Consider the following 72,089-nt stretch of genomic DNA (forward strand, 5'->3'; position numbering starts at 1 on the left):
ATATATATATAAAATGGATGTAGATCTATCAAATGTTTTGCATGCTCCTGAAAATACCGGTGCTTATTTGCATTCAGTATCTGTATTTAAGTACCAAAAATGGGTCGATGTTCCTGTATTAGTACTAATTCAAAATTGGGTTTGTTACCACATGTAATTGACTAGTTTTTACTTGGTTAGATTAAGTATTATAACAAAGGAAATTAACTGATCACATTATTGATCACTAGTAAAATTATGACATATTAAACCAAGGAAATGCATACTATTTTTACCAAAACACTTTCTGATCGAACAGTGGTTTGCATCAAATGGATTGAAACATTTTAAAAGTATTTTCGATTCCTTACGGAAGGTAAGAAATCGATGCATATTTAGTTTATTTACTTGATTGTTATATAAAAATATGTTATATTGGGAGGATCTTACCTGGTTGTTCATCACTTTTATTATTCTTTTTATCGTATCTTCCTTCTTACGAGTACTCTCTACGGTTATATAAAGAATTTGTTTTCTTAAACTGTTGGTTTTCAGCTAGAATAATGTTTTTCCGCGTTAAGTAGAGAACAATGTTCCCGCATAGTTTTGCATTATCCTACAATCAGAAACGATAATTAAATGAATACTTTCATAGCACATGGATATTCTATTCTAATAATAAATTGAGGCTGTCTGCCGATTCTTCACCGATATGCTGTGACCTTTAAGAATACGTCAAACAATTACAATTGACCCCCTTCGACACCAGATCGACCTTACCAAGCTGTAACGCGGGTGGCATCATGACAACCGTTGAATAGGATTTGAGAATAGTATGCATCAACATCTGTTGTTCCAAATGTATATACTAAATTTAAATGTGATCTACCATATTATATATCAAAAAGTTTGCTCACGAGATATTGAACATAACATAAAGAGTACTCAAATATAAGTTGCTTCGAAAAATTTCCAAAACTCTTATTTGAAAATGAAAATGGGTATGATTTCTGTATTCAGCGCACTAAAATCAGCTTAGAAAATATTTTTTCTCGCAATTTTTTTTGTAAGCTAGTGCTTGGTTTCAATAAATTCTGAAAAATATTGCGTACATGTTTATTGTCGTCCTAAATTTTCAAAACGAGTAGTGTGAAAAAAAGTAGTCGTGCAAAATTTTAGCTCTATCTGACATGATTAGGGGAACATGGGGAGACTTGACCAGGTTTTCAGCTAAAACTGCATAAATCTCTAAAAAAGCCTTCAATCCCTCAAAAGTCATTCAGATATAATGCGCAAAGTTATTGCTCGTCTTCATGATTTTTTGCAGAATTTTTAATTTAATTTTTGAAAAGTTACAAAAGTTTTTCTGTGATCGTTTTTTCTGGTCAAGTCTCCCCATTGCGGGGAGACTTGACCAAGGCGTGGGAGACTTGACCAAGAGAATTTTGAACAATCATAACAAAAAATAATGCCATAAAACATACTGTAATTATTTTTTCCCTATTGTCGAGATCCTTAGGTAGCAGTAAAAAATATAAAAGAGTTGCATTTGATAAATTTTGATTTTTAATGCATTTCTTTTTAAGGATTAACTGTACTGCTTGCATTGCATGTTCACACGTCACGAAATCAGTCCTACTATTGCTAACTTTGTTTACAAATATTAAAATATAAAGACTTATGTTTGGGGTGGGATTTTTTTATGGCGTGATTAACATTAACAGTAGATATCAAAGCATAATAAATATTAGGAATTTTGTATCTTTCTTCAGCTGATCTCCACTTGGTCAAGTCTCCCCATAAAATCTTGGTCAAGTCTCCCCAACATTAGTTATTGCGTTCAATGTCATGCAAATTCTAGTAATAACTATTCCAATATTCCAGTTTATGTAAAATCATTTCACTGCTTCACAAGGATTAAGATGGTAGATTAGTACATTAATAGTAACTAGTAGTCGAGTAGATATGTCCATACAAAGTTTGATTAAAAATTACATCATTTGATGCAAATTTATTAATCACGTAATATTTTCTGCAAGGAAAGGATTTTTCTCTCCAAACTTTTAAAATTACATTAAGGGATCGAAACAAGTATAAAAATATTTTTGAAAAAAAATTGATTATCGAATAGAAGACGCCATAGCCGAAAGTAGAATTTTGCGCTTGGTCAAGTCTCCCCATGTTCCCCTGATGGATGCTTTTGACAAATTACCAATGAAGGACTCTTTGGAATTTCCGAAATCAAATACGTATTTCTGAATCAAAGTGATGTCATCTCAAAAAAAATCGTTTTGCCTATCGCCTTTCTTGGGAATATTTGAGTTGAGTTGAGTTTTGAGTTAAGATGAGATTTGAGTTTTGAAATGCAGTTTTCAATAATTTTTTGACATTTTGGTTGAATGGACATTGTGGCATTGATCCTGACACGCTCCTTCTCAAAACTCTTTCAAAACCACAAAAAATACCGTTCATGTATACTTCCACGAAACCAAAAAAACGAGTCGTTATATCAATGTTCCCCGCTGCTTTTTTTTCAATGGGCCCATCTTGCCGAACTATCTCCGATGCGTGATAATAAGTTTCCAAAATCCCCGAAGCAATGCAACGGCAGGCGACAGCTGGGTTTGCGGTGCGTGTTTCTCAATTTCGCTGTCGTTCCGAATAAATTAATTCGCCCGAGCAGGTTTAATTAATTATAAAGTGCTACCGTACTTTTTGGCAGCCTGATTGGCCACTGCACTGGTGTTTTCTTTTGTTTTTTCTTTCAACTGCAAGGAGCATGCGGCTAACCTCACCTGCTTTGCATCTGAATTTCTCGAGTACCCACGAGATCGGGACAGTCGAATTTTAAATTATATGCACGGGTCATGAAACTTCGGTGTGACCTCAATTGGTAGGGAGTGAAAATCCTAGTTTGGCCGGCTGCGTGCATGAAGTAGTTTGATGTAATGATTGTAGGTTGGTGAGGTGATGTGTCTGAACTAATTTCTGTTCATCGATAATTTTGTATAAAAATCATCTTTCTAAATTCAGGGGAGGGCGTAGCGTAGTTGGTAAATCAATTGCCTTGTACGCAGCGCACCTGGGTTCGAGTCCCGACCCCGCACATAGGGTTAGAAATTTTTCATAAGAGATTTTCTAACCCGAAGAGGCGAATGACCTTAAGGTTAAAACCTCTATAACCGAAATAAAAAAAAATCTTTCTAAAATTCTCTTATAAGTATTGACAAAATTCCAATTATCGGAGTGATGGCACTTTTATAGCACGATAAAACAAACAAATATGCTTGTAAATTGTCTAATCCGACATGACATGTAGTGGGTACTTATTACCAAACTGCCAATTCAACAACTAAAATACTTTCTGAAATTTCTATCAGCAATCCTTTCCTCAAACTACCAGCAACATCTTTCGCCCAATTTGTGCATTCCGTCCACTAGATAATTAACGCCGTAGGCACTGCAGCGGAATTCATTTCACGTTAGCTCCGCTCCGACTACAGTCCAGCCCAGGCTATTGTGTATAGTAGTAGTCTGCTGCAGCGGTATGTACCTACCAACATATGTAGATAATAGCCGGCAGGTAAGCACAAAAGCAGCCACATTCCTTTCGCCAGCGTCGTTGCACCTGGAAGAGGATTATGATTGATGGAGCATAAGCATCGCGATAGGAATTTATCTTTCCTGAAAATGATCCCACAATGTTGACCGATTCCGTTTCATCCGGATAAATCAGCCTGCGGAATGTCAATGATCTGCGTTGCCATGCATTATATTACTCCCGTTCAGCGTTCGTTTATAGTGTTTCCATTGGAATTCCTCGGAAAGAGCCTGCCTGCCAGACGCGAACCTCGAAAACGCTAATGATGCTAATTCGATATGAAAATGTTGATTTCTTCGCACTGAGGCTCCTTGGAGCCACTCGGACTTATCAGCCATCAAGCGAAGCGGCCAGGTCCCCGATGGCAGTCTCGTCGGAATTTTTGCATGCTGTTTTATTTGTGCCTTCGTTCATGGGACGGAGAAAGAGTTTATTGACTTGAAATGTTTCCTACATCTTTCGCTGTCCGTTTTGAGCCGAAATTCGTGACTTCGACTTTGTATCATATTTTACGGAAGATTGTATTAATTTGGTTTAAAATGGTTGGAGACGGGGCCCATTTAGACCGGATAACAATAATCGCAGAGTCCTATCACTTATAGGCTTAGGTATGGGAATGCGCATAATTTCGAGTGAATAGCATTTTCAACACACTCCCGTTTCACGAAACTCGGAAACATTTCCAATTTACTACATCGTTGGATGTAATAAAGTAACGAAATTGGCATATAACATATAATATATATTGCATTCAACCCATACAGAGTGTTGTATACGCGAAAATACCCCCTTAACCGAAGTGAATGTATAGGCTGTGAGTACAATATAAAAGGAATTTGAAGAATTTATTTGGCCAGGGTAGACTCGATACACGGCATTTTTGTATACATATATCCAGTTAATATCTCTCCAATAAAGCCTCCAACCGAACGTCTGTAAGGAAGAAAGTTGAAGGAAGGCAAAATAACTCGATATAAGGAGAAAAAAATAACACACCGCTGGCTGAGTAAGAAAACGAAGCAATAAAAGACACAGAGAGAGGAACCTCTGTCGCAATCCACTGGACAGTGCGGTGGAAACCTACTATACGATTAAATCAGTTTTGGAGCTAGTGTCAATCCGGCACTAGCTTAGTCATGCCACTAAGTTAGTGTCGGATTCTGATGAGACGAAATCAATTTCCATAACTAATTTTGTTATAGGTTTTGTGCCCTTAACGCGCAAATGTGGTTTTAAACAATTTTCTCCTTTAAGAAGAAAAATGTGTTTACCTACCATTTCTCGCCGTTAGAGAAAAATATAATGTAGAAGATTAAGTGTTCAGAAATGTTAAAGAACGTATTGTTGCGAACACCTTTACTGAAGAACAAAAATCTTCATTAATACTACTCAGTTATAAACATAACATAGCTTCTTAAATATCTTAGCTTCAGCGCATTCCAGAACGTTGTTTGTCTTTTCAAGAATCTTTCTTAAGAAAAGATCATTGGTCTATCTCTTACAAATTAGAAGTTGTTGGGTAACTTTTTATCAAATTAGCGAAAGTTTCAAAAGCAATGACTTTTGAACGGGCAGCTAGCTCTAGGTGCAGTTAGAAGTGCTATAAAACCCCTATAAAACTAAATAGATTTTACTTGTTATTTCCAATAAAGTTATAGATGATTAGAAAAAAAAACTATTGTTTTTGAAAACATGTTCAACATCTTCGAAAATACGCGAGATAGGAAACATTATTCGTTAATACTGTATTTTTACGATTGGAATTATTTCATAGCACTTCATAGAATATAGAAAACTCGTAGGAATGACAATGGAAAAGATATATTGAAAAATCTTTTGGAGGTCACCCAAATATAACGAGCTACAACTTCTAGCATTTAAAGAGAATACTTCATGTCAGGAGAAAAGAAATTAAAGATACGTTCTCCATTGTTCAAAAAAATAGTGAATATTTGAAAACGCTCCGTAATTGGTTGTACGGCGAAGGTTCCGTTTAATTTCGTAACAAAACCGTTGTACGGCCTTTATGTCAAGGTTGCAGAGATGCATTACTCTTCATTTTTCCAATCAACTGCTTGCAATTCCTGGTTCGGCAGTTCAAAATCCCGAAGAAATCTTCGATTGGACGACACTGAGGCAGATTAGCCAGATTGTGGGTTTTGGGTACAATTGGGATCGAATGGGTATTCAGGAACGAACGTGTTTTAGGCGTAATGTTATCTGACCATAACACGTATTGTCTATTGGAATGATGTTTTTGTAGAAACGGGATTAATATCTTTCAACACTCGTGCAGGTATACCTCTTGATTGATAGCCAAACCAGAGGGCTTGAACTATGGCTTGGAAATACATCTCTCTTTTTTTTTTCAATTTTTGATTATCAAGCTGTAGTTAGCTTTAACAGTAATAATGATCGCTATAAAGAAAGCCCTGTCAAAATCGATAGCGCAAAGCCCGAGAGTTGTTGTAAAATAACCTTTTTTATATTTCTCACAAAAGAAATGTATAGGATTCGCTCAAACTTTGAAAACTTTTTCCGAGGCCCGGAAATTGAGAGAATGTCTGTATGTGTGTGTGTTTGTGTGTATGTATGTATGTATAAAATGTCATGTAATTATCTAAGCAATGGCTGAACCGATCTTAACGAAACTAGTTTCAAACGAAAGGCCTAACGTTACCATTTGACTATTTTTTTTTGTTTTTCGATATGTTGTTTACTTTCTGAGATATGGGTGATTTTGTCAAAACACAGCCGATTTTTAGTAAAATATCTTTCGAACAAAGCAATGATGTCCCACAAACTGCACATAGAAAGTTTGTAAAAATACCTTTTTAACGAGCTATAGATTGACAAAATCCGTTCACGAGCGGCGGAGATATTAAACATTTTGTATTTTTATTCCCCGCTTACCAATTTTCACTAATTAAAAAGGAGACCTTTTCATCCACAGTATTGTTTTACTGGTATTTTAGGGGCAAAACTAAACCGATTTTGAATATCGGGGTATGAAAACACATCTACGCAATTCAAGGAATTTGAAATTGTGAATTATATCTATAATAAATGACCTATTTATCAAAAATTAATATGTAAGTTCATTTCAAAGACAAAATAATGTGTTCATAGTGAAATTTTTTCTAGAGTTCATGTATTTACCCCTTAGATTAGGCGTTGCGTTCAATCGCGAGGTAAATGTTGATGGTATATTAATACATAAATCATGAAGTAATTCACCTAGTAGTGAGATAAATGATTTCTTATATAATTTTACACGTGGCATCACCGAAAGCAACTGTATTTTTGAATCCCAAAACTCTAGCGAAAATTTAGCTTTTTTGCAAGATTTAGGTTATTTATACTGGTTGTGGCGCATTACTACTTACATTATTTATAATAAGGATGTAAGGAATCAATATATCGTATAATATAACTATAAAAATAAGGTCACGGCATTAACCATCATTTCCATTCCTCGCACGCCCTCTCCCTAATATCTATCTCATTCTCACTCTCTCTCTCTCTCTCTCTCTCTCTCCCTTCGTGTTCGTGGCAACTGTCACGATTCACATCTATCTTGCTATTTCTTTATCCATTTCTAAGTTGTGTGATAAAATCTTCTGATAATTTGAAATATTTATTAATGTCCAATCATGTGTGCGATGTAATTGTGAAGGTATGAGAAAACAAAACTATTTTTTTTGCATTTTGGTGTAAGAGAGAGCCACTCGCGGAAACAAGCTTAATAATACATCCTACATGGCAAATACAATATTTGTAGTCCTGCGAAAAATTGCAAAATATTTGCATTATGGGAAAACTATAACTATTTTCAAATGTTCACATCCTCAAGATGAAAGATGTATCCCTGCGAAACGTTGCACTATAGGTAGGAAGGTGAACCATCTATAACTACATAAACTCAAATTTAATTCAGTTCTATTTAAAGCTTATATATACACTATGAGCAAAGAAATTCATGGCTATATCAGAAAAAACATTTGGCCCAACTAGGTAATATAAATGTTTGACGATAACAATTTTCAAAAGAGATATTCCACGTGCGATATTTAAACTCTTCGTATCTCTATTGAATTTTGAATGAATCATATGCTCAAATATGTCATGTGAAAACTAAGAACACCTTTTATGTGACGATATTATTGGAAATGCATATTCGTTGTATTGGTATAAACTTTAATGAAAAATAACGGATCAATCACCAAAAATATCCACGATTAGATCCGGGAAAAGAAGTCTCCCAAAGTCCCCACTTTCGATGGGGGATGCAAGTGCAATGTGTCTTCTAACTAATCGTCGTCCATATCTGCTCTATACTGAGTACACTTCAATTGATGTTTCAATAGCAGTCACAATTAGTAGAGAGGCATTGGATAATTCAGCACACGTTTGATTCGAGTTTTCCATATTGTACAAGTAAATTAGCGAGGATTTCAATCAGAGTCTATGCATTGCATAAATAGTTGATCTGACTACATTTTTGCCATACTGATAGTTTGAACTATTTCTCTTTCACAGTATTGGTTTGTATAAGACTTATTTATCCATATTTCCTGAACGAGAATTCCGAACGAAACAATACACGCAGAAAAATGTATTGTAGATATAACAATATTCTGGTTCAAATTCAATAATAATTATTATTATCTCAGAACTAATAATATTCAACAATTGATTCAATTCATAATATTGTTATTTCTACAATAAATTCTGGTCTTGACGTTTCTATATTTAAATCACGGTATCGGTTGAATTAACAATAAAATTGTTGAAACGATCGACACTGTGTTATTACTCGAATGATGTGAATACGATTAGTTCAATAATATTCTGTTATTGAAGCAACAAATAATACAGTAAACAATTACCATTGAAATGTTTGTTTCTTTTCGATAAAAATAAAACATTTTTTTAGGGTTTAATTTTTATTTATAATAACGCGTTTCAAAAGCTTACTTATTCATTTGCCAGACAACAACTTCCAACATTTCAGGGTTGTTCTGAAAGTTAGAAAGATAATGTTACTGTCAATATATTTAAATTATTTTAATATTGACACTTACCCAGAGAATATCTTTTACGTCAGTATATAATTGTGGCACTTGCCCCGCAACTGTCCTGTATGCTGTGACTGCGCTGTGAAGTCTGCGAAAATAGAAATTTCACATTTAGTAAAGAAATTGTGAGGGGTTTTACTTTGCTTTTCTTACTTACATAAATAAAAGAAAAATATGTGCGGAGCATAGAACACACACATAAAATACACAATACACGCGGATTTGGTACTATGCAAGACTTACATTAAATACAATTTGATTGAAGTAAAAATTATATTGTTAGTTCAACAATAAAAAAATGTGCATTTAAAATTCCATGAGTTTTGAATTAATAATAGAGTTACTATTAAAATCAAAAATCATTTTTGTTGGTTTAAGCATTTGAAATATCGCTGCGTGTATGCAAGTTATAAGGATGACTGGAAAGAGCATTATAATCAACTGAATTCTCGCCTTTTATACTATCGACATACCCTAGACACAGTATTTATTTCAAAGCAAATGAAATAATATCTACTTATCTCATTCATGAATCGCATTCTCCCTCTGCGTTTTCTGTTCAAGGGGATTGAAAGCACATGTGACCTTGTCTCACTTTACTATATTCAATTGCGTGTTAAAATACTGGACCAGCATATTCTATTCTGTGTAAAATTTTTTTTCAGGAATATGTGAACGTTCTAGGTTCCTGATAACTAATTACGGTCCACAAATAAAGTAGAAACACCAAATAATCTTTAAACGATGCCGTCAAGTAAAGAAGCATGAAAACGAAATGACTAAAACAAAAAAAGGATGGAAGTCCCAGAAAGTCTATTGTATATTAATTAGCAATTTATCAGAAGATTGGATTTCAAAAGCTTTTCATCACTTTCTTATGCAATGGTTCTCAAATTCGTACAATCCGTTTTATTCATTTTCTTCATTCAAAAATATTTTTTTTACTTTGCATATATGATAATTGCATTTTAATTAATTATTTCATTCAGCATCTTTTTATTAAATTTGTTCACTTTTATCTATTTTTTTCGTTTCATTCTTTGGATTCACTTTGATCAGTTTATTCTTTTCGTGCATTTTACTTATATCATTAATTTAACTTATTTTATTCACTGTTTTCATTCTATGCATTCTATTCATTTTTCCAGTCAGATATTTTGTTCAGTTGTTTTTTTTTCAATTTTTTAATACTCTATTTTTTCAGTTTTGTTCATTTCATTCAAATAATTTATTGGACGCAATTTATTTTTTTCTATTAATTTCATTTTATTCTGCTCATTTTCTTCTTTTAATATATTTGATTAATTCAGTCCATTTTGTTTATTTGATTATATATTCATTTCGTTTATTATTTATTTATTTCATTTTGTTCATTCCATTCATTTTATTCATTTGATCCATTTCATTCATTTGATTCATTGTATTTACTGCATTCATTAAATTGATTCATTTCTTTCATTTGATTCATTTGCTTCATTTGATTCATTTGATTCATTTGATTCATTTGATTCATTTGATTCATTTGATTTATTTACATTTGATGAGCTAATCTAATTTGATTCATGTATTTTATAATTTACATTAACGATCCTTCTCATTTTACGAATGTGAACACCTTTTTATGTTATTTTTTTATTTCGTTCGTTTTAATGATTTTCTATAATTTATTCAGTTTCTACGAGATTTTATTGGTGTAGGACTAGAAACTGTTTTCATCCCACCTCTAGTTGGGCGCCTACTTCGCAAGAGTTCGGCAAACTAATGAATGATCCAACAGTGATATGTGTAAGAAATGTCTCATCTCACTACTAGGTGGATTAAACCGTTTCCCGGCTACTTAACTCTTTGTCTACTGCAACGCAGGAGTCAGGATCTTTTGGCATTAAATGCGAATCACCTGAGTCTACGGCATGTCCGGACAAGCGAAAAGTCAATTTAATGACTTATGCTGTCGGTTCGCCGGACATTGATATTTTCGACGAAACTACTGGCTATGGCAATTTAATGTCTTCGGAAAGGTTTCTTTATTTTTTAAGTAGTTTAATATAATGTTGGAAAAATTTGATTTAACGGGGTATATACGCAGATAAAAAATAACTTTGCAAGTTGTTGCCAAAATTGATAGTCATGTATGGAAAGTTTGTAGACAAAAGGATTTTATGAAACTTTGTTGAAGTAGCGAAATGGCTATCTGTTGAGCGAAAAAAGTTATTGGGTGAAATTGAAGTACAAGTCGGAATACCCCCTTAAAAAGTGTTTTTTTATTGTAACTTTTTTATTTGATTTTTTACAGTTTTTCGAAGTTCTAGAAAGTTTTAGATGCTTTTAAAACACACCTTTTTGCGGAATAGACCAACTCGCTATCTCTTCGTTTTTAGGATGTAGGGTTACTGCGCCCTAATTCATCTCAGCACCTCTATTCATCCCACCCATTTAAACACATTAGTTAGAGCAGTGTCTGGTATCTCTTTTCAATGCATTAGCTCAAATGGTGAGATGAATAAGGGTGCGTTGTACTCGACTTTTCGCTTCGCTCTAACGTGAGTATTTTACATTTTCCAAGCCAGATTTTTTATTGATTGATACCTATTTAAGCGCAATCCAATCAGTGTAAGCCGAGTTATCAGCGAAATAGTGTGCCATCGTGACTAATGAGATGAATAAGGGCACGTTAACCCTATGACTGTTTTTTTTTTTGGTATTTTTAGGCTAACTTTAAGGGGCTATGGTTTGTAGAGTAGCAGGCAGTAGCAGCTATATTTATGTTTTTGTTATTCAGCAAGAAATACCTTATTAATACATATATAAATAAATCTAATGCCTTAACAGCCATTTCGCTACTTCAACAAAATTTCATAAAATCATTTCGTCAATTTTGGCAACAATTTTCAAAGTTGCCAAAATTGACGATCAAAATTTTCCAACATTATATTAAACTACTTAAAAAATAAAGAAACCTTTCCGAAGACATCAAAGTGCCATAGGCAGTAGTTTCGTCGAAAATATCAATTTCCGGCTTGTTTTGATTCCGTCCCACTGTGCGACGGTCTCGGTCTGACCATTTAGTAACCGTATCCTACAAAACGATAAATGAACTGTGCATTGCATGATCAATTTCATTATATTTACGAAATTATATTATTAGTGTGGTGGTGGTCAGATATTTTCGTCCGAGTCCCTTATAACCTATTTTATAAGGTGATTCATCAACAGTGTTATCTTTGAAAATCTTAGTTATGCAACTAATTGTCCTGATCTTATTTTTTGCAAATAATTAAACAGGTTTTATTTTATTATATTCAGAACTGCACATATTTTGTCGCATGTAATTTTAAATGTTCTTTGATTTGATGGCATTGTAAGAGAACGTGCCGGTTGATGCTAATCGAGCTGACATTTCTTTGGACTGATCAAGCTAATTTCTTTGTTTGTTTAATGTTTATTTGACCAACTAGGAAACTAATCCACGGGGCATTTAATGTGCGTGGGGAATACGCATGATCTTATCTGAGTGAAATGATGACTGTTGATTCATATATTAGGGATTGAGAATTGGCAGGTCGTGAGAAGAACCAGAAACTATTTACCAATTTGCAGCAGTTATATCAGCACGAAGAATATATGGTTCGTGTTGGGTCAGACCGGAAACCTTAAAAAATGATATAATCATAGCACTTGATAAAGAATTTCTTTAGCTACATTCGACTTTTAGCTGATTTGAAATATGTTTTAATGAGCAAGAATTATAGCGAAAATTAATTTCAAATTATAATGTAAAAGATGGTGCGATTCAAGCTTTAAACTCGTTTTTCTCTAAATCAATACGTTGTCACTTAGTCCGGTCTGACTTGACACCGACCATATGTTTTATTGTCATATTCATTGACTTACTGTCAGTCTCATTAATTAATTTAGTGAAATCAAATCAAATTGCATCGAATACTTTCAATTTGTTATGTTAACTATATTTCATCAGGAGTATAAAAATATTCTAACTTGATTATTCTCGTAACAGGTGACAGGTTACTTTCTTTTCGTTCTTATTGTCTCCAATCTTGTTATAGTAATTAGTGTAAAAATTAGCGTCATCGGTTGCAAATTCGATACACAAAGCTAGTCCTTTCAGGTATTTCGGTAGTGCTTATTTTATACTCTTTTAAAGTGCGCTTCAGTTAGCTCAACAACGCGCGCGAATAATGATAGCATAAAAATTGGCAGCTTATTCAATTGTGCGCGGAGAAAGAAGCCTATATATAATTGTCATTTTATTTGCTATATAAATATCAAAGTTTATACACGATAAATAATACTTGTATTATGAAATCTTCAATTACATAGGTATTGCCATATCTATATCGACCAATGTCTTGAAACACTAAAGGTAATCGCTTTTCATGGTATTGCATTATTTCCAGAATGTCGTGATTCGCCGGAATAAAGAAACAATGAATATTGAAATCGTGAACATACCGTTAGATTCAATTAAACATGAGCAACACTCCCGACTTTCGGCAGTCCTAAGCTGAAGTTGCTTTTTTTACAAACCGATCATTTCCAAATTAACTCAACAAAGGATAAATCTATCATAAATTCTAGACAAGCGGCTGCCCAGAGCAATAAACACATCATAACACTTCTAAGAGTTGCATAGATTGTACTACTTATCAAGGTGAATCCAGATTTGTGTGACTCTTTACCCCATCTTTCTAACAAAAAGTCCTTTCCTTGGCAAACGTGGAGATGCAGAGGTATACACGGTCTCCATAACAACGTTTGCTGCACTAACATTCCTTTCCTTCCCCGATGGCTGTATGACTGTAAGAACGTGGCCGGCGCCGTTATTGACATTGTAAAGTATAGAACTCTCAAAACATGCACATTGAGAATGGATAGCTACTCCCAGGCTCCATTCGATGATTCTTTGTGCAATTGCGCTTATTCTGGTCAATCACGGAGTAGCAACTACGAATTGTACGGTCATCATGTTCATGCTCATGCTCATGCTCATTTACGAATTTATATTATTAGTGTATCCCTGACTTGGGACTGTTATTCGACAGGAAACTTCGTTTCGTCAACCACATCACACCAAAAACGGCGAAGGCTTTCGCAATATTAGGCTTTCTAAAAAGGAGCATACTTGGCACATAGGATTAGAGATTTTTTCGCAAGATATTTATCTAATCCAAAAAGAGGCGAATGACCCTAAGGTTAAAACCTCCATGATCGAAATAAAAAGAACTATTTGAATACCAACTTCAACATCCTATAAAAAAGCAAAAATGCACTATGAGACAAAGTCGAAACGCAAATCCCATAACTAGTTCTAGTGAACCAAATTTACCAGCTTAGTGCCATTGAAAACATTCATTTGAAAATACTATCCTGGTTTCGAACATACGATCTCACTAGAATATTTTCACTAGGGTTCAAACGTTTTAACAGCAGAATACATAATCTTTCCCCAAACCCACAAGGCAAAAGTATTCAAAACATTCCTTTAAGCGAACATCTTTTCTTCGACATCTTCCTCCACTTTAGGTTCCTCTTGTTTTGCTGTTTTCTTACAGCTCGTTTTCGGTTTCTTATTAGCCACTCTCTTCCTGCGAACTCCCTGTTCTCCCCATCCCCGTTCAAACCATTCGCCTTTTGCTGATGCCATGCTGTAAGTGGTTAAGCGTAAATAATTTTTTATTCACTCTTTCTTCGTCTTTTATATCATTTTATTTTATTATATATACACGTTTTATATGTACGAAGTATTTTTGGTGAATATCAAAAGCCCAGCATCACCTTGCTGCCACACTACCATCATTTTTATCATCACCGTGGTTGAGTAGAGAGCTGCTAGGAGGGCGGGTGCGACTGGGGAGCTGATAGCGAACTTGGCCACAACCAACAGCCGCAGCAGCCAGCGCTAAGAGGATCGTCGTTTATCGTCTTCGCTGTTAGGCTCTGAATACTGTGGAGTGGCCCGGTTAATTTTTTCCTACGGAGTTTTCGTGATCCGGCTGGCTACTTCTTGGCAAGATCTCGGTGCCAGTGGCTTCTTTCCTTCGGTTGTTATTTTTATTTATATTTCACAATTTTCAGCTCATTTTCCCAGTTCATCTGTCTATACCTACTGTTAGGCTTTATCGAGGTCTTGGATGAATCGAGATTGTAAGAATCAAGTCGCCTTTGCTTACCGGTGTTACCCTAATTCTTGTCGAGTCTGAATGTCTGCTTCGCATAATGTTTGGATACAATTGCGAAGTCTGAACAGTCAGTACGTAATGAGATATGGCAATCGTTATTTGATGTTTGAATTCGATATGATTGAAAAATTACAGTAAAAATCAATGGAGAATGTAAAAATTGCACCACTTCAAATGCGAGAATTTATAAAATTATTTCCCCGAAAATGTTAACTGTTACATATGCTTATTTCATTTTTGGATAGGACTTGCTCTAAGCTAGCTCTAATGTTTACAAAATCCATATAAAAATGGCAGCTCTGCGCGAACCCAGAGCGACTCTGATCTAAAACCAAAATCAGGATTATATAAACAAAACCGTGGTGTTCATGATGCAATTAGGGTTGCCACCCCTTCGGGGTTGACCCGGAGACTCCGGTTTTCGTTAGCGATCTGCGGGTGTCCGGGGTTTTCATCAATCAAGGTTCGGTGGGAAGAAGCATAATTTAATAAATTTTTTTTTTGGAATTTATTGTTTCTTTGCAAATTTTTTTATAAGGTCTAAGTTAACTATTACTACAGATAACAAACGTTTAGGCACGATTCGGAATTTGTGTAAAAACCCGCCACTGAAATTCCCAATACAGTACGATTCACACGATACATCAGGCTTCCGTCACCGGTACGGAACGTCAAGATTAGTTACATGCAGTTAAATGGAAGCATTCACACACAACATCAACGGCACGGAACGCTTTGACGTATCGCATGTGTGAACGGGCATAAGAGAAAAGTATTGAACTTATCCTGACGGAACGGTGACGTTTCGTTGACGTTGACGGAAGCTGATGTATCGTCTCAATCGTCCTTAAAGCGAACCTCTGATACAAGTTTGGCAAACGTTCGTAGGTGGCGCAGTGATCGATGCAATGTAGTTGGATTGAAACTGTAGCAAACAGTTGCGTAGATTGCCATAGTGAAACAGTAATTTCCAACGTATATCAGTTTGAATATTTGCACACATTTTTGAAGAAATTTTGTTCTATCCTAAATGTCTGTTATCTGAGCTATTACTCTGGTTCAAATTTATTTTGCCTTACTAACCCTTCGGTTCAAGGTGGCGAAGATGAGTTCACCAAATATTGGTGATTTATTTCACAAAGCAATAAAAATGGAAAACCAATCAATTTGAATAATTTATTTTGCTGCAATTTTACAAAATCATTTCACTGTTAGTGGTACTTATCACCACCTGCACCAATGTATGGCAGATTTGTTCTAATCTAACTGGCTAGGTCAACATCAAACGAGTTTTTTCCGGTGATGTTGTTACACCTGCAGCGACCCTTATTTGACGCCTAGGGAGCTGATTTTTGCCCCTGTGTTGCGACCTCTTGTGATGAAAAACCGACACCACATAGTACTTCCCATGCGATCCGTTGTCCTGACTCCTTTCCTCTCCTTTTCCTGTTAGTTGTGGAGAAGAGTAATGCACTTTCCACTTATCTGTCACAGCGAGCTGGTGCTTTTGTATTCATGGTCTGGAAAGTGAAATACTACACCAGATTAAACCGACAAAAGTGTTCAACCGTTCTTAAACGTGAAAAAATACAGGTTTATTTTACCGTAGTAATAACAAGCGATTAAAGCGCTCTAAAATTTCGGGCAATCGCTTTGATTCCACTTTGCGCCTGCCCCCCCCCCCCGCTCAGTGAAAATCTCCGGGTCAAAGTCTCTCCAGAACACAGTAGCGGATTTCCCTAAAAACCTGGCCAAAAGTCGAAAAATTCATGGTAGTACTTTGGGTTCTAGTACACATATTGTCCTCCAGATTGTGCTGCCGCATGCTATTTTAAGTGAAAGGCTCCAAAATTTCCATATTTGAGGTGCTGGCACATCGAAACAGCTTAAACCATCGCGTTTTGCTCATATTTTAATCGAGCGCCCGAAATATCAATATTACTCAAGAGTAGCTAGATTTTGGTAAAAGTGCCGCTACCGAATGTGGAATAATGGAAAGTTATGCTGACGGTATGTACCTTATTTATTTGATCTTAAAACATATTATTTTGTTTGTTTTTAGAAAATTTCACGCTTTCGTAGCAGACGGTTTCAACAAACATTTTTGCTAAATTATTGAAATACTTTTTTTGTCCACGTATGTCCACTATGTTTCAAGGCAATTTGCATTCCTTGAAAAATTCTCCATTTGAAACATCATAAAATTCTCGCCCGAATTTGCCCATTTATAAATAATCTTTGATTAAGTGGAGACGGAGACGGATTATAAGATTTTCAGTTTATAATTTGGACTCGGACTTTTAATTATTGCTGCACCTCCGGTTGTCATAGCAAATCGCACAATACTGCATTTTGATCAGGAAGAATTGTGTATTTAGTGGTGAAAATTTCATCGAGATTCATAAACATGTTCAACAGTTATCAAAAGTGGAACGCAAAAGACGTAAATAATTTTGGTCGTTCATATTGAAAACCAACGAGGTCAACAAAAATGATCGCCAAAGGTTCCAAATATCAAAAATCGATTGAATACCTTGCTTAAACGTTACCGGAGACCAATGACCTTTGATCTTGCAAGGCAAAACAAATCTAGAGGTGGAATATATGACTGGATACTACAAGCGAAAACCAGTAGAATAGTGCAAAAGAATACTGGGATCTCCGGCCGTGATTTGGCCAAAAAGCTCACTTTGGCGTACAGTCCAGCTTGGCGAATTTGTTTGTGAGAAGGTTGACAGTCGTAGCATGTCAGCAAGCATGACAACAAAACTTAGTTGCTCAATACTATAACAGGAAGCAGTACCAGCATGTTCTGACCAAGTATACCGCATGAATTTAAATGGACGTTTTATCATAATAATGGATTTTAGACAAATCTCGGACAAATTTAATGTAAATAAAACTATAAATCTAAGTGAATTTCACTTGTTTTCGTATTTTTGTCATATTCATTTTTTAGTTATTGCAATTTGCATGCAAACTTATTGTCAATATTCACTCCATGCATTTCGTCGCAGAATCAGCTTATTTCCTATAATTTAGAAAAATACCTTTTTTCGTTCCTTGAGAAATTTTTACATCGGACAGCAATTAAATAATAATCGTACAGAGAGTTTAAAAGTTTTGTAACTACGTTGTAGAGTATTTCATTGAAATGACTAATAATATCATTTCTCATAATAGCTACATTATCTAGACACGCAAACATATTAATGCGTGCAAATAAACAAAATTAACTACACACTATTTAAAATTCTATACATTATAAACGTTATTGGCATACACTGGAACCATTAAATCTTCTTTCTTGAAAATTTACTTATATTTAAATTAAAATGTCGGCAATTTTGCATCCGCCATTTTGAATTTTGAAAATCTGACATCAAAATCGTAATCTGCGCCCCAAAAAACCTTGGTATGTATTTTTGCAAGTGAATCAAAGCCATTTTCGACTTTTGGTCATGTTTTTAGGGAAATCCGCCACTGTGCAGAGGTGGCAACCCTAGTTCCAATCGAGAACAAAACAGACTCATGAGAATACTAGGGGGAAATCACTCTAAACTTTTGACTAATTTTTGTAAACTTTTGAAGTTCCCGATTAATCCCGCCTAGTTTCTTCTAGTCTAGTTAAGTTTTGCTATTACATAATAATCCATCCCAGTATTTACTAATCTTGGCAGCTAACTCAACTGTCATTTGATTAGAGGTACTTACCAAAGACGATGTTGTAAATATAAAGAAACGCGGAGAGAAAACAGTAAATTTGGCTGCACGTTTTATAAGTTTATTTGTCTGTTAAATTTGCCAGTTTTGTGTGAACATCAAGTGACTTACGAAATACACAAACACGGAAATGCCTTGATCTACGTTACTGAGCCTGTGTACATGTTTGTCGTTGCACTGGAGAGAGTATCTCGCGAGAATATATCGAGAATGTAGTTTGTGAATAACAACAATACCAGACAATTGACTACTTTGCAGATGTCATTCAAAATTAATATTTATGTAGAATTTCAGCAGAAAACTAGTAGATATAATTTATCACGTTTAGACCTCTGGTTTGATTTTGCATCTATTAGTCTTACAAAATAAGGGAATAGACAGACGATCGATTGCTTTATAATGTTTAATATGTTTCATTTAACGTAATTTATTTGTAGCATAAAAATTATTTAGTATGTGTGTATAAAGTTTCACTCTTCGTATGTATACATGTAAACAAATGCATTTCTTTTTATACCATCGCACATCTCCATATAAGCATCATCTCTGGCCTTTCAATAATTTTCTTTATACTGAATGTGTCATAGTATTGAATGTGGCAGCCTTTATCCATCAATGTGTCATAGTATTGAATGTGGCAACCATTGTGAATCGTACAGTTACTGAGATCGGAAGTATGCTTCTGCGTTCTGTGGTTTTTTATTCGTTTGAGGTCGCATAAATTTGTGATTGTGTTACGTGACACGAACGTCCAACTTCTCCAATCAAAAGATATGTTTCGTTTTCATCACGTGACAAAGTTGAGGTTAAATTTCGTTCCCATTATGCTTCCCAGGAAAATAATTTGGTATTAGATGCTTGAAATGCATCTAATACCAAATTATTTTCCTCTTCGTCAGCTTTTCATCTCCAAAAAGTGGATCATCGCCAAGTACGACCGAGAGAAGTACTAGAAGTACACGAAGGCCGACGGTTATGGTGTCCGGTTCCGCAACGATCGCGGAGTGTTCTAGCGAGACTAGATTTGAAGATGAATTTCCAGGTAATTTTTCTGCGATGAAAGTACAATTTCGCGAGCTCTTCATTGTTTTTATCTGTTGCCGTTTTCGATGGCAGTGCACCGGTGTAGCGGATTGCACTGGTTTTGCACTATCGAGCAGAAGTGTCAATGGAACATATCCAGTTTTCTGCACTTCTGCTCGAAAGTGCAAAACCAGTGCACTCCACTACACCGGTGCGCCTCAATCGAAAAACATTAGACCGGCAACAATTTTGACTTTTTTCGGAACACTGCTAAATCAAACGGTAATTGGCTTCGCATACCACTTGTCAAATATGAGCTTTTTTTTCGAAAACTCTAATTCACTCACAAGAGTTTTCAAGTTTGTATGTGAAAATATATCAAAAATATACAGCTGAAACAATAAATTCAGTACACAATACCAGATTCATCTTGCACATCTCAAAATCTGCAGACATATAGCTTAAGGAGTAAGGATCAACATTTCCAAAGACTGAAAATTGATGTTTCCGGTCTAATGGGTATGTAATAATAAGTATGCACTGAAGAATTTCTACATATATCACAAACGAAAGGTATAGGATTCGCCCAAACTTTCCTTGGCCCAGAGTAATATTTGACTCTGTGGGCCTAACATGACGAATAGTCATGTTTTTCATTTTTTTTTTCTAATGAATAAAAACATAATGTTCGTTTTGAAAATGGCAGCCCAAAACAAGCGTTAAAACAGAGACAACGCCTGTGGGTCATATGATCGCTCCAGATTTATCTGCATCAGTGCTATACCACGAAATAAGCCACAATCGAGCAATAGATGCCACCTCAACAGGAAGCAGGTATAACAGTCGCCTATTTTTGGTCTTGTGATGAAAAATGTTCTACCCCTGGATCTATTCCCATTAACGCCAAATCTTATTTTATTTATATCAGTGATTCGAACCGCTTACCAAACCGTCAAATTAGTTATTCTTAAACATTTTAATATTCATATCCCACTATCGACAAAAGTATTATCTTACACTTATGCTTCAATTCAAACGTGTACATACTTCCAGCTAAAATCGCAAATGAACTGTAGTCAAATTTGGCGGAGGCAATTTTTGCCTTTCTCCTATAGAAAGGCTATACAATCACTCTGAAAATTGACTTTTTAGCTGAGGCCCGGAGGGCTGAGTCTTTTATGCCAATCAAACCAATTCGTCGAGTTCGGCAAATGTCTGTATGTGTTTGTGTGTGTATGTATGTATGTGACCAAAAAAATGCACATCGGTTACTTCGAGAAAGCCGAACCGATTTTCTCAAACTTAATCTCAAATGAAAGTTACAACGTTCCCATAGGCTTCTTTGAATTGCATTTGATTCCGACTTCCGGTTCCGGAGTTAAGGGTTAATGAGTACGATCACGCATGAATTTCCCATATAAATTGGCATCAGCATGTTATCTAAAAGATGCAAAATCTCATAAAATGTGTTCTAAATTGCTTGAATATATCGTTTCATCTCACTGGTTCCCAATCAAACCCACATTGACCACTTTGGACACCTTCGACGGAACCGGCGGCTTCGGGAAAGTGGCCAAGTTCCTGGAGTGAATTCACATCTGCTTCTTTGAAATGTCTGAATATATGTTCTCAAATTTAGTCTCAAATAGAAGCTACAGCATCCCGATTGACTGCCAATAAATTTCATTGGAAGTTCCCGTGCTACGGGTTGAAGTATGCGATCACATGTCGAATTCCCATACAAAGCGGAATAATCATTATATCTAAATGATGCAAATCTAATTGAAATGAGTTCTAAATGGCTTGAAATTGTTGGCACAGATCACAAATCAAAGTTTCTTTGACCACATTGAGGATCCCAGACACTCGAGGACATGGTTAAATTACAACATTAGATTCACACCTGGGCTGGCATTGCGCATCTCGAAACGAAAGGTTTATTGTATGCAAGCTTGTACGAAAAAGTCGATTCGAAATGGTTCCATAATGTCGCCCCTGTTTTTCATATATTGCTGATTCGATTCTCACAATCTTAGTTTTAAGGGGAGCGTCTGGTATAAAATGCTTAAAACAAAAGTTATTTTGTCTTACGATTTTGAAGGCAAGATAACAAAAGTCTTTTGTGTAATGTTAGGGTCGCTTTATACATTCATTGTGTATGAAATCACACAGAGCCACACATACGAGCGTTCCAAGAGTAGACATCCAACCATTTCTACGTCGAGCAGCGCCGCGGCGAACACGATAACTCTCGATAAAAGTTCGAGTTTCGGAAAATTGCGTCATGAAAACCGAAAAATGTCATATTTTACTGTGAAATTCGCTCATTTTTCTTCAAAATAATAGGGAGAAAAAAACTTTTACTCAGTTTTCTGTGGTTCATCGACACTGACTTGGGTGCTCACCCTATCACCTGGTTCACTCTCAATCGTGCCACTCTATTATACCTCTGTCACTCCCCCTGACATCCCATGTGGGACATTTTTCTTAGGCCCCACTTCTGACATACCATTCGAGGCTGACTTGTGTGCTCACCTTTTCATTCCTTGCTTGGCTTACTTTTGTGCTAGCCTCTACCATACCATGTGAGGCTGACTTTTGTGCTCACCCTTAACATGACTTGGATGCTCACCCTTTCACTCCTCTGCCACGCTATGAAGCATCGATAACTAAGTTCCAACATACTACGCTACGACCCTCCCGTCTTGGCATGAGGTAGTCCACTTATACGCCTATACACTCACTCTTCTGTCTTGCTTCGGGGTGACTGGGTTTACCCCTTACGCGGTTGCCAGTCGCTGCGCCAAACCTGCCTCAGCATGAACAGACCATTCACTCCCTTTTTGGCGCTTGGCCTTTTTCGCTCCAGCTAACCAATCACTAGTTAGCCGTGCCCGTCGTCTGTTGCTCGGTTCGCCAGATTACCTGTAGCCTACTGGCAATCTGGATGGTAGCAGCCGAGACTGCGTTCCACTTCTCCACCGATTGACACATCCGCTGAATAAGGTTATCAGGGGTTGTGTCCCAGCCACAGACGTCAAGCATTGCTCTTCTTTCGACGTCGAACCGAGGACATACGAACAGTATGTGTTCGGCAGTTTCGTCTACACCTGGGCAGTCCGGGCAGGCTGGGACCTCCGCGTGCCCGAACCTGTAGAGGTACTGTCGGAAACAGCCATGGACTGACAGGAATTGTGTCAGGTGGAAGTGAACTTCCCCATGGAGTCTTCCCACCCAGCTCGATATGCTAGGTATCAGCCGGTGGGTCCACCTACCTTTCGAGGAGTTGTCCCACTCGCGCTGTCGAGGTCACCCTGGTGCGCTCGCGGGCTCCTCTATTTCCACGTAGCTCGAAACACTCCTCATCTTTCCGAATGACCAGCCCGACCGGCATCATGCTCGCTATCACGCAGGATGCATCGTGTGATACCGTGCGGTAGGCAGATATCACTCTGAGGCACATCACGCGGTAGGTGCTCTCCAGTTTCTGTAGGTAACTGGTGACCCTCAGTGCTCTTGACCATGACGGGCCGCCGTACCTGAGGATAGATACGGCAACGCCTGCCAGTAACCTACGTCTACTGGCGCACACCTTTGAGCTGTTGGACATCATCGATTGAGCCGCAACAGCAGTCGACGCTCTCTTGCATGTATAGTCGACATGGCTGCCGAAGGTCAGCTTGTCGTCTATAATGACTCCGAGAGACTTCAGACTTCACTGTGAAGTGATCACGACTTCTCCCACATGGATAACTGCATGTTGTGCCGACTTGCGGTTGTTGACGATAACTACCTCCGTCTTATGATGAGCGAGCTCCAGGCCTCTCGCGCTCATCCATTCCTCCACCGTGTTGATCGCGTGTTCTGCGGTTAGTTCTACCTCAGGGATTGACTCCCCGTAGACCTCCAAGGATACGTCGTCGGCAAAGCCGACGATCTTGACCCCAGGAGGGAACTTCAGTCTCAGAACCCCGTCATACATGAGGTTCCATAGCACCGGGCCTAGGATCGAGCCCTGCGGGACTCCGGCGGTAATCGGAACCCTTTTCTGACCGGCATCGGTCTCGTATAGCAGTACGCGGTTCTGGAAGTAACTTTCCAGGATCCGGTACAGACCCACCGGTAGGCTAAACCGGTGTAACGAGAGCGCGATGGCATCCCAGCTTGCGTTGTTGAATGCATTCTTCACGTCAAGTGTCATTAACGCACAGTATCGAATGCCTCGCCTTTTTCGTTGGATCGCTATCTCGGCAGTATTTATCACTGATTTGAGAGCGTCCACTGTGGACTTACCCTTCCGAAAGCCAAACTGGTTGCTTGACAGGCCGTCCGTACCTTCCGCGAACGGGGTTAGCCTGTTGAGGATAATCCTCTCAAGCAGTTTGCCAGTCGTGTCGTTCAGACAGATTGGTCTGTACGCCGATGGGTCGCCTGGCGACTTCCCGGGCTTCGGCAACAGCGCCAATTTCTGCCTTTTCCATCTATCGGGGAAACGGCACTCGTCAAGGCACCTCTGCATAGCTAGCCTGAACATGTTCGGGTTCGCTATGATCGCTGCCTTGAGAGCGCTGTTTGGAACTCCATCCGGCCCTGGAGCTTTGTTCATTGCTAGGGATTTAGCCACTGCAAGTAGTTCTTCATTCGTCACCGGAGCCACCGTTTCGGCCGTGCCCGCACTGTCTCGTAGTGCAGGTGGCCAGGGGCTTGTGGCTCGAGACGGGAAGAGTACTTCGATAATCGTCGACAACCGGTCCGGAGACCGTTATGGGAGTGAAGAGCCCCCTTTGATCTTGGCCATCACAATCCTGTAGGCGTCATCCCACGGATTCGCGTTGGAACTTTCACACAGGTTGTCGAAACACGCTCTCTTGCTGCTTTTAATGGCCTTGTTAAGGGCCAATTTCGCAGCTCGAAACACTTCCCGGCGGTTCTCTCTTGCATCCTCGCTGCAGGCTCTTTCCATCCTACGTCTAGCTCTGAGGCAGGCTGACCGTAGAGCTGCAATCTCGGCTCTCCACCAGTATACCGGGCATCTGCCGTTTCTTGGCAGTGTTTTTCTCGGCATAGTGGCGTCGCACGCGCGTGATAGAACAGCTACCAGCGCATCCCCGCTTAGACTGTCGGTGTTGGCCTCCAGTCCCAGGGCCGCGGTGAAAGCTTCGCTGTCGAAGTGATTGGACTTCCACCCGCGTACCTGACAGGGATCTCCCGCCCTCGGATGCTGCACGCCATAGTTGATCCTAAAGCGGATTGCTAAATGAGCAAATGTATGTGCTTATAAGTGTGTATGTGTGTAACCGATGTTCTCAAACTTATTGGCAACCAATTGAATTTATTTCCGATACAACATCCGGTTCCGGAGTTACTGAATGAGAAGTGCGGTAATACAGTAAATCCTTATAAACTGGAACCACCCCTGATTTAAAATTAAAGGGGGGGGGTGCCTGGTTTAAGAAAATCGATGCTTTTTATTCCCTTAATTGTTAGTGTTGAACCTCAGTTATCATGCCTTCAAAATCGTGAAACAAAATTACTTTTGGTTTTAGCACTTTACGCCAGACGCTCGCCCTTAAGTAAAAATCTAAATAGAATTGACTTCGAATTCACTTTCATAAAAAAATCGATCAGAAATGGGTGGTCCGAATTGGACCAGGGTTGGGACAAGCCGGAGCTTTAATGTACTTTTGTGCGGAAGCGTTTATGGAAAAGCTGAATCAGAAAAAAATGTGTGCAATTGATCGGGCTTTCAAGAAGTAATAAGTGCTACCAAATCAGATGAAACATTCCAGTTCTATATCTCATACACCCTTACTAGGTCCGAATTCGACCAGTTCCCCCTATACTTCTTGAATCAGTGAAATAGTTTACGTGAAAATTTCAAGACAGAGAGCAGAGTTGAATGAAAGTGAAAATGATTTGGGGTATCTTCTAAATTTGAGTACTTATTCAGAAGCACGCAAGTTTGATCGTGATTTATGTACTATGTATCAAGAACCAGCTCACGAAACAAATATGAATCCTTGAATAATATTCTAAGTTCTGTGGAATTCTTCGTGTAAATTATTAGGACCATTCCCAAAACTATATAGTTTATCCTGCAAAAGGAAAGGTATTTTATAGTTTCGTCAACTATTTTACAAGAACGAATGATTAAACATATCTAAAATCTTACGAATCATAATCTTACAATGAATAATATATCGAATTTGATGCAACACATCACGTGAAAATATCTACTCCAATGTCTGAGTACTTTGTACTTTTATATGCGTGAATTAATTCAATAGTATGTAAAATATATCGTGATTAATACACCAAAAATCGCAAACCATATTAGATCTGTAAATAAAATTTCATGCTATATAACCTATTTCATTGAAATGGAAATCTATTTCATAGTTTAGTGATATATTTCACAAGCATGAATTGTGTATCTTGATAACTATAAACCAGGAACCAGCTCACGAGGCAGTAGTGGATTCATGAAGTATATTTTGAATTTAGTGAAATAATTCACGAGCAAATATAATGACTATTTTGATTTTTCGAACTAGTTAATGATAAGGATATAATTAATCATAAATAAGTTCACGCGGAGTAGTCGAACCACAAACAATATTACAAAATATATGAATAAAATACATGAATTTTGTTCATGGTCCAGTTTTCGTTCACGTGATTATTCCAGAATTTATAGCAATTTATTCATGAACTTAGGAATACATTTTTTCCATGCAGCTAAACAAATAATTTGTAAAGTAAATCCAAACTTCAAGAGACGCTACATAGCTCACTACAAATTTATAAATCCCCACATGCAGATTTGGCAAAATCAAACCCATTGTAACAAAGCAAAAAAAAATCCATTCCCCCAGAATAGCACCGCAGAAGTGCATCTGATGCAAATGAACAAGGACAAGCCCAAATTAATTCGAAAAGCACCTTCGCCTGATGCAGGGTATAGCAGCTACCGGTTGCAGCCTGCCAATGAATGGTTGGTACTTATCTTCTCAGAAATAATTATATTATTTAAATTTCATTTCACCCGACTCTCCGACAGACACCGAAGTGACTGTCTTCGACCATAACAGCAGGCACACATAACACAGCTTCGCCAGCGACTTCACAACACAGCGAAAGCGCAGATGCCTAAACGGCTTCTGCGCGGCAAAATTAAATAAATATTTTGGAATTCGCTTCGAGCTTTGTAAAAAGGTCAAAAATTTCTTCTCTTCCTTCCAGAAAGTAGTTCCAAGTAGCTGCGGCTGCTGCTGCCGTTTCATTTTGATCGAAAACAACCAGCTAGGTCCAAAACCAAGCCAACCAACTTGAATCGCTCCGCCACCTCTCTATGCTCTTCCCGAAACACCCGGCTCGCCCGCCCAATCAGCGTTCCACTCCCGAAAGCAACCCTACCGAACGAGATATTTTTCTGCTATCGCTTTTCAAGCTGTAGCTTTTTTGCGTGCTAATGTATGGAGATTTAAAACGCGCGAGATGCCGAAGAAGACAACTACAACGACGAAAAATTAAAAGAAAAAAAATCAACTCACGCACACATCTGCTCCAGCAGCCGGAGCCAACCATTTCAAACACCCAAAACCCAACCCAAGCCAACCACCGCCGCAAACCACGTGTGTAGAACCCTAACCTTCTCCGATTGTCCACCAACAGACGCTTTTAAGGCAGGTTCGAGCTCTCGCCACATCTTTCTCTTGCTTCCGCAGCCACCGACCGACCGACCGACCCGCCCGGTCACAGTCTGCCGGCGCACCCGGGCCAGCAACGCGCGCAGTCCAGCTTACGTATCGCGGATCGCGCGCCATCGAAATATCATTATAAGATGCGAATGTTTTCATGCTCTCTCACTCTCACCTCCCAAACCAACCGAACCGAACCCAACCCAGCCCAACCTACTGCCGGCCGCCTAAAGCTGCGATGCGGCCTCCTTCGATGGATAGTGTTGTTTGGTATATCAAAGCCCAGCATTCCTGGCCGGAGCACTAGGGATGCTTGCAATGGTTACCTGGTGATCCAACTGTTCAGAGCAGTTCAAAAAATTAATAAAAAATATATAAAGGGTGAGCTTACAAATATTTTCTTCTTCTTGGAATAGTTTTTGGATGATCTCAAACTTTCATTAAAATCGATTTCTGTCGGATTGTACCCAAACTTTGCAATGCTTATAGTAGGATCGTTAAGGGTAGACTGTTTCTGGTGTCAAAAATAACTGTGAATCGCGGATTTTGTATTTTTAACGGAAAGAAAAGAAAACCTATGTTTAGGTATAATCGCATACATATTTGAAGAGCTCAAATATATTTTTTCGTCGGAAAATATAACAAAATGACCGGAACTTATGGGTCAATCAGTGCAGCGCTTCGTAGTAGTAGCTAATTCGCGACAAAAGTGCAGCTCTTGTTCTTGTTGTTCAAAACCATTTTTTTACATGATCCCTAAAGTCAGTACTTAAAGAGATATATTTATTATTCGTCTCACTAGGCCCGGAGAAAGTAACGTAGAACCCGGAGATCGTCCCCAAAAACAAAAATCTCCGGGTCAAACCCTACCTAAAACTGAACTGCTGAAAACAAAGGTTCCTTTAATTGTATTAGTATGTAAAACAGTTCTGAACTTCAAGTGAAAATTCCGTACCGGTGTTTTTTGCTTTATAGGTCGATTAAGAGAGCCATCAGCATAACAACCGTGCCAAAAATCGGTTTTAAGGCTCAAGTTACTTTCTTTGAGCATGTGGGAGAATTGAAGGCTTGGTAGTATGCGTAGGAAACATTGTGTACAGCTTTGCCGCCGGTTTACCCATATAAAGCTTTTATTAATTTCTAGAAGAAAAACCTGTTTTAATCCACCTAGCGGTGCAATTGTGCCTTTCTCATTTCTCTATGGCACGTAGGCTTTTTATGTTCAACATAATTGTGGAAATGTCCATTACATTCTTAGTACACTTTGCACTTATATACAATGGCATGCCAGCCACGAACTTGATGAGCTACGTGTCGACGGTGAAACACTTGAAACAAAAAAATATCATACTCCATTAGCCTAATCAGCATTAGATCAATGTTATCTGCTTGCTAACTCATTTTGTCATGCGGGGGTGGGTATGTGAGGAGGGCGAAAGTCCCATGAACGAACGACTCCCCAGCTTAAATTGGTATGCTTTGTGATATAGTGGTGGTTTAAAGATGATGGGGTTGAAAGGGAGAGGTATGAGGGCTGGATGGGGTGGTGGTCTGAGGGGTGATTTAAGGAGATTTTTAAAGGAGGGGAGTGAACAGTAGAAGGGGGGGGGGGGGTGTAACCCCTCTCCGTAAACCATCAACTACGCCCCTGTTAAAATCCAGAAACCTTATGAGAGTCGAAAAAAATTAGGCCGGGATTAGGTTGACGTTTTTCAGAGTGATTGCATAACCTTTCTATATGAGAAAGGCAAAAATGTGCCAAAATCCAAAAAAGTGAATTGTCGTCAAATTTATTATCGAGTTTGCATCAAATCTCGACGTTTCATGCACCTTGAACACATTAAGCATCAAAAATAAAAATTCTATTTTTAATTTTTCCTATAGTTTATATGAGAAATTTCTGTGTGGCCGCACTCTGAAACCCGTAATTCCGGAACCAGAATTGCGATCGATCCAAAATTCAATAGCAGCCGATGGAAAGGTCGCACCTTTCATTTGAGACTAAGTTTGGACGAATCGATCCAGCCATCTCTGAGAAAAATGAGTGACATTATTTGACACATACGCACATACATACACACACATACACACACACATACACACACACATACAGACTTTTTCCGATCTCGATGAACTGAGTCGAATGGGATATGACACTCGGCCCTCCGGGCCGGGATTAGGTTGACGTTTTTCAGAATGATTGCATAACCTTTCTATATGAGAAAGGCAAAAAGTCAGTTAATTTATTAGATTATCACGATTCAAATTATGCAAAATAGTTGGTAGAAAAACAGTTGACCAGGCTGAACGGTGCTTTTGAAAAAGTGGCTGTGGCGATTTCGATATGATTGGCAATTATTTTACCGTGTATTGTATATTTCGGATTAAAAATTAAGCCCCTGAATCTATTAATGCATTGGCTCGTGATACGAAAGTATATCTTCTTTCTTCCTACATGTCTTCCTACATTGACGTTTTTGGCAAACAAGAGATCAACGCATGTATTTCATGTGTTGCTTGTGTAGGATCAGAGATTATACGAAGCTTATCATTTCATATTTTTCTACTTTGGGGTGTCTATGATAAAATTTCCTGTGAGCTTATTCACTGGAATCACACCTAACCGCCGCTTCTCCATTGGATCGGAAAACTTCTTTATCGTCCAACGAAGCTGCGTCAAAGTTTCCTTGGATGTCCTGATTTGTAACAGTCGCGACTTGGTGCTCGGTCGATCTAATGAAGACCGTTCGCTCTCATTTCACAATTGCATTATACTTAACTGACCCCAAAACAAATCCTCGGGAGCATTAATGCACCTGTTTTGACATAGGGCTTACTTCTTCCTTTATTATATTGGGTGTCATTTGAATATTTTCAATACGGAAGCGTTACGTACGCTTTGAACCTTAATAACTTCCTACTAAACGAATACCTTGCTTACTATATAAAACATGTTTAAATTGTAAAAAATTACTTTTAAATATATGTGCCACAGCTTTTCTAAAATCCAGACATACATAGATACAGAGCAGAGGTCACGTGCGTGGTAGGTGTGCCGTCCATTGAGAAGCTCCATCGGAATAATTTGTTTGTTCCGTGCAACTTAGTAGGGAAAACTTACCGAATCATGTGCTTGTGTCGTGATAGTTAACAAATTTACCTATTCTGAAAGTTTTGCGGTGGCGAATTAACTTGTTATTTCAGTTATAACATCCCTCTTCAGGGTTCTATCATGAAGTAAAATATATTTTTGAATGTTTTGCGCCATCGATAGCAACAGTGAAAATTTGAATTATATTCGGTCGCCAAATTTATGCTCGTTGTTGAACAGTAGACCACCAATCTAATCACAGCTAATGGCTGCTTTTACAAAATCATTTAAAAATACGATATATGGCTCTACGAAATTCGTTACAAAATTATGGGGACACCTATTTATTCCATTAAGTGTAGCGGCAATAATTGAAACGAAAAACTACTCGGTAACTCCAGCTATCAAACGTTTAGAAATGGCAGAAGCCTTTTTTCGCAAAGGCGAAATTTCTGTATCTCTACGTATTTTTGTGAATATTTTTATTTTTCTGGTCTTCCAGAAACTGTTGCTATTATCAATTATAGTAATTATATTTCTGTAGTTTTACAAAATTTTCAATATTTTTCAGGAAATATTAATAATTAATTTGGATTAATTAAGAATTAATGATTGGATAATTCAAACAATTTCATCGTATGGTCGGACTACGGATAATCGAGTCTACGGATAATCGAATATGACCTGAATGTTTCAATGAGATCAAAAATATATCTAAATATACGCAAAAAAACAACACGCGGATTCTGGTCGGCAATAGTGTACTAATTTTGAAGTGTCTGCATAAATACATCTAGCTGAATCGACTAGTATGTTGAACATAGCTCTCTTTAAATCCTTTTTATAATCCGTAATACGAGAATAACAAAAACTTGAAATCTACATAAACTTTTACCAAAAAAAACCCTCTCCCTCCTAGTCAATCGAACACTTCTGCAAGACTCCCCTGTCTCCCATGAGTCTACGTGGTTATGAACGGCCCATAAGAATGCGTGCTAAAAATCAGGGCCGTCTTAAGACTACGCGGGGCACTCTTAAGCTAGGGGGCTATTATAATTAAACAGGTATGAACAGCTGTAATAGTAGGATGATCAAAAAAGTGTTCAAATTATTAAAAAAAAGAGGAATCCAAAATATACGGAGAACAAAGACGATTTACGATTTATGTCCAAATATCTTCAAAAACGCAAGATGAACTGAGTACATCTTGAAAGGCAGAATTAATTTTACTCATCTTTGTAACGAAGAGAGAGAGAGAAATATTTTACCCCCTGTAACATGAGTCTTGTTTTGGTGCATATTTTTGCCAGTAAGGAGCCGTACACTAATTACGTAAGGCTTTTTTAAAGCTTTTCGACCTCCCCCTTCCCCCCGGATAAGAGTTCGTAAGATTTTGGTGAACTCCACCCCCCTCCCCCCTACATAAGATCTTATCATGATTATCGTAATTAAAAAATCAAATTGTTAATTCATCAAATAATAAGATAGCGAATACGATATGTATAGAATTATTACAAGAAAACTCATGACAAAATTTAACTGTAATCATCTGCAGAATTTGAATCGCATGCCCAGTAGAAAGGATAACTGTTGTCAGATATTCAGTAACTCCAATTTGGTCCACATGACCTTCTTTGCTATATTCCACTTCCTTTGAATCTATTTTCTTGTGATGTAAAATTTAAAAGAGTTTATAACCTCTTCTGGCATGAATTTATTTTGAGTTCCAGCTGTGACGCTTATCGTACGCATAGCTCAGAGTTAACTATCTTCGAATTTTCTTGAATTAAAATACAGTTCACACTCTGGAAATATTCGACACTCAAGATCTTTGACAATCGCATGTTGGAACATTTTCCAGATACCTTGCGGGTTTGAATCGAACATTTGAAAAGAACAAAGTCGGTCTAACAACACGAAGGGTAACTTAAATTGTAAGGCATATTGTGACTCCAGTTCCCGTACAGAACAATGTACAATCAAGAGCCAAAAAATTACTCATATTGTTTAATATACAAGGATTATATGGTACAAATGAAAATAGTTCCCTTTTCTTATTAAAAAGAATATTTCCTTACGAATTTAAACTTGCTTTATGATATTACGTAAGAAAGGACAAACCCTCCCTCCCCCTCAGATAAAAATTTGTAAGATATTTTGAAACTCCCCTCCCTCCATATGCCCTTACGTAATTAGTGTATGACCCCTAACTAGGAGAGCAGAGCCCTAATAAAAAAAATATACACGAACTTTAACCCATCCCAGTGAGCAAATTTTCTGGCAGAGACCACTCTGCTAGATTTCTGTAAGTCTTGGTTTGGCAGCCCTGTCAGATTTCTGCGCGTGCCCTGTCGGGTTAGTTGAGCTAGGGCGAACTCGGTTTCGCTCGCATTTTCTGGCAAATTTTGACAGGAACCGAGCTAAACCCTGCCATAACTCGGATATAAACTGTGCAAAGATCCTGGCAATTCCTACCTGGTAGAATTTAGCACGAATCGAGCAAAACATCTGACAAAGATGTGGCAGGAAGCGTGCAGAGATCTTGGTCATACATTTCTGGCTCGATTCTGGATAAAAGTGAGCAGCATCGGTTGGTGTAACCGCTTTTGTCAGAAACGGTTGTTGCATTTGAGCGAATTCGTTGCCAGACTTCTCGCACAAATCGCGCAAAATGCTCGCAGAAACTCTGCCAGCATCAATTTCGCTTTGCTAAACTTTTGCTAACTTTCTGTTTGCCACGCTGTTCGGGATATAGTGCAACGAATTCCACATATTGTTTGGATGATACCCTGAACAGATCGTTAGGCTCTTGTCACATACGATGTTTATTAGGGAGAAAAACCACATTAAATCACTGCTGAATCCTCTTACTTGCCTAGTGAGCAAATTTTCTGGCAGAGACCGCTCTGCTAGATTTCTCTAAGTCTTGGTTTGACAGCCCTGTCAGATTTCTGCGCGTATCCTGTCGGGTTAGTTGAGCTAGAGCGAACTCGGTTTCGCTCGCGTTTTCTGGCAAAATTTGACAGGAACCGAGCAAAACCCTGGCATAACTCGGACATAAACTGTGCAAAGATCCTGGCAATTCCTGCCTGGTAGAATTTAGCACAAATCGAGAAAAAATCTGACAAAGATGTGGCAGGAAGCGTGCAGAGATCTTGGCCGTATATTTCTGGCTGGATTCTGGATAAAAGTGAGCAACATCGGTTGGTTTAACCGTTTCTGTCAGAAACGGTTGTTGCATTTGAGCGAATTCGTTGCCAGAATTCTCGCACAAATCGCGTAAAATGATCGCAGAAACTCTGCCAGTATCAATTTCGCTTTGCTCAACTTTTGCTAACTTTCTGCTTACCCACGCTGACCGGGTGTGACAGAGCAAAGCTTTATTAGATGCTCTGCTTTTACCTTATCATAGTCTGGTGGAATAACGGAGATAAATTGCTCAGTTGGCAGATGAGAATAAAATACTTTCCTCTTTACCCCCCAAGGGAACCAAGTTTAGTTAAATTCACATCAGTGTTCGATTATTTCACTCGGCTTTCATAATAAGTATCCATGGTTTACCTTCTAGGAATAGTAAAGATGTTTGAATTGGCAGCTCGCAGATCAAAATCGCAGAACAACATTAACGGCCAATGTCTTTACTCGATGAATAGGGGAGAGTGAGGACACTTGGGGATATTTGATATCCCCTACCTAAAACTGAACTGCTGAAAACAAAGGTTCCTTTAATTGTATTAGTATGTAAAACAGTTCTGAACTTCAAGTAAAAATTCCGTACTATTACTGACTGTAACTATTACTGACTGTAACTATTACTGACTGTAACTATTACTGTACTGACTTTTGGGATCATGCAAAAAATTGGTTTTGAACAAGAATTCGAGCTGCACTTTTGTCGCGAATTAGCTACTGCAGTGACGAAGCGCTGCACTGATTGACCCATAAGCTCCGGTCATTTTGTTATATTTTTCAATGAAAAAAAAAATTGAGCTCTTCAAATATGTATGCGATTATATCTAAACATAGGTTTGCTTTTCTTTCCGTTAAAAATAAAAAAATCTGCGATTCACAGTTATTTTTGACGCCAAAAACTACCCCTACTATAAGCACTGCAAAGTTTGGGTACAATCCGAGAGGAATCGATGTTAATAAAAGTTTGAGATTATCCAAAAACTATTCCAAAAAGAGAAAAAAAAATTGCAAGCTCACCCTTTATATATTTTCCGGCGTCGGCGGTAAAACATGATGATGAGTTATGTTCTACCATAGACCATGCGGTAGACTTGGGTGCAATGCCCAACTCCTACTTAGCAGAAGGCAAAGAATTCTTCACATTTCCTTTCGATCATGTCCATATGAGCCTGCCTAGTCCTAGTTTTCCGTTCTAAGTTTATGACTGATTCGCTCTAGAATACCTATCCGTCTTTCAATTTCATTGCTTTAGTAAACCAATTCTGTTATCAAACTCTCCGCAATATTCCCTTTTTATCCAAACGTCACAAATACTCAACAAATTTTCAACCGAGAATTGCTGGCTTGTTCAGTAATCTGATCATTTAATTTGACGAATTGCTAGTGAAAGTAAATTTATCAGCTATTTACTGTTTGTACAGAAAATTAAAAGACGAACGAAAGAAATCTTACATTTCCTGAACATGATAACGAATTTTAGCCCGGGATTTCTGAATACAAAACATTCTCATTATCAATTGTAGAAACAAAACAGGTCTACTAATGAATGTTATCAAAAACTTTCCTCTTCGAAAAGCCGAATTCTTTCGCCACTTTTTCGCCGTAAAATCTATACTACTTTATACCATCAGGTTTCTTATTATAATGCTTGCGAGTTAAATTCATTATCCAAAATCGTCATGTGTAAAATGGCGATTTGACAGATGGTTTCCTGTACTTGTTTTATATGTTTTTGAGGAGGTTCGATGATGTTTAACTTTTTGCCGAACAATAAGTCACTATTATGGTGGATAAGTCACTGTATGGTCTGTGTCTGTCTGTATGCACTGTCACTGATAATTATGGTGGACAATAAGTCACTGTATGGTGGATAATTTACCGAAAAAAGCAAAAGTAATAATAAATTCAATTAAAAACATTTCAGGTTTTGGCAGCAAATTATTCGTAAAACTACCGAAGTCGCCGAAAAATGAATACGCTTTCGCAATTTTTTAAAACAAATTGCTGATCTACGTTAAATATTACTGTGCAAATTGTCAAATGAAATTACTGAACAACTTTGAGTTGGCTTAGTGTGTACATATAAATGGCTGGTTTGAATATGCAAAGCCTAAATAAAGCATTAATTTGATACCAAATATCGCCATTCTGTTGTTGTCGAAACCATCTTATTTCATTGGCATTTTTCAAACATGCTCTTTCTGCAACTGAGCATCTGATGAGGAACACTCCGTCTTGAATTAGGCGAGAATTAATACTTTCGCATACCCGGGGCGTGGTAGAGAGATATGTGTGAACACAAAAAAATCTCTTTATTCTCGAGTGCGTCTTCTCTCGCTTTCGGTGGGAGCTAGTAAACAGCCCTACTGCGTTTAACTGCTAGCAAGATTGAAAATGAGCTAATATCGGAGGCAGTAAGGTTATTTGTTTTTCTGGCCGATCTGCCAGATGGTAGCAAACGGCCTAACACACTATATGCGGTGGTGCGAGTTCGAACTCAGGTGAGCTGCATACAGTGAAATGGACTTATAAAGTATGCTATAGTATTCCTATATGGTGCACCGCAACCGCGGTGTAATCTGACTTTCATAGTTGAAAGACGTTGTTTGAGGATTAAGGGTGCTTCCACCAAGAAGGAGGAATGTCGGGGTAGGGTGTCTTAAATGTCCATTATTGGAACGTTATGTAGTGTAGCGAAAATTTCATCGTGCATACTCCACAATGTGTAACCATAAACGAATCGCACTGCTGTTTATAATTTCTGGAATACTTTATGAAGATGGCACATGGTCGGTTAGTGTTGTTCCTGGTATAATAGCTTCGTGATGTTCCTGATATAATGAAACTAAACGGAGTCGACTTCCGACTTTGGAACAAACCACATTTTTTCTTTTAATGAATACTCCACTTCGCCTGCAGATGGTCGAATTTGGGAATCTTTGAAATCAATCGGTATTATTTGGAATCTAAGTGCGCAAATCGCCACAAGATTCGTTCATTTTGTTCGTTTTGCTTTCTGGTGGAATAGAAATAATGGTTCTTAGCAATATTATCTCTTTTTGCACGAATTGTTGGTGACGTAGATTTTTGTTATATATTTCGGGAAACGTTTTGTGCATTCGATTATTATGGCCGGTTTGGGGAGGTATAGAAAGGGAGCTGGTAATAATAACAGTATCCCAATTCAACAAATTGGTGTTTCGAAGACAAGCATTAACATGCTCTTTATTCGATATAAGAAGTTCAATACCTTAGATATCGCGTAAAGCTTGTTTAAAATTGCTTTCAAAACGACACAAAAAATTACTCGAATTTATCAATATGATCGGTTCAATTTTTTCAATGGCAGGACTGTAAAACAGTCGAAATATAAAAGACGCCGAGTGCACGTTGCTACGACGCCGAGCATTCGCCATTTGTCCAAAAATTGAGGTCTTGAATTTAGCTAGGAGAACTGCATGTGTGAATCACCATACATGAATATTCATAAAAATATTGACGCTACAAATATCCATTTAATCAAATCAAGTGTACAGCTAGAGTTGATATGTGTAAACACTTTCAAAAGGGTATTTTCAAACTTTTTTTGAGATTTCATGAACGTTTGTCTTCATGAGGGCGGATGCACTACGAAAAACCATTATTGGTTTTGTGCCAGTATAAGACTGGCCAGGCATCCCAAATCCGACCAAAAAATGTCGAGTCTTCGAAAGACCTTAAGAAGTCACTTTTGGACGCTGCCATGTGGATTTGTCCATTTACAGACTCAGATATGACGTAGAAATAAATATTTTTCCACAGCCACAGATCGCTCGCCATACAAGGTTTTCTGGTTCGGTGCCTTCAAAACGTTGTACACGTAGTGTAGTAAAGGTTTGATTGTTAAAAATAAATTAAAAATTGAATCAAAATATTGGATTGACGTTTGAACTGGTTCAATAGTCATGCAGTGCCTCGCTTTCTGCCGCTCTGGTGCTCTTTAAATGTCTTGATAACATGAGATACGGTGCAATGTGCGATTCCGAGCTGCTACAGATCTATTGTTATCCCAACACAAAAATGAACTAATATTTTTTGAAATTTAGTCTATTGAATGATTTTATATTCATCTTAAGTGCGGGGCCCCCAAAGTCCCAGGGACCCTGGCCCTGGCCCACTGTGCGTAATGACGGTACTGCTAAAAATAAAGTGATTTTAAAGGCTATTTCTCGATTAAAACATTAAAATCTACTAACAAAATCTTACGTCCAGACGATCAGCGACCTTTTTATGACATTTGACACACCAATGTAAACTCAATTTGTCGCTAAATGGTCAAAATAATTGAACTAATGATAACCTTTCATTGTAAAATGAAAGAAAATTTGATTACTGGGAAAAGTCGTAGGGTGTCGGTTTTACTTATAATTCCCCTATACAATTTTCCCACCACGTAACTGTATTTCGGTACGGCCCAGTTAACAATGATGCTTACTCAGTGAACAAATGGTTGTCGCTTGACGGGTCAAATCCTAGTATTGCCGGTTGTCATTTGTTTCGAATAAACCCTGGACTGACATGCAATTTTTATATCACCCGTAGCATTCCGTTATATTTTATGGATGCTTTTTGTAACATCTGATTCAATCGAAATTTAATTTACAGCCTTAAAATTGTGTATGTCACAACATTACAGCAAATCGTTACACCCGCAGCGGAAAGGATTGATTGTTGAGCCGGAAAACTAATTTAATTGATCGGATCAGAATGATAGTGTCGAAAAACTTGGTTGATATTTAAGCGAATTTTGGAGGAGTATAAACTTCACCACTGAATATTTCAGAATCTAACCTCCAGTTTACGGACCATTCATATATTACATAACGCAAAAAATACTCATGATTGGTAACGAATATCTTAACAGTTTACTTTGAAGTCCGTATACTAATTTGTATAGCCGAAATCCTCGCTTAGGCTCGTCAATTATAATTTCGTCCCAAATGAACATCTCTAACTAACCATCTCGAAAGGTGAAGGAAAAAAAAAGTTGAAACTTCGCGCGCGGACATAATATCTGCATACATTTTTATACGCTCCGCTGTCCCACTCTGGAAGGCCCCCGCCGAAACATCCGTGTACCCGAGAGGGCTAAGCACCTCCAACCACTACCACCACCACCACCCTCAGGACTACCACCGGCAGCAGTCCCGATGGAGGAACGTCCGGCCCAAACTGGTTGGCAACATGAGCTCTCGCGAGGATACCAGCGTGATGCTTTTTCATTATCTTTCTTAAATCGACACCTGATATTAAATACGAAAAGGAGGCTATTCATGCGAACGGCAGCCCGGGCCCGAATCCGGAGGCATCGAGACAAGGGAGAGAAATTTTACACAACACCAGTGGCTTGACAGGCGAAATAATGTTGCCAACTTGGGCAAGCAGGCCGCGGCCACTCGGCATGCTGTGGCAATCGCTAACCACTCTTGCTTTGCGCTTGCTTGCATCTTGATTCGGCCGGTCAGTCGTTGCGTAAAGAAGGAACAATCCTCACTGGAATCCAACGTCTTACATCGGACATTTTTTCAGGAAGATGATGCTTAGCTTCTGCTACCATGGGAGATATGATCGTTTTTAGTAAGATCAGATATAATACAAAATTTCGAAATCTCATTAAAACTAAAAGTTACCCTTCACGAAAGTATCTATAATGCATTTAAAATGTGAAGATGCAATTTTTTATATTTTTAAAAGTTTTAGTGAAAAAGCAAGCAGGCTTTGAACCAACTCTTACAAATAACAAAGAAGTTTAAAATCAATAATTTCAGTAGTAATTTCTAGAGTGTTCTTTCTATGAGAATTATTCTGAGTCTTGCATTTAAACTCGCCACAAAGTCCCCAGCATAGAGCAGTAATTGTCAACTCCGTCGACCTCTAGGAGTCGTAAAGTATTTGATGGAGATCCGCGTAGAAGAATATCTTTTCAGGGATATTACGATTAAGAAGTACTATGCAATATTCCACAGTATTATAAGAACATGTAATAGACTTGGGTGCGACCTAAGAGAAGTGAAAATAATCACGATCGAATTTAAAGCCATAACTTCAATATTAAATCCCTATTAGTCGTTTTGCCAAACAATAGCGGTCATAACAGGTTTAAGGGGGTGTTTGGTGTAGTGGGTAAAAAAGAGACATCTTTTTTATTCGCTTAATTGTTAGTGCTGAACCTCTAGAATGTTCTCCCGCAATCTCGGTGGTCACGCTGAACTTCTTTTGTTTTAAACTACCATGCGTTTCTCTCGTATCATCGTATTTGCTGTTGCTATTTTAATCTATCGACTTTAAACTTAAATAACTCGAAGCCGTGTTTTTCAAAATGGGGAACATGACAACTCAAATACTAATCAACGAATGGACTGGATTTTTTTATGAGAATGCGTGTCGCCTGTCGATGAACCACAGAAAACTGAATACACATTTTTCTCCCTAAAGTGAGAGAATTGTACAGTAAAATATGAGACTTTTCTGTTTTCATGAAGCCATTTTCAGAAACTCGAACTTTTTGCCATTTTTTTTCATCTGTAACTGTAAGTCCAAGCTTTTCAAATTTTGTTGAATTACCTGTGTCAGACAATTTTATCAAGTGTTATCGTGTACGCTGTGGCGCTCTTCGACGTGGAAATGGTTGGACGTCTACTCTTGGAACACTCGTATGGCTCTGCGTGACTAAAATGTTTTGTTTTCGTGCACAATGAGTGTATAAATAAACCCTAACATTACACAATAGATCTATTGTTGCCAGGCCTTCAAAATCGTAAAACAAAATAACTTTCGGTTTGATTACTTTAGACCAGACGACCCTCTTAAATAACCATGCTGAATGAAATTGTTGAATGCCGATATAGCTACGTATATTGTGAAAAAAAATCAATAAAAATAAAAGTGCAGCTAGAAGAGTAGTACCATTACATTCAGCGATTGTGCAAAGCATGCAAAAGGTATCTGATGCTGAGGCCAAGAAGCAAAAAGCCTATTTTCGTCTCTTTTTTCGTAACTCATGGTTTTTCTTCAGCATTTTTATGATTACGACATGATTGTTGAACAAATTGAGATGTATTATACATCAAAATAGCTTTATCTATGATCTGAACAATAAGAATATGTTCAAGCAAGCCATTACGATAGAATTGCACAGTTCATGCCTGGTGATGCCATATGGCATCAAGCGCGGTGAATGGGTCAACTCCACGTTTTACTCGCACTTCCTTCTTCACAAACCCTTTCTCTACAATGTAATATGACTAGAAAAAACCTTCCACACCGTTCATTAATCCTGTGTCAATTGTGTGTCGTACAAACACCCAAGAAGGAATGAAATACCTTGTATTAACAGTAATAAAATAAGTTTTAAAAAATGTCTGCTTTTCAATAATTCCGTAGTTTTTCTCAAAGTCGTGCTCAAATTTGACATGATGAAATGGGCACACCTGCGCGAATTTTGAACCTTTATATAAACAAAGTTATAAACTAATTATAAATATTTTCAAAAAAATCACTTAAATTAGTTCACGTTCATTGCCACAATAAAGTTATGTACACCGCGAGGTGCGAAAATTTAACTTTTTCTAGCAAGAAAGTTGACATATATGTATTATAAATATGTTGAAAATACCAACTCAAGTTGTTTATCATGCTATAGATTACAATGAGCTATCAGGATAGTAAAAACCCAAGACAGTCGAAAGGAAAGTTACCTCTCACTCGATCGTGCCTGGCGAAGCTCTATCAGAATGACTTTCTTGAGAATTCGAAATCCGAGCGCTGCTTCGGGTTAACACATACGCAGTACTTACTACATCACAATCAGCGAAGATTTCAAGTTGAAGAAATCTGCAATCTCCAATGGAGTGGATGGGACGAAATATTTAATAAAGTAAAGTAGAAACATCAACGGTTCCATGTAGCCTCCCTGAGCCCTGAGATAAAAGTAAATGTGAGTACCTGACAATCTCCAATGGCATTCGTTCTCGAGCGCTCGGTCGAGACACAAGTGTTTCATTGCCAGTCCGTGCAGTGTGTAACGACAAAGAGTAGTGCTAACCCGCATTCAAGGTTATCTTGCGCACTCTCCGCCTCGTCGAGGTTTCAGCATTTTATTCCTTCTTTTGTGTTTCAGTTTCCGAGTACCGTTAGCCAGCCATTAACTAGTGAAGTGGCCGTCTGCATACCGTAATACACACAGCTAAGTACAGATATTTTATACGCTTCTCCTTCTTGGTTCTCATATAAACGTGCACTGGGCAATAGGCCCGTGCGAAACTGACTTCCCCTGACGGCGGCTCATCACAAGGTGAGATGGACGTCGAAACAAAATCGGCTCCCCAGCTCAAAGTATATCCAAGCTCGGCCACCGGGCCATTCGTGATCTTCTTCCGGACCAAAGATAAAAGTGTTTGAATCTGTTGTAGATTTCTCGAGTTCTGTTGGATCGGTACTCAGCAGTGACAGAAATATCGAAAATTCGCCCTGATAAGCTTCGGCTGGTTGTAAACAGCTTAAATCAGGCAAATTATATTGCTGGCTACGGGCCCTTTAGGAAGGAATACAGGGTGTATATTCTAGCTAACAGGGCTGAAATCTGCGCAGTAGTCTCCGATTCGAGTCTGAGTGCCGAGGACCTGCTGAAACATGGGACTGGCTGTTTCAAAGACCCCATGCTTAAACCAGTGAAGATACTGGAGTGCAAACGTTTGCATTCAGCATCAGTCGCAGCTGACGGAAACAAAATATACGTCAACTCAGACTCTTATCGGGTGACCTCCGCCGGTTCTCCTCTACCCAACTACTACCTCGCGGGTCATGAACTGTACTAATTGCAAACAACCGGGACACACAGCCTCCCATTGTAGCAATAAAGCCCGTTGTGGGAAATGCGGTGGGAATCATGCGGATGATTCCTGTGGAAGAGATGTCGAAAAGTGTCTCTACTGTGGGAGAAACCCACATGATCTCCCTTCATGTCCCGCGTACAAACAGCGCGAGGAAAATCTTAAGCATTCCCTTCAGGGACGCTCTAAGCGATCTTTTGCAGAAATGCTTAAGATAGCTACGCCACCTCTATGCCAACTTGTCTACTGACGAAGGTGACTGTGATGAGCCCCAGGAGGGAACATCTTCTGCTGTGCCTAGAAGCAATAGAAAAAGAAGGAACATTTCCTCTCCCAAGCTTCGTCGTAAAGGCCAGAAGATATCTCCCTCCCCCCCCCCCCTCTAAAATAATTACTCAAGGAAGTACTGGTGCAAAATCGAAGCAAGTCGCTCCCGGTCTCAGTAACCTGAGCTCAGAAAAGGAGTTCCCAGCACTTCCAGGAACATCAAAAACCCCAAGTGTTCCCATATCTCAACCAGAGAAAGAAAACAGCGCTGACTTACTAAATTTTTCTGACATTAGTGAACCATATTCTTATAGCTTTAAATATTTCTGACAGTCTTAAAAGCATCGTGATAAGCTTTTTCCCCGCAGTAAAAACATGCTTGATGCAGTTCACTGCGAAATGGCCCCTCCTTTCACCGATTGTATCCTTCGATGGCTAATTCATCGAACGAGTTCAAGGATTTAATCACTGTTCTACAGTGGAATTGCAGAAGCATTATCCCGAAAATCGGTTCCATTAAAATCTTACTAAATAACTTGAAATGTGATGCTTTAGCACTATGCGAAACATGGCTTACTTCAGAAATAGACCTACACTTCCATGATTTTAACATTGTTCGCTTGGATCGAGAAGACTCTTACGGAGGAGTACTTTGCTATTCTTTCAACCGAATCGACCTCCCCTCGACACCAGGTATTGAAGTTGTCGCTTGCCAAACCAGAATTAAAGGCAAAGACCTTTGCATTGCTTCCACCTACAGTCAGCCTCAGTCAGCCACCGGCGGCTTTGCGATATTGCGGTGCGGGGAGGACGCCGAGGCTAGTTTTAGGTGACTTCAACTCCCACGGTACGGCATCGGGTTGCCTTCATGACGATAATCGATCTACCCTACTCCGTGAGCTGTGCGACAACTTCAATATGACCATTTTGAATACGGGTGAAATGACACGGATTCCTGCCCCTCCAGCGCATCCGAGCGCCTTAGACCTGTCCCTCTGCTCGAGATCGCTGCGGTTAGATTGCATGTGGAAGGTAGTCGCTAATCCCCACGGCAGCGACAATCTGACAATCGTAATAAATATTGCTAACGGTTCAGGGCCACCGAATACAATCAATATTTCGTATGACCTCACACGAAATATTGATTGGAAGAGCTACGCGTCCGCGATATCCGACAAAATTGAGTGTACTTAAGAGCTTCCTCCGAGGGAATAGTACGGGTTCCTGGCTGGCTTGATTGTCGATAACGCGATTCAAGCTCAGACTAAACGCGTACCAGACGCGAACTCACGCGGGTGTGCTCCCAATCCATGGTGGGACAAAGAGTGCTCAAACGTGTACGCGGAGAAGTCCGCTGCGTATAAGACCTTCCGGGACGACTTCCAACTAGCTACCTGTCGGTACGCGATGGCGGAAACGCGCATGAAGAGTTTGATGAAAGCCAAAAAACGTAGCTACTAGCGCCGGTTCGTCGACGGACTAACAAGAGAGACATTGATGAGCACTCTTTGGAGTACGGCCCGACGCTTACGAAACCGAAACAGTACTAATGAGAGTGTGGAATATTCAAACCGTTGGATATTCGATTTTGCCAAGAAGGTTTGTCCGGATTCCGCCCCGACACAGAAGATCTAAAGATCTACCGCGCCGCGTCCCCTCACGATAACGCGAACGAAACACCGTTTTCGATGGTGGAGTTCTCACTTGCTCTCTTGTCATGTGTCAATAAAGCTCAAGGGCCAGACAGAATCAAATTTAACTTGTTAAAGAATCTGCCAGACTCTTCCAAGAGATGCTTGTTCAATTTATATAATAAGTTTCTTGACGGTAACATTGTCCCTCATGACTGGAGGCAAGTGAAGGTCATCGCCATTCAAAAACCTGGAAAACCAGCCTCCGACCACAACTCGTATCGACCGATTGCAATGCTGTCCTGTATCCAAAAGTTGTTCGAGAAAATAACCTTGCTTCGCCTCGACAATTGGGTTGTAGCAAAAGGCTTACTGTCAGATACACAATTTAGTTTCCGCAAAGTCAAAGGGACGAACGATTGTCTTGCGTTGCTCTCAACAGAAATTCACATGGTTTATGCTAGCAAAGAGCAGATGGCATCAGTTTTCTTAGATATAAAGGGGGCTTTTGATTCAGTTTCTATTCAAATTCTTTCTGAGAAGCTGCACCAGCATGGTCTTTCACCGACTTTAAACAACTTTTTGCTAAACTTGCTGTCGACATCACGAAAAAGCTACATGGGTCTTCCCCAGGGCTCATGTCTGAGCCCCCTTCTCCACAACATTTACGTGAATGATATTGACGAATGTCTTGTCAGTTCCTGCACGCTAAAGAAGCTTGCAGACGACGGTGTGGTCTCTGTTACAGGTCCCACAGCCGTCGATCAGCAAGGACAATTGCAAGATACCTTGAACAATTTGTCTGCTTGGGTCCTCCAGCTGAGTATCGAGCTTAATTCTCAAACCTGATTTATGTCCTTGTACTTCGATTACATGGAACAAAATTCTTCTTCATATTATCCCAACCGTGTCAATCTCCCTCATGCTTCTGATTCAACTATATTCTTCGATACATCCATGAACGACGAGATTTGTGGAATCCCGGATCACATACGTCCGCAAGTGATCCCAAGCATCCTTATTAGTAAATTTCGAAAAGTCGACTGTAACAAGACGTTTTATACCGACGGGTCAAGCCTCGAATGCTCCACTGGCTTCGGAATATTCAATCAAAACCTCACCGCCTCATTCGAACTCAATGATCCTGCTTCAGTTTACGTCGCAGAACTTGCTGCTATTCAGTATACCCTTAGGATCATTGATACTTTTCTAACCGATCATGATTTTATTGTCTCGGATAGCCTCAGCTCTCCGTTAAATGAAACCTGGAAAGAACATTCCATATTCTCTGGGGAAAATCTGGGAGGTCTGTAAGATCGTACAAGATTACCTTAGTTTGGGTTCCCTCGTATTGCTCCATTCAAGGTAATGAAGAAGCGGGCTCTCTAGCTAAGTAGGGCACTTTAGAAGGTGACATCTATGAAAGAGCAATGTGCTTCAACGAATTTTTCAACATTACTTATCAGATAATCCTCGAAAGTTGGAAAACTTCATGGAGTAATGGGGAACTAGGAAGGTGGCTACATTCGATAATCCCTAAGGTATCGAGGAAAACTTGGTTCAGGGGGATGGATGTGGATCGTGATATCATTCGTGTGATGTTTCGGCTCATGTCCAATCACTACACGCTGGACGCTCATCTCCGACGTATTGGGCTTACAAATAGCGGTATCTGCGCCTGTGGCAACGGCTATCACGATATTGAACATGTTGTCTGGGCATGCACCGAATACTGTTCTGCCAGATCTCAACTATTGGATTCCCTTCGAGCCTGAGGAAGATCACCCAGTGTCCCGGTTCGAGATGTACTGGCAAGCCGCGAACTCTTCTATATGTCCCTCGTATATACCTTCCTAAAAACCATCAATATTTAAATTTAACTGCCCCAATTATTTTCCTTATCATTCTCAGAAGTGTCCTCTTCCGCCAACCGTACCCTAACTATGGTTTGATGCGACTCCAAGATGACACAAAACATCTCTGTCGAATGATCCAACAAACGCCAGACCTACAGCACAACATCACACGCACAACGCGGTGTGTTGCCGATCCGCATTTGAGCCGTACCACTATTTTAAAAAAAAATCAAAACGTAAAATAAAGAAAAAATGGCACCTTTATGCTAACGCAAACGTGCCTTATCAAATAAGCGAATTGAATAAAAAAATGGGCTATTGAAAGTTTTTCTCGTAATAGTCTCCATGACAGGATGTGATCATTCCAGTTCTACATCAAAGATGATATGAACACTTCAAGAATATTTTGGAAAAAGTTCTTACTTGTGTATTGCATCAGGATACATTTCTTCAACGTGGTGGGAAAAAAATGTCAAAATCATTCCCAAATGTAGGAGGTAAAGATATTTTGACGAATAAGTCCTTCTCAAATCAGTGGAATATTTAATCGACCACTACATTCGGGATTTTCGCTTGGGCTGCATGCAAGAGCTCCTAATCAAGCTTAGGAGTTTTTCTTGATATTGAAGGTGCTTTGGACAAAAGGTCTCTCGAATATTGGAAGCAGCAGAAGGTCAGTACCTTCATACATTACGAACTGGATACACGGAATCCTTAACAACCGACATCTGTGCTCATCGTTAAGACATGAGACGTCTCCCAACCTTTGAACGGAACGGATCGTTATATTTCACAGTGGTGTTCGGTGTGTAAATTACAGTGATTCAAGGTCATCCTTTGTTCGTTCGTTAGCTGCCATTCTGCTGGTGCCGGCAGTAAATCCAGTACATTGTTTTCGCTGGTGCGGAACAATCGACGTTGTTTGCAGATAAGTTTTGCTTTATTTTTTTTCCTCGTTTGCTTTCTTTCCTTTTCCCTACTTTACTCAAATCAAATAATAAGACACATTCCCGTTTATATAACGCTCTGCCCTCGTGCTTAAATGGCCGAGGGCGAAATACCATCTGATATAATCATGGAAGTCCCTGATCCCCCTAATACTCGCATTGCTCCCCGTATAAAGCAGTACCCAGAAGGTTCCTCTGGGCCATGGGTGGTATATTTTCGGACCGGAGAGAAACCGGTTAATATATTAAAACTTTCTCGAGATCTGACTGCTAATTACCCGGCCGTAACTCAGATAACACGTGTTCGGGCAAACAAGATACGTGTTCTAGTGAGTGATCTCGGCCAGGCAAACGCGATTGCTTGCTGTGAGCGCTTTACGCGGGAATTTAAAGCGTACGTGCCTTGTGTGGCCTGTGAAATCGATGGGGTAGTGTCCGAACCGGGCCTGAAATGCGAAGAACTGTTGGAGCACGGGGTTGGCTGCTTTAAGGACCCCTCACTTGAACAGATTAAGATCTTGGAATGCAAACAATTGTATACCGCAAACACCGAGGGAGGTAAGACTACCTACTCTCTATCAGGCTCGATTCGGGTGACATTCGCCGGGTCCTCTCTTCCCAACTACATCCTCCTTGACAAGGTTCGCCTACCAGTTCGCCTGTTCGTACCGCGGGTCATGAACTGCAGCAATTGCAAGCAGTTGGGCCACACAGCCACATATTGTGGAAATAAGAAACGATGCGGCAAATGCGAAGGAGAGCATGAGGATGACTCTTGCGACAAAGAAACTGAAAAGTGTATTTGCTGCGGGGGCCCTTCACATGCTCTTAAATCATGTCCTGCGTACAAGCAGCGCGGGGATAAAATTAAGCGCTCCCTTAAGGAACGCTCAAGGCGTTCTTATGCAGAAATGCTAAAGAATGCTTCGCCATCTATCCTGTCCGAAAATCCCTATGCTGGTTTGGCTAACGTTGAGCAAGAATCTGACGACCCACGAGAGGGAACATCTTTGGTTAACCCAGGGGAATCCAGGAAGAGGAGAAATCCAGCCTCCCCTACATTGCCTCGTAAGGGTGCCAAGGTGTCGCCCACTCAGAGTGCGCCATCTACAACCAATAAATCCAACGGAAGTGATGCCCAAAAGCCGAAGCAATTTGCTCCAGGACTTGGAAATATTAATTCTAACAAGGAGTACCCACCACTTCCAGGGACATCCAAAACCCCAAGTGTCCCCTTTTTTTCAAACAGATACTCAGTCCAGTAGCGGACTAATGAAATTTTCTGACATAGTGGACTTAATTTTCACAGCTTTCAATGTTACTGATCCTCTTAAAAGCCTTCTGATACGTTTTCTCCCTATAGTGCAAACATTTTTGAAGCAGTTGACTACTAAATGGCCCCTCCTTGCAGCGATCGTATCCTTCGATGGCTAAGTCATCGAACGAGGTCACCGATTCGATCACTGTTCTACAGTGGAACAGCAGAAGTATCCTCCCGAAAATCGATTCCTTTAAATTTTTACTAAATAGTTTAAAATGTGATGCTTTCGCATTATGTGAAACTTGGTTAACTTCCGATATAAATCTCAACTTCCACGACTTTAATATAATTCGTCTGGATCGAGAAAACCCCTATGGAGGAGTACTTTTGGGGATCAAAAAGTGCTATTCTTTCAACCGAATTAACCTCCCTCCGACACCAGGCATTGAAATTGTCGCTTGTCAAGTTTTAATCAAAGGTAAAGACCTTTGCATTGCTTCCATCTACATTCCTCCTAGAGCCTCGGTAGGGCACCGAACGCTTTGTAATATCACGGAATCCTTACCGGCACCGCGGCTAGTTCTGGGAGACTTTAACTCGCACGGTACGGTATGGGGCTGTCTTCATGATGATAATAGATCAACATTAATCCAAGATCTTTGCGATAATTTCAACATGACCATCTTAAACACGGGAGAAATGACGCGGATTCCTACACCACCAGCACGCGCAAGCGCGTTGGATTTGTCGCTTTGCTCGACATCGCTACAGTTAGATTGCATGTGGAAGGTGATCCCTGATCCCCACGGTAGCGATCATTTGCCTATCGTGATTTCAATTGCTAACGGTTCAAGACCATCGGAAACAATCAATGTCTCATATGACCTCACACGGAACATTGATTGGAAGAGTTACGCGACCGCGATATCCGTTAAAATCGAATCCACTCAAGAACTTCCTCCGGAGGAAGAGTACAGGTTTTTGGCTGGCTTGATTCTCGACAGTGCGAATCAAGCTCAGACTAAACCAGTACCCAGCGCGAATACCCATGGACGGTCTCCCACCCTGTGGTGGGATAAAGAGTGCTCAGAGCTGTACGCGGAAAAGTCCACTGCATATAAGGCCTTCCGGGAAGACGGGTTACCCGCTAGCTATCAACAGTACGCGTCGTTAGAAAGGCGAATGAAGAGTCTAATGAAAGCCAAAAAACGCAGTTATTGGCGCCGGTTCGTCGACGGGTTAACGAGAGAAACAGCGATGAGCACTCTTTGGGGTACGGCTCGACGTATGCGTAACCGTAATAGTACCAACGAGAACGTGGAATATTCAAACCGTTGGATATTCGCTTTCGCCAAGAAGATCTGTCCGGACTCTGTCCCGGTACAGAAAACGTGCCGCGCCGCGTCTCCTCACGATACCGCGAACGAAACACCGTTTTCGATGGTGGAGTTCTCACTTGCTCTCTTATCGTGCAACAATAACGCCCCAGGGTTAGACAGAATCAAATTCAACTTGCTGAAGAATCTGCCTGACACTGCAAAAAGGCGCTTGTTGAATTTATTTAACAAGTTTCTTGAGGGTAACATTGTCCCTTATGAATGGAGGCAAGTGAAGGTCATCGCCATCCAAAAACCAGGAAAACCAGCCTCCGACCACAACTCGTATCGGCCGATTGCAATGCTGTCCTGTATTCGGAAGTTATTCGAGAAAATGATCTTGTTTCGCCTCGACAATCGGGTTGAAGCAAATGGCTTACTGTCAGATACACAATTTGGCTTCCGCAAAGGCAAAGGGACGAACGATTGCCTTGCGTTGCTTTCTACAGAAATCCAAATGGCCTATGCTAACAAAGAGCAGATGGCATCAGTCTTCTTGGATATTAAGGGGGCTTTTGACTCAGTTTCTATCAACATTCTGTCAGAGAAGCTGCACCAGCATGGTCTTTCACCAATTTTAAATAACTTTTTGCTAAACCTGTTGTCTGAAAAGCACATGCACTTTTCGCATGGCGATTTAACAATATCGCGATTTAGCTACATGGGTCTTCCCCAGGGCTCATGTCTAAGTCCCCTGCTCTACAATTTCTACGTGAATGACATTGACGATTGTCTTGCCAATTCATGCACGCTAAGGCAACTTGCAGACGACGGGGTGGTCTCTGTTACAGGGCCCAAAGCTGCCGACTTGCAAGGACCATTACAAAATACCTTGGACAATTTGTCTGCTTGGGCTCTTCAGCTGGGTATTGAGTTCTCCACGGAGAAAACTGAGTTGGTTGTTTTTTCTAGGAAGCGTGAGCCGGCGCAACTCCAGCTTTTATTAATGGGTGCAACGATCAACCAGGTTTTCACATTTAAATATCTCGGGGTCTGGTTCGACTCTAAAGGTACCTGGGGATGTCACATTAGGTATCTGAAACAGAAATGCCAACAAAGGATCAATTTTCTCCGAACAATAACTGGAACATGGTGGGGTGCTCACCCAGGAGACCTGATCAGGTTATACCAAACAACGATATTGTCGGTGATGGAGTACGGGTGTTTCTGTTTCCGCTCCGCTGCGAACATACACTTCATCAAACTGGAGAGAATCCAGTATCGTTGCTTGCGCATTGCCTTGGGTTGCATGCACTCGACCCATACGATGAGTCTCGAAGTGCTGGCGGGCGTTCTTCCGCTAAAAAATCGATTTTGGGAACTCTCATATCGATTGCTCATCCGATGCGACATTCTGAACCCGTTGGTGATTCAAAATTTCGAGAGGCTCGTCGAGCTTAATTCTCAAACCCGTTTTATGTCCTTGTACTTCGACTACTTGGCACAGAGCATCAATCCTTCTTCGTACAATCCCAACCGTGTCCGTTTCCTAGATACTTCTGATTCTACTGTATTCTTCGACACATCCATGAAGGAAGAGATTCGTGGAATCCCGGACCATATACGCCCGCAAGTGATCCCCAATATATTTTATAATAAATTCCGAGAAGTCGACTGCGACAAAATGTTTTACACTGACGGATCAAATCTCGATGGGTCCACTGGCTTCGGTATCTTCAACAATACTATCACCGCTTCATTCAAGCTCAATGATCCCGCTTCAGTTTACGTCGCAGAGTTAGCTGCAATTCAGTACACCCTTGGGATCATCGACACTCTGCCCACAGATCACTACATCATCCTTTCGGACAGCCTCAGCTCCATCGAGGCTCTTCGTGCGGTGAAGCCAAAAAAGCAACTCCCGTATTTTCTGGGGATGATACAGGAGTCCTTGTGTACATTATCTGAAAAATCTTATCAGATTACCTTTGTTTGGGTCCCCTCTCATTGTTCTATCCCGGGCAATGAAAAGGCCGACTCATTAGCAAAGGCGGGCGCATTAAATGGTGACATATACGAAAGACCAATCTGCTTCAACGAATTTTTTAGTATTTGTCGTCAGAGGACGCTCAACAGTTGACAAACCTCGTGGAGCAACGGGGAACTTGGACGATGGCTACATTTGTGTACATTATCTGAAAAATCTTATCAGATTACCTTTGTTTGGGTCCCCTCTCATTGTTCTATCCCGGGCAATGAAAAGGCCGACTCATTAGCAAAGGCGGGCGCATTAAATGGTGACATATACGAAAGACCAATCTGCTTCAACGAATTTTTTAGTATTTGTCGTCAGAGGACGCTCAACAGTTGACAAACCTCGTGGAGCAACGGGGAACTTGGACGATGGCTACATTCGATTATCCCAAAGGTATCAACGATGCCTTGGTTCGGGGGGATGGATGTGGGTCGGGATTTTATTCGCGTAATGTCCCGACTTATGTCCAATCACTACACCATGGATGCGCATTTGCGGCGTATTGGGCTTGCGGAGAGTAGTCTGTGCGCTTGTGACGAGGGCTATCATGACATCGAACACGTTGTCTGGGTATGCGCCGGGTATTGTGACGCCAGGTCTCAGTTAAAGGAATCCCTTCGGGCCCGAGGTAGACCACCCAATGTACCAGTCCGAGATATGCTGGCAACTCGTGATTTCCCCTATATGTCCCTTATTTATACCTTCATAAAAACGATAAATATCCCAATTTAGCCCCTCTCTTTTATTTCTCGTTTTTAGAGTTTCCTCCTGCCTTGTGGAACCGATCAGCTCCAGAGTGCCACTATGTAACCGCCGTCGCCCTTACCACTACGCCTGCATAGAAGGAAACTGAAGCGAGAGCGACTCGAGGTCCGATGACTTTTGAAGGATTCCCCGCGGGTCCGAAGAATACCATCCGCCAATCCGGTACTCGACGACTTACTAGACTGAGGCGCAAATTTATTTCGCTGATCCCCCTTCCCCCCCCCCCCCCCCCCCCCGTTCGAGCGAAAGTTGCAAGTTTTGCTCTTCTTTCCCTGTCTCTCCCCTGTCCTTGATACAACTGCTGCTACACTGATGCGGAAATAAGCCACCCTCTGAATATCTTGACCAAGCATAAGTTTTAGTTAAAAAATTCAAATTAGTATTCTGTATTTCTAGTTTTAAGATAGCTATAATTTTTACTCTTTATTGAAACTCTTGTCCTCCATCTTGTAAATAGAATTGATCCCTTGTTTTAAGATTTCTGTGAAGTTTCTCATAAATATTTGTTCCCCCTTTTGTGTACTAAACTATATTGTTAGTTTTAAGATAACCGTAAAATATTTCGTAAAATACTATTACTCCCCCTCTTGTATATCAAAGTGAATCCCTTGTTTTAAATTTTTTCACAAAAAAATCTTTTGGCCCTCTCTTGTATATTGAATCTTATTTCTAGTCTTAAGATAGCTGTAAACTTTTTTTTTCCTTTGTAAAAAAAAATATTTCATTGTAACCTCCTAGTTTTAAGATATCCAAAATGTAAAAACATAAGCATTTGGCACCGCCAAGCTAACGCATTTGTGCCTATCAAATAAACGAAATGAATAAAAAAAAATCGTTAAGACAAATAGAGATAAGGAAACTGAGTATCTGCCTATTTCCTCAAAGTGGTGTGCTGTCACCTTGGCGCCGATGGTTTGTTGAGGAATCCTAATGTGCTTGAAGAACACGTAGTTTGTCACGCTGACGGTTCTCTGTTAGAGGGTCTATTTTCGTGAAATGAGATTGTGCCAACTTCCCAAGTAACAATTGAAGTTTTATAGCACGCTACAAGTGCAATCTAAGTTTTATCAGTGGCTATAAAACTACTATAAAACCTCAATTGTCAATTGTTGGGTTAGTAGATACTGATTCGCTTGCTAGATACTGTACCGTGCTCTAAGCAATTTAAGCAATTTATGCAATCGGCACTTCATCGGGGTATTTGCGGTAAAAGAATTTCGTTTTGCTCTTACAATCAGACTGCCTTATAGCATTTAGTTCAAAAGATTCGAGATCGAAATTAGTGATCACATGACGAACTAAAATCGAAGAACCTAGCAACGCTATTTAGCTTTTACGGGTACCCAGCTGATCAGGTATATCTCGAAATGAATTGGCAGCCGAATTGACTAGAGCGCGAACTGCGACTGACTTCGGTGGTCCAGAACCAGTCATATCGCTTTCAATAAGCTAGATATCAGACTGCCCTGCCGGATGTGAGTTAAAAAATGCCAAAGAATTCGTTCCCCATTTCCTAGCACAACCGCAGTATTCTAGTCAGGGCATTGACTATTGCAAATTCAATTGTCGCATGGCTACTATTCAGCGGGCTGAGTATTATCCATGTGATCTTTGTGAATCCGATTATGGAACTTCATATCACATGATATGTAACTTCCCTGGAACAATGCAATTACGTATCCGGATTTTTGGTTCTCAATGTATAGATGATTCTATGTGCATGAAGTTCTAGCACGAGGATGTGCTAAAGAGCTATTTGCGTTATCGGTGGGGTAAATTATTCCTTCGGGAGTGAAGAATACAAGCTGTTTGCTGTTTTGTGCTGTGATTGTAATGTGTTGTCATTTTTAATTTCCCTATCCTTTTGATTTCAGCTTTCTTTCCCTTCCCATAAGAAAAGATGACATGGCAGGGTACAAATCTCCCAATAAGATGTAGGACGTGCCAATCGAGCCAATATATTTTGATTCTTGATCCAAATAAATAGTTTTTCAATTTTGCATCATATTTTACATTATATTAAATCAATTGACTGAAAATCTATTCTCTAATTGATTCCAGATTCAAATTCGATGCACAGTAACAGGTAGGTATTGTCGAAATTGTGCACCAGTTGTCAATGGAATGACATGCTTGTTGTCTAGCAATTAAACACTCACCCAACGAATGAGAAATAAATCAACCTGAATCTATACATTATGACCATTGCGACTAGAGCAATTATAAACAAATTAACGATCGCCTTTGTCAAAACATCAGAATTTTTTCATCGACTAAGTTATGAGTCACGATCAAGTGATAACAAAGGTATTAGATTTCCTGAAGCAACTACGTCCGTTCGATTCACCGATTGGTTGAATTCTTTTAGGACGTTCGCAAAACAAAAAAAAACCAGCTTGACTAAATCGTAATGCATCAATCATTCCACATAAATAGGTATGTATATTAGCTTGGCGCGAATATTTTCGTTCGTCGTGCATATTTTGAGATGTCAAGCACTCATTTGCATAATTTCCTCCTGCTTTCGCTCTCTTCCACTTGAGATATTCGAGAACCCTCGATCGGCATCGTCGTATGTACACATCGTAGCTCTCCATTTGGGACCGCTTACGAAACCTGGTGGACCAACTCCGTTGCGTAGTGCTGCGCTGGCTGGAACAGACGGACGGATGGGGGCATCATTTATCTTTCCCGAGCGAGCAGAGTTTTCGCTGGGCTGGCTGGCTGGCAAATGCGCGTACAGCTTATATGCATGAAGGGAGAGCCAAAAAGATCGCTTTGATAAACGCACACGGTAGCAGCCGGAAACCGACAATTATTAGTTGTTTAATTTAATAAGGAAATGTTTAATTTCTGTCGAACTTTCCTTTCGCTGGTGTAACGACGGACAGAAACACGATGCCTACAATCCAACCGGGGATTCCATTATTCCATAGATTCGAGATTTTGAAAATTGTTTCAAATTCTACAGCTGCGTATGCTAATGGTATGCAAAATCGCTGATTAGAATCATTGATTCAGCAGGGCCAAGAAAGGTAAACAATGACGATTGAATCTCTTCCTGAAACCAAAATAATTGAAATGCAGACAAAATTGAACTTATGCCCGTTAGGCTAAATCAATATAATAATATTTGTTATTAATTATATTACCTGATAAATACTTTAAATTATAAAATTTTAGCTTAATGTGACATTCTGGAATATTGCAAAAATCTGTTGATCTTGAAACCGATCTCGTACTCAAATCACATTAATATAAAATTTAAAATATCGTGACTGCATGAAAATACTCACAACGAAACTCCTTAGCTTCTAACATACAAGCAATAATTCTTAGAGTTCAAATCATTTCGAGGTTACCGTTGAACAAAACAGGGATTTTCAAAATATTGGTTAGATTCCAACTTACTTCAGAAAGACAAGAGTTGAGAAGGAAAGATATTAGAAATATGTTTTACTTTCCTTTTTCTTAATACGAAATTCTTCCATGTTGCAGCCATTCTTGTCATCAATCAAACAAGGATTCTTTTCCTCCTCACCTTGTTGACCGATTTGTGAAACCCTTCACTCGTCGCTCCCAGTAAAACTTCCTTCAGCTTTCGCGAGCACTTTTCATACGTCGATGTAGCTTCTTCTCGGCTGCCCTTGTTCTGAAGTGTAGCCGCTGCAAACATTCGGTTGCTGACACGTTTTTCTTGATCATAGCTCTTCGGTCACCATTCCGCTGGCACATATGGTACCCACCACTTCTCTGGCTACTGCACGCAAGGATCTGCTGACACGTTGCGTTTAGGTTATCTCTTGTTGGCCGAACTTGGATTCGTTCGTCGAGCTTTCGAACATATTCCTCGATACTATCAACCGACAGTTACTGTATAATTAATTGCATGGTTCTATCACGCATGGAACCATAGTTATCAAGAAACTTGAAAATTCAACAAATACTTTTCCGCAGAGTCGGGCAGATTCTTCAACAAATTGAATTTGATTCTGTCAAACACCGGGGCGTTATTGTTGCATGATAAAGCTGTTCGCACACGAGGCGACAGGACTCGCACCACAAAAATATCCACTATTGGCTTTGTTCTGCCTATTACAACGCTGCTGCTGTTACCGCATTAGCTTAGCTAGAACAAAATTCATATGAGCATATGAGAACTTCACCATCGATAACGACGATAGCTTTAGGCACTCTAAATTAAAAGTTTCTTTGAGGTTTTTTTGTCACCACATTTAATAGGTACTAGAAGATTATTTGGCATGCAATTATGTAGGAATAACGCGCGTTAATGACATTTTTGCTGAATAACATAACTTTCAATTTCATTCGCACAGTGACTCACAGAGCGTGTAGACATTTTTTTCAGTCCATGCAGTGTAGATCAGTAAAGCAAAGCTAGCTTATCCGCTTTAAAGGTTATCCTAAGCTAAGCTGACCAACTCTGACGAAAAAATCCGTACACCATACCGCAACGAAGCGAATTCGCTCAACACACTCAGGCAAACAGTCCGCACAGTGTACGGATTTTTTCGTCAGAGTTGGTCAGCTTATCCTAAGCCTTCTCCGCATCTTCGAGGTATTGGAATTATTCTTGTGTGTGTACATGTTAGCAGGGGGAGCGTGTATCATCTTGTGAGCTGCTTGGATATCTTTATAAATAAAGGATAAGTACCGCTATTATATTACGTTAAGCCACCGCAAAAGTTAGTTCCCCTGACAATGCACAATGCCTAAAAAGACATTTAATTGGACGCCGCTGAAAAAGTATAACAATATATACACCAAAAGTGCGGTGAACAAATTTGATTGCATTTTGTTTCCTAAAAAAATCCGCAAATTTTGGTGTATATATTGTTATACTTTTGAGCGGCTTTTTGGTAGAATTTCTTCCACTGTGCTATGGCTTGGCTCAACGAGAGATGTAAGTCTTCGTAGAAAACCGATCTATTTATTTATTTATCGCACAAATCAACTTAAACTAATTACATCTAAAAAACTGCAGGAATCGATTTCTTAATGATAACCGAGACAAATGAAAGTCGAACAGGTGCGACACACGATTGAAGAGGCGTTGTAGTCCCGTGATAGCGGCATTAGCTGTGTGAATAGTTCGTCGAAACGGCACTCTCAGAAGAACGTTTCCGCGTTCTGGACCTTGCTTTGATGTTGACTCGTTCTAGTAAATCTGGCGAATCGATGCGTCCTAACAGAAGATCAGAGATGAATAAGGCTCTTGCAGTTTCTCTACGGCGCTGAAGGCTATCGAGCTGGATGAGTTGACACCGACTCTCGTAGCTTGGTAGACGAACAGGATCGCGCCAAGGCAGACGCCGAAGAGCATACCGTATAAATTTTCGTTGAACGCCTTCAATTCGATCACTGCTGTTCATGCAATTCGGGTTCCAGACTGCAGAACAATACTCCAGCGTGGAACGCACTAAAGAGCAGTAGAGGCTTTTGAGACAATATATGTCTGTGAAGGATTTATCCGTACGGATAATGAAGCCCAGGCTTCGCGATGCTTTACCAACAACATACGTAATGTGATTCTTAAATGTAAGTTCCGAATCTAACAGCACTCCAAGATCCCTAACGCAGCTCACCCGGGAAACAAGAGCTCCAGACAAGTTATATTCAAACTCAATGGGATATTTTTTTTTCTGGAGAACGATATCACAGAACATTTCGCCGGATTCAGAATCATTCGGTTGTTTTCACACCATCTGCTGAAAATGTCAAATTGCTGCTGCAAATAAAGTGCGTCCGTTCGGCTCTTAATTTTGTTGAAAATTTTTAGGTCATCTGCATACGACAACCGTGGCCCTTTCAGCTGATAGTTTACATCGTTGAAATAGAGAGTGAATATGAATGGTCCGAGATGACTTCCTTGCGGAATACCAGACGCGGTTTGGAGTATGCATCACCTATGTTCACACTGATTTGACGGCCAACGAGATAGGATTGGAACCATCGCAGGAGTGATCCACTGAAGCTAAGTTTTTCCAATTTAGCGATTGCGATATCGTGATTAATTTTGTCGAAAGCTGCAGATAAGTCAGTATAACATCAGCTTGTTGGTTCGCATCGAACCCTTCGGACACAAAAGTCGAAACAACATCAACTACCCAGCTCAAGGTATATTCATGCTCGGCCACCGGACCTGACATGATCTTCTTCAGGGCTAAAGACAAAAAGTGTAACAGTTCTCGAGTTCGGCCGTAACAGAAATATCGAAAATTTGCCTTGATAAGCTTCGGGTGGTGGTAAATAGTTTGAATCAGGCAAATGATATTGCGTACAACGGGCCCTTTATGAAGGAATACAGAGTATATGTACTAACAAATCGGGTTGAAGCCTACGGGGTCATGCATTTAGCATCAGTCGCAGCTAACAGAAAGAGGACATATGTCAACTCAGACTCCTATCGGGTGACCTTCACCGAGTCTGCCCTACCTAATCATCTTTGACAAGGTTCCTCTACCTGTTTCGCCCGTGGGCCATGAACTATACTAATTGCAAACAATTAGGCCAAACAGCATCCTATTGTAGCAATAAGGTTGGTTGTGGGAAACACGGTTGGAATTATTCATGTGGAAAGGATGTTGAAAAGTATCTATACTGGGGGAGAAAGCCTCCCGACATGTACTGCGTGCAAACAGCGCGAGGAGAAAGTTAAGCATTCCCTTCAGAGACGTTCTAAGCGATCTTTTGCTGAAATGCTAAAGATAGCTATGTCATCGGACCCTACATACATCGATATTAACTTGTCTACTAACGAAGGCGACTGTGATGAATCCCAGGAGGGAACATCTTCCGCTGTGCCTAGAAAAAAGAGAAACATTTCCTCTCACAAGCTTCATTGGAAATGCCAAAAAGTGTCTCTTCACGGTCCTCCAAAAATAACTACTCAAGTGCTGGTGCAAAACCACAGCTAGTAGCACCCAGTCTCAAATATCTGAACCTAGAAAAGGACTTCCCAGCACTTCCTGGGACATCAAAACCCAAAGTGTTCCCATGTCTCTACCGGAGAAAGAAACCAGCGCTGGATTAAGAAAATTCTCTGACATTGAGAACCGTATTTCTGTAGGATTAAATATTTCTAAACCCCTTAAAAGCATCTTGATAAGCTTTCTCCCCGCAGTAAAAATATTCTTGGTGCAGTTCACTGCAAAATGACCCCTCCTTTCAGCGATAGTATCCTTAGATGGCTAACTCATTGAACGAGGTCACTGACCTGATCACTGTTCTACAGTGGAACTGCAGAAGCATTATCCCGAAAATAGATTCTGTTAAAATTTTAATAAGTAATTTGAAATGCGATACTTTTGCATTATGCATAAAACATGGCTTACTTCAGAAATACACCTCAATTTTCACTATTTTTATATTGTTCGCTTGGATCAAGAGGACTCTCACGGAGGAGTACTTTTTGGGGATCAAAAGCAGTTATTCTTTCAATCGAATCAACCTTCACTCGACACCAGGTATTGAAGTTGTCGCTTGCCAAACTAGACCTTTGCATTGCTTCCTCCTACAGGCTCAGTTGGCCACCGAAGGCTTTGCGATTTTGTGGAACTCCTCCCAGCACCGAGGCTAGTTTCAGGTGATTTTAACTTTCACGGTACGGCATTGACTACTTCATGACGAAAACCAATCACTCACTCATCGAGTTTTGTGACAACTTTAATATGGCCATTTTGAACACGGGTAAAATGACACGGACTCCTGCTCCATCAGCGTGCCCGAGCGCCTTAGACTTGTTTCGTATGACCTCACACGAAATATTGATTGGAAGAGCGTCCGCGATATCTGAAAAAATCGAGTCCACACAAGAGCTTCCTCCAGAGGAAGAGGACAGGTTCCTGGCTGGCTTGATTCTCGACACTGCGAATCAAGCTCAGACTAAACGCATACCAGACGCGAACTCTCGCAGGCGGTCTTCCAACCTATAGTAAGACTCAAACGTATACCGGAGAGGCCGCCGCGTATTAAACCATCCATGACGACGGGTTGCCCGCTAGTTATCGACAGTATGCAACGTTAGACACGCGAATGAAGAGTTTGATTAAAGCCTGGGGCACGGCCCAGCGTATGCTAAACCGAAACAGTACTAACGAGAGCGTGGGATATTCAAAATGTTGGATATACGATTTCGCCAAGAGTTTTTGTCCTGATTTCGCCCCAGATCAGAAGATCCACCGTGCCGCGTCCCCTCACAATATCACAAACGAAACACCCTTTTCGATGGTGGAGTTGCTCTTTTGTCATGTAACAATAAACCCCAGGGCCAGCCAGAATCAAATTCGGCTTATTGAAGAATCTGCCAAGAGCAGCTTGTTGAATTTATTTAACAAGATGACTGGAGGCAAGTGAAGGTCATCGCCATTCAAAAAACAGGAAAACCAGCCTCCGACCACAACTCATATCGACCGATTGCAATGCTGTCCTGTATTCAAAAGTTGATTGGAAAAAAATGATCCTATACTGCCTCGGCAATTGGGTCGAAGCATATGGTTTAATATCAGATACACAATTTGGCTTCCGCAAAGACAACGGGACGAATGATTGTCATACGTTGCTCTCAACAGAAATTCAAATGACCTATGCTAGCAAAAAGCATGTGACATCAGTTTTCTTGGATATTAAGGGGGCTTTGAATCAGTTTCTTTCAACGTTCGGTAAGAGAAACTCAGTGTGACCCAAAATGAACTTTCAAAATGCGACAACTTTTTAAGTTTTGCACCTAAAAGTTTGTAATTTCTTAACTTTTCCTCTTGCCTGGAGAGCTACGATTTTCAAAAGAGTTCAACATTTTCGGACATTCCTGGAGGGCTGCACAAAAAAACAGTTACTAATAAGGTGTTAGCGGGTCATACTGATCCGGTTTTCGAATTCAATTTTAAGACACATTTTCAGTCAAATCTATATGTACTTGTACCCAAAATGTACGTTAGAGTTCCAATTTTCAGTTGTTGGTAAATTATACCGTTTTTGACCTGGTTGACCAGTGGGAATCGGTGCCGAGTGGGGTCATTTTTGACATACATAGATGTATGCAAAATCGTCAACATAAATTACAAGTTTATTGACAGAATATTGACAATAAACACAAAAAACCGATTTAATCCACCTATCATTGAGATGAGACATTTCTTACACATATTATACCGAATATTTTTCTAGCACATATAGGGTTTCAAAACCGTTTTTCTTAAAAGTGTTTGAGTAAAATCCTGTTTTAATCAAGATAGGTTCTTTTCTAGCAGTGTTAGAAACTGATCAATTTTTATATACCGATCCTTAATACACATCTCCTGCAAAGTGTTAAATAGATCAACTGGGCAGAAAAGGTAGCCAAAAGCAGTCCAAATTGATAAGCTTTATCAGTTTTCTAAAATAACAACGAAGATACATTAAAGTATAATTTTTCACCGATAGCTAAAAATGTTTCTGGCAGCACTGCTCCAGTGTAATCCAATCAGAACAAATGCAATAACTTCAGTTCTACGAATATTTCTTCTGACTATTAACGCTCAAATAAACGGTAATAGTTTTACTTGATTTTGTGAGAAAATCTTGTCTAACCCCAAAGTTATAGCTGATTAAAACAAAATTTAAGGGAGTTGCCATAAAAAAAACGCTTTATAAAGCGATAACCTTTAGTCCTACAAGTTCTTCAATTACAGCATTTCTAAAACTTGGTCGGAGACATCAGCTTTCTAGCTCGTCAGTATAAAAAGTTATTTTTTTAGTTCGATCATAGTAAGCCATGCCTAATTTTACAATTCCTGTAAAGACACCATGTGAATATATTCTGGTGAATTAAGTTTACGTTTTTGTCGTTTCCGTCCACTGCACTGTGCTCCGGTAGCTTCAATACAGTCAATCAAAACCCCACCGCCTCTTTCAAATTCGATGTCCTGCGATACTACACTAACGATGGTTTGATGGAACTTCAAGCTGGCACAAAACATCTCTGTCGACTGAGTCAACCAATACGGGAACTACAGCAAAAACATCACATGCGCAAGGCGATGTGTTGCCGATCCGCATCTGAGCCGGACTGCGATATCTTCTGGAAGAATCGCTGCATTTAGAATAACTCTTTGTTTTGCAAAAACAATAACGGTCGCTCTTTTCTAGCAAATGGTCTGACTTTTATTTTATCCTTCCTCATTTCAACTTGCCCCGGTGAACCTTATGAAATTATACTAAGCCGTAGACAGACCAACAATCTTGCCGGTTCGTATTTTCATTTGCCGGTATGAAGTTGCTGATCTTCTAATAAGATGCATTATATCGGTGTCTTGCTCGATGATGTCTGCCCACCCCGAGTGTACTCCTTCATTATTTTGCCTATTGGAAACAACATTTTAGGCTCATCGCCAGGTGGATTTCAAATCAAAATACGATCACAATTAGGTAAACGGAGTGAGAGAATGACAGAGAAAGAAAGCAAGGCGGGAGAAGAAAATAGCGAATCTATCGCTGACACGAGGTGAGTGTTTTGCTTTTGTTCGAGTTTGCTGCTGTTCAAGCTGGAATGTTTCAAAGAGCTTGTTTCAAGCGCGACTACAGGAAAAGGTGGAACAGGCGATGCTACGATGTTCCGAGGGTCTAAAGCTTGGGATGACTTTTTCTTCCGGGACATAAAGTATCAACTTCGGAATGCGGCATTGATTCCTATCTACCAAAACAACGTGGCGTTCGTGTTTTGACATTATAAAAGTACACCAATCAAAATTCGTTGTGTTAATAAAAGTGAAACATTTTGCATTATTTTGAATATAATTTGAAAGAACAAATCAAATGATAGCCAGCGAAACAAATGGTGCAGTCACTGTACCTTTTCCACCAACTGGACATTCAAGTTTCGAAGCCACTTCGTAAGCCTCCACGTTCCACGACTTGTTGCTTGGCATTTATGTGTCTCACAACTGAATGCGGCAAATGTGTGTGCTCCAGCGGCATGTTTTACTGCACACTATTCACGATCGTAGCTACATCGTAGCTACGTCTCACCAATACCCGGGTCAGGTGCGCCCTGGTAGTGGTTAAAACGTGTTTCTAGTTGGAACGAAGCATACATACTTCAGCGCTTTTGAAAATATTTTCGTTTCAGTGCTTTCAGTTTGCAGGAGAAACTTGCTTAAGCTGCAGCGTTGAACCGGACGGTCCCGTACGGACAGACAGGTCGTGTGTGATCTTATGCTTTGGTGTTACTGTTATTTTTCGGAAAGCTTCTGGAAAGTGGCTACATGCGAACAACGAGAGTGTGTGAGAGGAAAGAGCAAAGCTGTTATCCCATTCCGCCCATCTCACCTTCTTTCAGTGCACTGAATGTGGCGTGCAGTTGCACATTGCAATCACGTTGCAATATTTTGTCTAGCGAAGCGCGATTTTTTCTTTCTTCAAACCAACTGCTGAGTCGATGAAACAGTTTTGGTTCAAGTTTTCTAGTGAATATTATATTCGGTGATTCTGATGAAGTGGATTGCATGATACGTGAGACCTCTGCCGCAGTGAAATTTCCAAACATTCCAATCGAACATCAACAATCTCATCGATAAGTGTGAAATGTATAGCAATATACAGATATAAATATTTATAGTTTTTGAAGCAACAGAGAAGAAATTTGCATATTTGTTTTCCAATCATAAATTTTATATGGGTGTATATATATTGTATCCAGCACCAAGAGAAAAAAAAGCTTGGAAATTTTTATGAATGCATTATAATATAAGTGACCCTAATTTGAATGAATGTTTAAAGCGGCGAAAAAACAAGCGAAGCAGTAAAAAGAGCAAAGCAAAATGTACCAATGTATGTTATAGTTTGCTTTAGCTAATGAAACATGCTAGTGACCAAGCAATGATTTGCAGTTCATTGAGTATTGTGTGAAAAAAACGAAGTAACGAGTAAATACGCATGGGTGATTACTACACTGTACAGAGTGTGAATCTAATATGGCATCTCTGAAAAACGGGAAAAACATGAATATCAAGCAGTTGTGAATGAGTTTAAATACTCTTCTTATACAAAATTAATGCAAAGTGAACGAAGAACAGATTTTAAATAATTGTAAACACACGTACAACGACGATCAATCATTCCAGCTGCACCCTACGACCTCGCCGAACGACATAGTTGACTAGAAATATTGGATTAATTTGTAAAATACTTCTGGTTTCATTTATGAGGTTAATTATATCCAACACCATGGTGAGTAGAAATATATATATATACTTTAAAATGATAACTGTTTCAATCTCAGGATACACCCTGTGTCTCGCATTGCCTCTGAGGAATCCAGTGTATACCAATTATTGATAGAGGGTCAAAAAGTGATCATGGATCGTAACTATTACCAACTTGTTGACTTCGGCGATTGGAAATATTAACAAAACAACATTATTAACTCTTTCGAACCATTTGAATATACATACCACTAGCAGCGGATAGTGTATAGGTTCGCTGATGAAAATAGTGTGCGTTTCATTTGATCTCGGTAGCTCGCTCTCTTTCTCTCCCTCGGAACCGCTCGGACAGATAAAGCTTGCGAAAAAGCGAAAGAGCGACACTCGAGAACTCACACCACAGACAACGCCGCAAAGGTTATAGTAGTGGCTCAGGAATTTCATGTCGCTGATAGTTTCATAATACGGCATTCCATGAACGGGTGACCCAAACGGCTTGACGCTCTCATTGCCTCAGAGGCGATGTATTGGCGCATACCAACGAGAGCCCCTGTTATAGCTTTCTTTCGTTACTAACATTATTAGTAGCGCAAGACAACGAAACATCGATCAGGCTTTTTAATTTTTCGGGCAGCCCGTCGTCGACTGGGTGAGAGTACTGGGGTAAAGGTGAGAGTGGAGAAATTTCGTTTCCCGTTTTCATTATTTTACTCATGCTTTTGGGACCTCCATTTGACCTGTCACTGTTGGAATGCTACGATGGCGCGTCAGTGTTAGTTTTGTTGTAACATGGTAACGTGTAGTTGATTAACCCCTTCGTGTCCATGTTGGTTATAAACAGCAAAGTTTTCAAACAATTGTGGGTTTTAGTTTAGGCAAAAATTCTCAAAAATTAAGTAAGACCAATAACTAGTACTACTACCTATCATTGGTGCACTTACAATCAGTAGTATTATCCGAAGAACTGAAGTTATTGCAATTAATCTGTTTGGAAATACGCTGGAGCTGTGCTGCATAGACCAGTTCCAATAAAAAATAACAATGATTCTTTTTATATATTTAGGCTGTCATCTATTGACCTTGTCCCTGTAAATTGAGTATTATAATATTTTAGGAAAATTGTGCTCAGCTTAGAAAGGAAACAAATTATTTTCGAAGTTCACCGGATTATGCATGTAAGAAGATATCCTAATAATTTACAAGCAATTGCTATCGGTCTATCGACGTTTTTTGTTTGTTAAAACACACTTTATTAAGAATAATTAAGAATATAAAAGGAAAATTTGACAGGTTAATGTAAGTTGGAAAATGACGCGACAGCGAACAAACGTCCAAAGGAAATCACGGAGAGCGACTAAAATGTTGTGGCTAGTTGCAACTATAAGCTAATACATTGGGATTATCGTTTCGATTTCATGTCTTCAGTATGTGACAGTCTTTTGTGCCTTTCTTGCTCGCTGTGGAATACAATGAGAGAGATGATCAAGGATCATTATGAAAATAGGAGAAAAATCAATCAACTGGAATCGACTCAAGATCTCTAACTCTTTTATCTTCTCTACCCGAGCAGAAGAAAATAACATCAGGATACCAAATTCAGTTATACTGTACCCAATACTTGAACACCACAATAAGATATTGAGAAGCCTTGCATAAGAGGTAAAATACCAGAAATAATAGCTGAGACATGTACTACGAATAACTAGTTGATAATGAAACGAATTATTATAATACCTGAATAATAACAAAAAAAAATTCAACCTTCCAATAACAAAATTCACTGTATATAGGTATTCAATAAGGTATTGATTTGCTATTTGTAAAAAATACTGAAATACATAAATAATACTAAATTAACCCCTTCATGCCCATGTTGTTTGTGGACAACAACGTTTTCAAACAGCTATGACTTTCGATTGAGGCAAAATTTGCTCACAAAAACAAGTAAGGCTAATAAATGTGACTATTGCCTTTCCTTTGAGTACTAACAGTTACAAGGATTAGCTCTAGAACTGAAGTTATTGCAATTAGTCTGATTGGATTCCGATTGAGCAGTGCTGCCAGGGACAGTTCACGTTGACGACGAAAAATGACTTTTTCATATATCTTTGTAATGGTGCAATATAATTGAAAACTGATAAAACAAATCAATTTAAACTGTCTTTGGCTACGTTTTCCACGCAATTGGACTATTGTAAATATTCTAGGGGAATTGTATTGAGCATTGGAAAATAAAAAATGAGCAGTTTCTAGCATTGCAAGGGAAGCACCTATCTTTATGAAAAAAGCTTTTCGTGTTTCTTGGTCCCACCGTTTTCAAGGAAAAATAGTTTTGAAACCCTAGATGCACTAGAAAAAAGTTGGGCATGAAAGGGTTAAAGTATTATACCTCATTGAGCAGGTATTGAAGAATGTTTCTTCGATATCTGCTTAATACCTCAATGAGGTATTATTAATCAATTAATACCAGGTTTTGGTATGGTACCAGAAAATAGTATGCTCGGGTTACTGGCCAGTTATTTTCTCCTGGCCGGGTATGGAAGTTTTTCGAAATCGCACTCTGATCCTCTCTTTTCGACTTGAATAAAACGACATCTCTTCTAATCTTGAACAAGTCAATCTATTGGTTTTGCAAATTGACTAATTGACTTAGAAAGTGTAACTGAAATCACCGATGAAAATTCAGCTGCCCGATGGAACTAGAAAGTTAGATGTACAAAATGCCGCTGATAAAAATTTTGCAAAAGTTTCACGGGAATCAGATAATTTGTAATACTTTAAAATCAAACAAATCTATTAGAAAGTCTCTCCTGCAATGGGAAAGTAAGTGCGATATGTTAACTGATATATTTATTGTTTTTAGTTATTTTGGTAGTATCATCAATGAGATTAGATTGTGATATTTTAATTCGTAAATTCAGTGATACAAAAAGTATAAATTTAGTAAATAAACTGGAATCTGTCGAAAAATCTGAATATTCAAGCTAGAATATAGTTTCATTCAAATTTAAAATATCATAAAATTTAGCAAATTCGCGTGATCCTACAGGACTGACAATAATTGCAAGACGTCAGATCAGATAAATAGAAGTTGAACAGTTTTTTTGCATCTACAAATCGCCTGCCAGATCCGAAGATTTAAAGCAAGTTTCTATATTCTCTTTGTTCGAACGTTCTCAGCATTTTTCCTACCCATTTAACGATTTAACGGCTTCCTCACCTTGTAAACGTACAGTCTAGAATACTTTTCATTTTCTAGGATCCCCGAGCCCGGAGTTGGAGAGGGAATCCGCACTTTGAACAGAAGGAATGATTCTGATAAATATTACTTCAATTACAATTTTTTGGGAAATGCAATCAGAGCTTCAATATTGATCTAATTAGGATAGCTTATGTAATTTTTAAATTGCAGTATGCTGGAAAACAAATATATATTTTTTTCAAATAGAAGATCAAACATTTCAGAATATAAACAATGTTAGTGATTTGATGAAATATCATAGGATTTTTTTATTCAGTAAGAATTTTGTAAATGGGACAAACATATTTTTTTTTATCTAAAAGCACGTATTTTCGATTGTAGAAATTAGTAACCATTCATAAATGACGTAACGAAAAAGTTGCCCAAAATTGACTCCTCCCTCCCATCATGTAATAAATTGTCACAAATTTCTTTATTCCCCCCTCCAGTATTGCGTAACAAATTTAAAAAAAAAATTCTTCTGTAAAACATATTACTTAACAAAATGAAGAAATGTTGCAATTGATAAGGCTAAACTAAATTTCGTCGGAGAAATTCTACAATCTAGAGTTTCTATTGTTTCCATTTTTTTCTCTTTTTCTGTTTCTTCAAATTTGAATTTTTTGGGTCTTTTCCCATTGCATTTTTACTTTTTTTTATTTTATTCATTTATTCTTATTTTTCTTTTTTTATTTATTTAGCTTCGAATTTTCCTTTTTCTACTTTTACCATTTTTGCTTTTTTTAATTTGCCTCATATTTTATTCATTCCATTTTTTTCAATTCATCTTTTAATGTTTTTTTTAATTCTTCCAATTTATCAGCCGTTTTATTTGTTTTATCCTTTTATATAATAGTTTCATAAAATTAATTTATTGTAATACTAAATTATTTTCTATTTTTTGTAGTTGTTTAATTATTTTCCAATTAACCTATTTGAGTAGTTTCGCTACCCGCCCTTTTCCCATATTTTTCCCTTCTAGGTTTATCTCATAATCTTCAAAAATATGTTTCTCGTTTTATTTTTTTGTATTGTGAACTTTTCTGTTCTCCATTTATCAGTGGTCAAATTCATTATTTTATTTTGCATATATGTTTTTCAATGTTGTCCAAGTTTTCGTTATTGTTATATTCCATTATCTCTACCATTTTTCTTTTTACCCATTTAAACAATTTTGAATTTCATGTTTTCCATTTTCCCATAATTCTATTTTGATCTTTTTTGCGTTTTGTGCATGTTTTCTGTTGTCTATATCATCAAATTGCAAATTTTTCTCACTTTTATTTTATTTTCTATTCACCCATTCGTATTTAATTTTTCTCTTATTTTTCTTTGTTGTTATATCCCTATTCTCTCTCATTTTCTCTACCATTTTCATTTTTACCCATTTAAACCATTTTGATTTTATGTGTTTTCTGTGAGCTCACTTTTTTGGCTTTTTGGCTATTTAAATTTCTTTCTGTTTACTATTTTTTCTTCAATCAATTCCGTCCAATTGTTCATATTTTTATTATTCCATTGCATTTATTCAATTCGAAATAAGCCTACTTTAACAAAACTTGTCCACCTTTTGATTTTTCATTGATATTTTATTTTAATTTCATTCTTGTTCCTTATCAATTATTTAATTTTAAAACATTTCTAAAAAATTTCCCCTTCTTTTTATATTTTAATCATTTTGTATTATTGTTATTTCTACCTAGAACTTAGTGGATGCATTTTGCTCATTTCTATATTTGTATACTTTTTCACAACTTTGTTTTTACATTTTCTGCTGTATTCATTGTTATTCCTTTTGCAGTTTTTTGTGTTTGCTTTGCTTATATTACTTTATTTTTCATTTTGACGATAACTCGTTTTTCATCATTTTGATATATTTTGCAATATTTTTCTACCATTTTTGTCAAATTTCCTTTTTCATTTCCTTCGTTTAATTTGATTGTTTCAATTGTTCAATTTTTTTTATTTTGCTATTTTTTCGATTTTTTTACGTTTTAATAATATTAACTTTTACATTGTCTTAATTTTGGCCATTTTTTGTTTTTTCTCCGCCATGCACTTATTTCTATTTTTTCTATTGGAGTGATTTTGACAATTTGCATATTATTAATCTCTTTTCCTTATTTTAAGCTTTATTTTTTTAGCTTTCTCGTATTGTTCAATTTTATTGGTTTATTTTTTTTCCTAGTTTGTTCCTTATTTATTTTTTGTGTTTTTCTCTTTAAAATCTACCACCATTGAATGTTCTATTTGTTTTTTATTTGTTGCATTTTCATTTTGCTCCTATTTTCAAAATTTCTACAAAGTTTTAGTTATTTGTTTTTTTAATAATATTATGCCAAACATAGAAATTAAGGACATGCAAAACTCACCTCAATCAGTTTTATAATTTTGTAGAGATATTTGAAAGGTTTTCGGATCAAAAATAGGTCGACTTAAACTTTACGCATTTCTTTGACGTAATTCGATATTTAAATAATTTTCAGAACTTTTGAATTCTCCTTGGTTACTAATATATAGCATGCTGAGAAATTGTGAGTTTTTTGCTTCAAAGAAAAATACACGAGTAGTGAGAAAAATGCAGTTTTAGTTTTAAACTGGAAATATAGCATATTTGGCAACACTGTAACCAAAAATAACTATTTCTTCCAAATTCCTTGGACAATTTCTTTCAAAATGTATCTCACCTATTGTTTCTACCCAAGCAACCAAAAGTTCGAATAATACTTAAAAAACACACTTAAAAGTTCATATAAAGTTCTTAGAGAACTTTAAAGCTGCTTAAGCTTTAATGGAACTTGAAAGCTGATTAAGCCACTATTAGAACACGAAACGTATCGAAAAATTACTTATAACGAGAAGCTTATACAGCCCCCTTATACGAACTTTTGGTTGCTTGGGTAGACCAATTCAAGCCGAAGATATGATTAAAAGTTAATAATTGATGCTTTATTTGCATTGTAAAATTTCCATGTACAATTACGACACGTCATACAAATTTTGTCATCAATACACACTTATGACACGTGTGAGTGAAACTTTTGCTTACATTTTTGACAAAAACTCTCAATATGTTAAACGGATATTCATAATAATTGAGAGATTAATACAGGATAGATAGAAACATCAATTGTCTTCTCTGAATTGTTTCCACCATTTAAGTTTCAAAGTTTCAAAATATTCAATCTCAAACTTTAAAAATCGTTTTTCGCGAACTGCGACGATTTGCTCTTCAGTTATAAAAGTGTCGTCCAAGCAAAAGGAGCAACTCAATTTTGCTCGCGTATCGCTTGACTCCAAGCTACTTGCACGCCGAGTGCCAGTTGCCGTGACTACACCAAATTCCGTGTTAAAATCCATGTTATTTCGAGAAACCTTGTGAAAAGCTTTTGAGATATTTCGAGAAACCGCGTAAACAATCCCAAAAGAATTTTTATTAACACGTATTTGATTATGGCATTTCATAATCAAGCGTGTTGGACATTTCTGACGTACAAGGGGTCCGTCAATTTGTCAAAAGATTTTTTTTTTCAATTTTTGGGAGGGATTTTTTTATAAAATATAAGTTTTTTTTTAATCAGTTAGTTAAAAATACAAGTTATTGTCAGTTGAAAATCAATGATTCAAAATGGTCAACTATTTAAATTTCATAGAAAATGGGACAAATTTGCGATCATGCAACACAAAATAATGTTGTATTTACTCAAAATCTTGATTTTTAGAAGTTTTTGGTACAAAAATTAACTTAACTTCACTTCATCATTTTCAGCCGATTTTCGCTTTTTTCACAGCTCTGGAAAGGAAAAAAATGGACATTTCGAAAGATATACTGTATTACGCTGTTCTGTTGATAAAACATATTTTGCGATTTTATGATTTTTTCATGCACAATAAGAAATGGTTATTTTTTCATTAAAAGTATTTTGATGAAAATTGAAAAAAAATATTTCCATACACATATTCTCTCACATATTGCATTTCAAATGTCAAAAACATTCGATTGGTTTTTACTTAATTTGAAACTCTTTCCTGAGGTATTGAAACATTCCGTGGGCTTGTACACCAGAAGGACATTCCTATTTCGTTATGGTTTTGTATTACAATATTTTTCCGATT

The 72,089-nt window shown here is 38.7% G+C and overlaps 1 long non-coding RNA gene across 1 annotated transcript; it reads left to right on the forward strand.

Moving 5' to 3' along the window:
• Positions 1-19,272: 19,272 nt before the first annotated feature.
• LOC131686211 (uncharacterized) lies at positions 19,273-54,743 on the forward strand. Its single transcript, XR_009304946.1, has 3 exons — positions 19,273-19,383; positions 19,478-19,620; positions 54,594-54,743. It is a non-coding gene; the product is annotated as an uncharacterized LOC131686211 (long non-coding RNA).
• Positions 54,744-72,089: the final 17,346 nt, after the last annotated feature.

The sequence above is a fragment of the Topomyia yanbarensis genome, chromosome 2, assembly GCF_030247195.1.
Source record: "Topomyia yanbarensis strain Yona2022 chromosome 2, ASM3024719v1, whole genome shotgun sequence".
NCBI lineage: Eukaryota > Metazoa > Arthropoda > Insecta > Diptera > Culicidae > Topomyia > Topomyia yanbarensis.